This window comes from Garra rufa, chromosome 1 (assembly GCF_049309525.1).
Source record: "Garra rufa chromosome 1, GarRuf1.0, whole genome shotgun sequence".
Classification (NCBI taxonomy): Eukaryota; Metazoa; Chordata; class Actinopteri; order Cypriniformes; family Cyprinidae; genus Garra; species Garra rufa.
Genome location: NC_133361.1, coordinates 22,605,066 through 22,677,154, shown reverse-complemented (window position 1 = coordinate 22,677,154; position 72,089 = coordinate 22,605,066). Strand labels below are relative to the sequence as shown.

General features: G+C 39.5%; 2 protein-coding genes and 1 pseudogene across 2 annotated transcripts; all 3 read left to right on the top strand.

Annotated features, from left to right (window-relative positions):
• LOC141296483 (N-acetylmuramoyl-L-alanine amidase-like) overlaps nucleotides 1–127 on the top strand; it is a 2,561-nt pseudogene extending 2,434 nt beyond the window's left edge.
• A 15,315-nt stretch (nucleotides 128–15,442) lies between these two features.
• LOC141332388 (N-acetylmuramoyl-L-alanine amidase-like) lies at nucleotides 15,443–17,527 on the top strand. The gene is made up of 5 exons (XM_073837532.1): nucleotides 15,443–15,575; nucleotides 15,722–16,531; nucleotides 16,708–16,918; nucleotides 17,005–17,299; nucleotides 17,409–17,527. Exons 1-5 carry the CDS (start codon nucleotides 15,521–15,523, stop codon nucleotides 17,421–17,423), a joined length of 1,386 nt encoding a protein of 461 aa, XP_073693633.1. The 5' UTR covers nucleotides 15,443–15,520; the 3' UTR covers nucleotides 17,424–17,527.
• A 2,591-nt stretch (nucleotides 17,528–20,118) lies between these two features.
• Nucleotides 20,119–41,950, top strand: wizb (WIZ zinc finger b). The gene is made up of 16 exons (XM_073837522.1): nucleotides 20,119–20,266; nucleotides 22,177–22,354; nucleotides 22,766–22,850; nucleotides 22,982–23,136; nucleotides 23,803–25,290; nucleotides 27,094–27,576; nucleotides 27,695–28,054; nucleotides 31,785–31,922; nucleotides 32,442–33,011; nucleotides 33,332–33,793; nucleotides 33,901–34,416; nucleotides 34,521–35,057; nucleotides 35,403–35,614; nucleotides 35,737–36,028; nucleotides 36,122–36,284; nucleotides 39,275–41,950. The coding sequence occupies exons 1-16, from the start codon at nucleotides 20,162–20,164 to the stop codon at nucleotides 39,603–39,605; spliced, it is 6,075 nt and encodes a 2,024-aa protein (XP_073693623.1). The 5' UTR covers nucleotides 20,119–20,161; the 3' UTR covers nucleotides 39,606–41,950.
• The last annotated feature ends 30,139 nt before the right edge of the window (nucleotides 41,951–72,089 follow it).

The window sequence follows — 72,089 nt, the reverse complement described above, 5'->3', positions numbered from 1 at the left end:
TGATTACTGGGATTTATTGTATTTATGAGGTTCTGATTTATCCAAATGCACCGTGGTAACAGTTCACACCATAACTGTGTGTCTATGTGTTTTTCTTTGCTTCTCTCTACAGAGTTATTTGCCTTGATGACTGTGGCATCAATGGACAACTAATTGTGTCTCTGGAAAATAGTACATGTATCACATGTATCAATCATAATAAATGCATAATAAATTACAGCATATTAAAATTGTGTTTTGTGTTTGTGTGCTATTACACAGTACATAATAAATTATTCTAGTCAAGTAATTTAAGGCAAATCTGGCAAACTGAACTGCCTTCAATACTTTTGGTCAAAAGCAAAGTTCCTTTACAAAATGATAATGTTCGAGTACATCAGTTTGACCATACACACCACCACCCTATTTTACAATTTTGTATATTTACTAAATTAAATGTATGGTTAGAATTAAATTGAATAGTTAATAAATAAAGGAACACTCCACTTTTTTGGAAATAGGCTCATTCTCCAACTCCCCCCGAGTTAATAAGTTTTACCATTTTGAAATCCATTCAGCTGTTCTCCTGTTCTGGCAATATCACTTTTAGCATAGCTTAGCATAGATCATTAAATCCTATTAGACCAATAGCATCGCGTTCAAATATGACCAACAAGTTTCAATATTTGTCCTAACTTGACTCTTCTGCAGTTATATTGTGTGCTAAAACCGGCGGAAATGCAAAGCTCTGATTTTCTAGGCCAATAAGATAAGGAACTACACTCCCATTCCAGTTTTAGGATTCAATGATCTATGCGAAGCATAGAAGAAGGTAAGTACACTGAAGAAGGTAAGTACATGCAGGTAGGTTGTCAGGCAAGAGTCCACATAACAATGACACTAAGCTTGTGTGAAAACTTTGTCAAAACACACCTTGATGATCGTTTTATGTTTTGTGGACTGAAAGTGGAACTGTTTGGAAGACTGGGGTCCCGTTACATCTGACGTAAACCAAACACTGAATTCCAAAAAAAGAACATTAAATCTACAATCAGGCATGGTGGTCTGTGGATGCTTTGCTGCTTCAGGGCCTGAGTAACTTGCAGTATTTGATTGAAACATGAATTCTGCTCTCTACAAGAAAATCCTGAAAAAGAATGTCAAACTTGGAGTTTGTAATTGAAGCTCAACACAACTGGATAATGCAGCAAAACAGTGTGATCCAAAGAGTTTTGCAATGGCTCACTTCTGGCTTAAGCCCAAATGAGATGCTGTGACAGTACATTAAATAGACATTAAATAGAGAGATAAATAGTTCATACTCAAAAACTGTTGCTGAAGAGTTGGCGACATTAAAGGTGAACTCACATAAACTTAAATTCAAGAACAAACAAGTATACACACATCTGAACTAAATGACGAAATTAAATTAGTAACTATGTCAACAAAGGTAGGGAGGAATAGTGCAAATGAGATCACCCCTCCCGGAAGGCTCAACCTTGCAGTGTGGTGACAAGGAGGCAAGGGCAAAGGCTGAGCTGGAGCATCCCAAGGCAGAGCCTAAGGGAGGGTGCAGCTAGCCACAGCCAAAGGAGTGGAGGGCTAGAGGGCAGCCAATGACCCACAAGTTCATTGCAGAGGTAAGGGCGATGTCTGACCCAGGTAAAGCCAATGGTCCAAGGGAGCCTGGCAAGGTCGAATGCCAGATCAAGGGAGGAAGGGCACAGGTGTAAGAGGCAGGGTGATAGGTCGAGGTGAAATTAACCACTCTGAGGCTGGAGGTGGAGCCATGGGCAGACCTAAGATACAGCCACGCCACTGAGAGGAGGCACTAATGGGAGACTGGGTGGCCAGAGAGGGCTGAAGAAGATCTTGGAGAATAGTACAAAATACAACAATAGATGGTGCAGCTGGCTCACACACCTGGTCTGAATTGTGTTGCTCAAGCTCCATGACACTGCACAGCTTGGTCGTTCCTGGTGGCAATGGCTTGAACGTTGTGGTGGAGTTGAGCTAGATGCGTTAGGACTTGCGTTTACTGACCTAATAAACTCTTTTGGAGTCAAGCAAAATGTCACCGGGCCCACTCATCATTTTAATCATACATTTAATTATATCGCACGGACTTGATCTTGCTGATATAGATATCGTACCTCAAAGTGACGATATTACCGATCATTTCCTTGTATCGTGCATGCTGCGTATTACTGATATTAAGTATATAGCTCCGTGTTATTGTCTGGGCAGAACTATTGTTCCTGCTACCAAAGATAGGTTCACAAATAACCTGCCTGATTTATCTCAGCTGCTCTGTGTACCCATAAATACACATGAACTAGACAAAATGACTAGTAACATGGGCACTATCTTCTCTAATACATTAGAAGCTGTTGCCCACATCAAGCTAAAAAAGGTTAGAGAAAAATGTACTGTGCCGTGGTACAACAGTAATACCCATTCTCTCAAAAAAGAAACTTCTTCTTGAGCGTAAATGGAGAAAAACTAACTTGGAAGTTTTTAGAATTGTGTGGAAAAACAGTATGTCCAGCTATAGACGGGCTTTAAAAGCTGCTAGAGCTGAGTACATCCACCAACTCATAGAAAAAAACAAAACAATCCAAGGCTTTTATTTAGCACAGTGGCTAGATTAACAAATAACCAAACGCCACCTGACCTAAATATTCCTGCACAGCTTAATAGTAATGACTTTATTAACTTCTTTACTGATAAAATAGACAACATCAGAAAATACAATAACAAATATAGATACTACAGCAACTGATACTTCAGCATTAATCATTGTACCCAAAGAAAAACTGCAGTACTTTACAACTATAGAACAGGAAGTATTAAATAAACTTATCACCACATCTAAACCAACAACATGCCTATTAGATCCTGTACCCACTAAATTACTAAAAGAGTTGTTACCTGTAGCAGAAGTACCGCTTCTTAATATTGTTAACTCATCGTTATCTTTAGGTCATGTCCCAAAACCATTCAAACTGGCGGTTATTAAACCTCTTATTAAGAAACCACAGATAGACCCTAGTGAATTGACAGACCCATTTCTAATCTTCCATTTATGTCTAAAATTTTTGAAAAAGTTGTGTCTGCTCAATTGTGCTCCTTCTTGCAAAAAAAATGATCTCTTTGAAGAATTTCAGTCAGTCATTTTCAGGCCCCACCATAGCACAGAAACTGCACTTGTAAAAATCACAAATGACTTGCTTCTTGCGTCAGATCAAGGCTGTGTCTCATTGCTAGTTTTACTTGATCTTAGTGCTGCGTTCGACACTATAGATCATGGCATGCTCATAGATCCATTACAAAGCTATACAGGTATTCAAGGGCAGGCTTTAAGATGGTTCAGATCATACCTGTCTGATCGCTACCACTTTGTTTATTTAAACGGGGAGTCATCTCAATTATCACCAGTAAAGTATGGAGTGCCACAAGGATCTGTCCTAGGCTATTTTCAATTTACATGTTACCCCTCGGTAATATTATTAGGAAATATGGGATGTTTCCATTTGTAACCGCAGGACTCGACGACAGCGTTGATAGAACGCAAGCTTTAATAAACAGATCGTAGTCAAACAGGCAGGGTCAATATCCAAGCAAACAGTGTAACGGAGGCAAAACAATAGCGTAATCCACAAAGGCAAAACAGGGGGTGGGACGGTGGGCCAGGTCCATGCAGGGGAACAGGTTCAGGGCCTGGACCTTGGAGCAGAGGCAGACTGTGGGGCACTGGAGGACCTGAGCCATGGAGCAGTGGCAGACAATGGAGCAATGGAGGTCCTGGGCCGTGGAGCAATAGCAAACAGTCAGGCAATGGAGGACCTGGGCCGTGTAACAGTGGCAGACAGTGGAAACTGGGAGGACCTGGGCCGTGAAACAGTGGCAGACAGTGGAGCAATGGAGGTCCTGGGCCATGGAGCAGTGGCATCTTGTGGAATGGCGGCCATCTTGTGAGCTGGCTGTGGCAGGGCGGCCATAACAGGTACAGACTCTGGACAGGCAGGCATGGCGTGAGCAGGCCCTGGAGTGGCAGGCATGGCGTGAGGAGGCTGTGGCTTGACAGACGTGATGTGAGTAGGTTGTGGTTTGGTAGATGTGATGTAAGCAGGCTGTGGCTTGGTAGCAGGCTTAGCAGATGTGACGTGAGAAGGCTTTGGCTTGGTAAATGTGACTTGAGCAGGCTTTGGCTTGGCAGACATGATGTGAACAATTCCAGACGTGACAGTGGGGACATGAAAATGTTCTAGTGGTGTGGGTACTGTGGGATTGTGGGGCTCCTCATCCGCAATCCCAACAGTAAATGGTGACCCAGCCAGCAACAATGCAAAGTCAATATATTGCTCTAAAGTCCAGGTAGACTCAGGAAACGGCATGAGTGAATAAATGGGTTCAGAAAGTCCTCCTCTGAAAAATATCATGAGACATACCTCATCAATAGTAGTATGATGTGCCAGTTCCAGACAGTCCCCCACGTAGCGCTCAATCGAATAATTTCCTTGGCAAAGACGGATTAGCTTGGTTTCTGTGCTCATGTTGGCTTGGTGTTTAGAAGCTGCTGGGTCTATGGCAATCTGTGTGGGGAAGCCGCTGTATCTGTGGTAGGCGAAGTAACGCAAGCTTTAATAAACAGATCGTAGTCAAACAGGCAGGGTCAATATCCAAGCAAACAGTGTAACGGAGGCAAAACAATAGCGTAATCCACAAAACACCAAAAATAGAGAGGGCAGTCCGAAAAGTAACAAATAAACAAGGCAATGAAACAAGGCAAAAACTATGGCAATAAAACAGAACAAAACAATGGCAAAACTATGACAAGAAACAAAACCGTGGAAAAATATCAAAACAGAGCAATGAAACTGTTGAAACGCTTAGTAGAGTCCACACAGCAAAACAATACCTTGCGGGGAGGAAGTAACCAAAGAGGCAGCAGAGGGAGCAGCAACAGTCAGTGTGGTAAGGGCTCCCTCTGCTGGCGTGGCATTACACCATTGTTATGCTGATGATACTCAACTATATATGTGACCCTGGACCACAAAACCAGTCATAAGGTTAAATTTGACAAAACTGAGATTTATACATTATACGAAAGCTCAATAAATAAGCTTTCTATTGATGTATGGTTTGTTAGGATAGGACAATATTTGACTGAGATACATCTATTTGAAATCAGAAATCTGAGGATGCAAAAAAATCAAAAAGACTGAGAAAATCACCTTTAAAGTTGTACAAATTAGGTTCTTAACAATGCATATTACAAATCAAAAATTACATTTTGATATGTTTACAGTAGGAATTTTACAAAAAATCTTCATGGAACATGAACTTTACTTAATTTCTTAATGATTTTTGGCATAAAAGAAAAATCAAAAAATTTGACCCATACTATGTATTTTTGGCTATTGCTACAAATATACCCCAGCGACTTAAGACTGGTTTTGTGGTCCAGGGTCACATATTTCAACAAGACCAGATGAAACTTCTAATTTAGCAAAGTTAACAGAGTGTGTTAAAAATGTGAACAACTGGATGACCAATAATTTTCTACTATTAAATTCAGATAAGACCGAGATATTACTTGGAGATTGGACCAAAAGACAGTACACAGAATCTCTTAAACTGCAATTTGCAACTAGACGGATGTACTGTTATTTCCTCTACATTTAAAAATCTTGCTGTTATATAAGACAGCAACCTGTCCTTTGAAAATCATATTTTTCATGTTACAGCATTCTTCCATCTTAGAAACATTGCTAAGCTACGGAACATGTTACCTGTTTCTGATGCAGAAAAGTTAGTTCATGCATTCATGACGTCTAGACTGGACTATTGTAATGCACTACTAGGTGGCTGTCCTGCATCTTCAATTAACAAGCTACAGGTAGTCCAAAATGCAGCTGCTAGAGTCCTTACCAGGTCAAGAAAATATGATCATATTACCCCAATTTTACAGTCTCTGCACTGGCTACCTATTAGGTTCCGTATCACTTACAAAATATTACTTCTTACCTATAAGGCTCTTAATGGTTAGCTCCTGCATACATAACTAGTCTCCTGCCACGCTACAATCCTTCACGCTCCCTAAGGATTTTTGGTAGTACCTAGGATAGCAAACTCCACACAGCCTTTTCTCATTTGGCTCCCAAACTCTGGAATAGCCTCCCTGATAACGTTCGGGGTTCAGACACACTCTCTAAGTTTAAATCTAGATTAAAGACTCATCTCTTTAGGAAAGCATTCACATAATGTATCTCATAACGTTGTACTTCAGTTACATCTGATCAAATGCACATCAACATTCTTCAGCTTGGGCTAAACACATTATTTTTGCTTGGTTGGAACAGCAGCTACGCTAATTATTTCTCTATTTGTTTCTCTGTTTCTGCTAGGAATTACACAAGATTAAGTCTGGATTCAGAAGAAGAGATGATGCCAACCCCCCAGAGGACCGCCGATGATGCCAGCCTTGAAACAACATACAGCACTACACAAAGTTTGATTGCAACACATAATCATTACTATTAGTGTTCATCATCTGTTTGATTACACCATTACTGATTTTACCATACATCAATACCATATGTACATCGACTTGACGTACAGTAGTCACCACTAGTAAGCTACTAAATATATTGTAGTAACCTACATTTTGGTACAGCTGCTTTGCAACGATTTGTATCATGAAAAGCGCTATACAAATAAACTTGAATTGAATTGAACTCCTTCAAATGTTCCTCCAGGGTGTGGTCCTTCTGCAAACCAGTTTCACTAATGTGAAGTGGTTATGGTGCAGAAGGTAAACTAAACCAAAAACATGTTCTAATGGGAAAAAAACAAAAAAAAAACAATTCCGCTTATAGCACCTAGAGATGACCCCTACAGTCCTGAATGTCAGCGGAGACCAGGACAACTAGATGTGCCTCAGAGACTGATCCCCTCTGAAGATCTCGTCACCTAGACGGCCATTTTACATGAAATTGTGCAGAAGAGAGATTTGGTGGAATCAGCGCGATTTGTAGTTCAATGAAATGAACTACCAGCTGAAATCCACTACCAGCTCCTTGGTCTTGTCGATGTTGAGTGAAAGGTGGTTCTCCTGACACCATTTGGTCAGGGTGCTCACCTCCTCTCTGAATCTGTAGGCAGTCTCATCATTGATGTTGGAGCCGTGTGTGGCTGTACAGTCATGTGTGTACAGGGAGTACAGAAGTGGGCTGAGGACACAGCCCTGAAGAGCAAGAGCACCAGTGTTGAGGGTCAGTGGGGATGAAGTATTGTTGCCCATTCTGACCACCTGACTTCTGCCTGTCAAAATGACTTGGATGTGCATTGGATGGTTGTTCTGAGGATGCTGGGGCTCATTCCAAACTTCTTCAGCCACCTTAGGATTAAGAGGCGTTGATGTGTCTTCTTCAGCGGACCATGTGAGATCCTCACTGATGTGAATGCAGAGGAACTTAAAGCTGTTAACCAGCTCCACAGGTGTCTTGTTGATGGTGATGAGTGTGTGTTCTCTGCTCTGTCTCTTGAAATCCACTACCAGCTCCTTGGTCTTGTCGATGTTGAGTGAAAGGTGGTTCTCCGGACACCATTTGGTCAGGGTGCTCACCTCCTCTTTGTATCTGTAGGCAGTCTCATCATTGACGTTGGAGCTGTGTGTGGCTGTACAGTCATGGGGGAGTACAGAAGTGGGCTGAGGACTCAGCCCTGAGGCGCCTCAGGAAGTCCAGGATCCAGCTGCACAGAGAACTGTTTAGTCCTAGAGTCTGTAGATTTGCGACAAGTGTGGCAGGCACTATGGTATTAAATGCTGAGCTGTAGTCCACAAACAACAGTTCACATAAGTGTTCTTATTTTCCAGGTGGGAGAGAGCTGTGTGTAGGGTGAAAACAATAGCATCATCTGTGGAACGGTTGTTACGATAAGCAAATTGTAGAGGATCCAATGAGGAAGACAGCACAGAGCAGATGTACAGTCGTGGCCAAAAGTTTTGAGAATGACACAAATATTAGTTTTCACAAAGTTTGCTGCTAAACTGCTTTTAGATCTTTGTTTCAGTTGTTTCTGTGATGTACTGAAATATAATTACAAGCACTTCATACGTTTCAAAGGCTTTTATCGACAATTACATGACATTTATGCAAAGAGTCAGTATTTGCAGTGTTGGCCCTTCTTTTTCAGGACCTCTGCAATTCGACTGGGCAAGCTCTCAATCAACTTCTGGGCCAAATCCTGACTGATAGCAACCCATTCTTTCATAATTACTTCTTTTGCTGTTTGTCAGAATTAGCGGGTTTTGTGTTTGTCCACCTGCCTCTTGAGGATTGACCACAAGTTCTCCATGGGATTAAGATTTGGGGAGTTTCCAGGACCCAAAATTTCAATGTTTTGGTCCCCGAGCCACTTAGTTATCACTTTTGCCTTATGGCACGGTGCTCCATCGTGCTGGAAAATGCATTGTTCTTCACCAAACTGTTGTTGGATTGTTGGAAGAAGTTGCTGTTGGAGGGTGTTTTGGTACCATTCTTTATTCATGGCTGTGTTTTTGGACAAAATTGTGAGTGAGCCCACTCCCTTGGATGAGAAGCAACCCCACACATGAATGGTCTCAGGATGCTTTACTGTTGGCATGACACAGGACTGATGGTAGCGCTCACCTTTTCTTCTCCGGACAAGCCTTTTTCCAGATGCCCCAAACAATCGGAAAGAGGCTTCATCTGAGAATATGACTTTGCCCCAGTCCTCAGCAGTCCATTCGCCATCCTTAATGCAGAAGATCAATCTGTCCCTGATGTTTTTTTTTGGAGAGAAGTGGCTTTGCTGCCCTTCTTGACACCAGGCCATCTTCCAAAAGTCTTGGCCTCACTGTGCGTCAGATGCGCTCACACCTGCCTGCTGCCATTCCTGAGCAAGCTCTGCACTGGTGGCACTCCGATCCCGCAGCTGAATCCTCTTTAGGAGACCATCCTGGCGCTTGCTGGACTTTCTTGGATGCCCTGAAGCCTTCTTAACAAGAATTTAACCTCTTTCATTGAAGTTCTTGATGATCCTATAAATTGTTGATTTATGTGCAATCTTAGTAGCCACAATATCTTTGCCTGTGAAGCCATTATTATGCAACGCAATGATGGCTGCACGTGTTTCTTTGTAGGTCACCATGGTTAACAATGGAAGAACAATGATTTCAAGCATCACCCTCCTTTTAACATGTCAAGTCTGCCATTCTAACCCAATCAGCCTGACATAAAATGATCTCCAGCCTTGTGCTCGTCAACATTCTCACCTGAGTTAACAAGATGATTACTGAAATGATCTCAGCAGGTCCTTTAATGACAGCAATGAAATGCAGTGGAAAGTTTTTTTCGGGATTAAGTTAATTTTCATGGCAAAGAAGGACTATGCAATTCATCTGATCACTCTTCATAACATTCTGGAGTATATGCAAATTGCTATTATAAAAACTTAAGCAGCAACTTTTCCAATTTCCAATATTTATGTAATTCTCAAAACTTTTGGCCACGACTGTAGTCTCTGATGAGTCTCTCAAAACACTTGCTGAAGATGGGTGTCAGAGCAACAGACCTCCAGTCATTCAAGCATGTGATTTTATTTTTTCTTGGGCACAATGGTGGATTTTTTGAAGCATGAGGGAACCACAGAAAGAGAGAGGGAGAGGTTGTAAATGTCTGTGAAAACCCCAGCTAGTTGGAATGTGCATGCTCGGAGCACACGTCCTGGGATGCCATCAGGACCCGCTACTTTTCGGATTTTCACCCGTCGGAAGGATCGGGTTACATCCGCGACAGATGGAGAGTGCACTCGCCTCTTCTGCAGCAGCTGCAGGAACGCTCTCTGTGTGGGCAGTGTTTTAAGCCTTGAAACATGCATATAAATTATTAAGCTCATCGGGTAGAGAGGTTTGTTCTCTTTAAAATCTGTGATATTATTGATGCTTTGCCACATGCCTCTTGCGTTATTGGTGTTAAAGGTGCCATAGAATGCATTTATACAATATTTTAAATTGTTCTCTGATATCTACATAGAAGGTATATGGCAAAGATCTGAAACTGCCGTTGTGAATACGCAATCATTTTACTCTCACTATTGTGATCGCATGTGCTCTGTGTAAGGTTATACTGCAGTGGCTTTACTTACAACACAAGTTCAGATGCTTGTCAGTGATGCTCAGGGCTATGCAAATGTTGGGGGCATAACTATTAACAATCGTGACTATTGCATAATAGTCTGTGTTATGTTGGAATTGACGTCTTTTGCAAACACCAGATTTATATAAGAAGGAGGAAATGATGGTGTTTGAGACTCATGGTATGTCATGTCCATGTACTGAACTGTTATTATTCAACTATGCCAAGGTAAATACAGATTTCCATTCTATGGCACCTTTAAATTGTTCTTCAACTTTGTTTTTATACTGGTGTTTTGCAGCTTTGATGGATTTCCTAAGATCGTAACTGGCTTGTCTGTGATCGTCGGGGTTTCTGGATTTAAAAACAGATGTTCACGCTGACAAGGCAGCTTGAACATCACTATTAATCCATGGTTTTTGGTTGGGGTAGATGCCGATTGTTTTTGTCGGCACTATGTCTTCTACACACTTCCTGATAAAACATTACTGTATCTGAGTACTCCTCTATGTCATCATCAGGCGCTGCCTGGAACATGTCCTAGTCCATGTAATCTAAACAGTCCTGTAGTATAGTGTCCGATTGGTCTGACCAGCATTGAATTTTCTTCAGGGCGGGTGCCCTTGATTTGCTGAAAGGTGGGCGGGGGAGGAATTTGTAGGCGTCCCAGAAAGGAGAGTAGCAGTGGTCCAGTACGCGATCACCATGCGTGTTAATGGTGATGTATTGAAAAAATTGTGGAGCTATTGTTCTTAAGTTGGCTTTGCTAAAGTCCCCCGTAACAATAAACGCCGCATCTGGGGTACGCGGTTTCCAGCTCACTTATATTCCCATACGGTTCTTTGAGTGCCTGGTCTATGTTGACTTGAGGGAGAATGTAAACAGCTGTGATTATGATTGCTGTAAACTCCCTCGGCAGCCAGAATGGTCAGCTGCTACGAACTCTGCTCATGTTCTTTCGTCCGCTCACCACCGGAGGTCGCCCACTCATCACACTGACTGTCGCTTACCATCTTGGACTCCTTTTCCCATGTACTATTGCACGCTTTGGACTTTCACCCACATCCAATCAGCAACTGTATAAACACCAGGTCACCACAATCACCCACTGCCAGTATAGCACTTGCCTAGCAGCCCTTACAAAGCATTTCCCGTTTATTCTAGTTTTTGTCTTGTTTTTGATATAATTTTGATATAATTATCCAAAGAGAAAGTTTTTTTTTTAAAATATAATTTGTTATAAACAACATGAAGTGCATTAAACATTACATTCTGTCAAGGCTTTACAAACCAGGGTTAATGATGAAACTGCAGGGTGTTTGTTTAATGTAAAGCATTAAAACATAAAATTAAAATGATTAAGAAATACTGTGAATTTGTGCATTTTAATGTATTTGTAACACAAAGGCATTTCAAAAGCATAGTAATACATGGTTAAATAACCCACTTAGTGTTTCAGAAAGAAAAACACAGATGAAACGAAGAATAAATAATTATTAATAATTAATTGCTATTGTGTGAGTAATATAACCAATAAAAATTGACTGTAGTCTGATTATAAGTATTTTAAAATATAATTTAATTACAAGTACTTCATTTTTGGAATCTGATTACATAATCCAGATTACATGTAACCCATTACTACCAAGCAGGGATCTGGGATGCAGCCCCAGTGTTGTCTGTGGGGATGGTTCAGCTTGTGTCCGTTCTTTCGGTACATTAACATATGCTTGGTGCCCTCTACTGGTTGGTAATGTTTGTTGCACCTTCTTGCATTTTGTCCTTCAAACTCACATTCCCTTTCAAATCTAATATTTAAAAAATCAAAATCAAAATACACACGGTGATACTTCTTGTTGGTGCATGTTCTTTCAAAAAAAGTTTGTTTTAATAATTCATTGTCAAAATTAAATAACAACGTTAAAATTGTTTAAATAATGTTTTTTTTTAAATAGCAAACAGCTTGGGCCAGAGCCATTGCTCGGTAAAGCCGCGTTTAACAACATATACAGCCACGGTCTAACAGATTTTCCCTTTAGATTCAATATGCAACTGTAACTAATGCTGCCTTCATGTGATATGGGAAAGATGATGCTTTCCACTTGTGAAGTGGAAATTACCAGTGTGTCGTGTTCAGGTGCTTTTGTTGTCGTAGTGAAGAGAAACATGGCGGACTCAGAATTTGTCCTCACATGCTACTTTGGTAAAACAGACCAAATAAAATAACATGAGAAAATTGCCTCCTTCAGAACACTGTACCGCACAGCACCCTACTGGAGAGGAGCCACGGCAAGCTATCTTCTCTTAATTGTATTTTTAAAGACAACACTACATTTAAATAGCGACGTTATTAAAATCCTTTATGCCCCAGCATTATGGGGGCTACAAACTAACCAACTAAACAGCAGAGAACTTTTAACATCATGCAATGCTTATCATTCAGTTTAGTTTCGTTGCTGTCTGCCATGTTGAAAGGTCAAAGTTTATCCCTTCTCGGCAACTTGGGTATCATTAAAAATTTCGAGCTTTCCAGTGGAAATTACAATGTGAGTGGGTGTTCATGTGCAATTTCGATGTCGGATTTTGGTATTTACCATAATTACGATAGCACATGAAGGCAGTATTATGCTGCCTTCATGTGCTATCGTAATTATGGTAAATACCAAAATCCGACATCTAAATTGCACATGAACACCCACTCACGTTGTAATTTCCACTGGAAAGCTCGAAATTTTTTATGATACCCGAGTTGCCGAGATGGGATAAACTTTGACCTTTCAACATGGCGGACAGCAACGGAACTATACTGAATGGTAAACATTCCATGATGTTAAAAGTAAAAAAAACTTATATAGGCTATATAAAATATATATACGTATATAGGCTTATATAAAAACTTATATAGGCTAGCTAAAACAGAACCATTAGTTAGTATTGTCTTTAAAAAAAAACTACACTATTCATGATCAATAAGATATACAGCCTATCATTTATCGTTTGCGTTTTGATGCATCCTTTTCTTTCTGTAGCAGATGTATTAGGGAGTTTATAACCGTTTTAAAACTTTTACCCAAATAGCATGTGAGGACAAATTCCGAGTCCGCCATGTTTCTCTTCACTACGACAACAAAAGCACCTGAACACGACACACTGGTAATTTCCACTTCACAAGTGGAAAGCATCATCTTTCCCATATCACATCCCTGGTGAAAAAACCAGCTAAAACCAGCCTAGGCTGGTTGGCTGGTTTTAGCTGGTCAACCAGCCTGGTTTTAGCTGGTCATAGCTGGGAGGCAGGCTGGTTTTAGAGGGGTTTTGGCCATTTTTCCAGCCTGGCCAGGCTGGTCAGGCTGGTCTTAGCTGGTCAGGCTGGGAAACCACCAGCTAAAACCAGCCTGACCAGCCTGGCCAGGCTGGGAGACCAGCTAAAACCAGCCATTTCCAGCTTAAACCAGCTAAGACCAGCCAACCAGCCTAGGCTGGTTTTAGCTGGTTTTTTCAGCAGGGATGAAGGCAGCATTAGACAAACTTGGAATTACACATCCTCAGCATCATTATAATCACTGTTTGGCTTTATGCTGCCTTCATGTGCTATCGTAATTATGGTAAATACCAAAATCCGACATAGAAAGAGAAGATGCTCGAAGATCGAAGAGAAGATGCTAGCTCGTCATGGCTCGTCTCCAGTAGGTTGCTGTGCGGTACAGTGTTCTGAAGGAGGCAATTTTCTCATGTTATTTTATTTGGTCTGTTTTACCAAAGTAGCATGTGAGGACAAATTGCGAGTCCGCCATGTTTCTCTTCACTACGACAACAAAAGCACCTGAACACGACACACTTCAAAAGTGGAAAGCATCATCTTTCCCATATCACATGAAGGCAGCATAAGTTTCCCTCGTGCCCACCCATTTAAAATGAAAAGTGAGAAACTCTTGAGGAAGCAGCACTGGCACGATCGTTCAGGAGGTTTTGGGAGGCTGAGACGACAGATAGGGTCGTCAAGAACCGCCCATAGATTGCGTATGTAATTATACTGAAACATATAACCAGCTTACCTGATTCAGTGTGATGGCTGACCCTGTTTCTATAAGCACAACATGTCAATTCATGGTTGACACGGCTAACCGTAAATTATCTTCCAATGTCAATAAACGTGAGTGATACTCTCGCTAATTTAGCAGTTGCCCCCTAGCGGCGAAATATTTGCTAGCTCCACGTATTTAGCTATAACTGAATTAACAGATTCTCAGAAAGCCCTTGTTAAAAAAAGTGTTAATTCTTTTACTAGTCAATGCTGTTTGTCGAACCGTTTCCCCTCCTAATCTAATCCATATCGCTATAAAATATATCATTCTGTGTAGAATTCAAATGGCTCTCATATGTTTATATGATCCGCTCCGTGCTAAGTGTCTCTGGACCGGTTTGAAAGTTTGATGAAAAGCTGAAGTGCAGGGTGATGCCATCAAAATATCTTGTTTATATCTTATAACAAATTCAAGCATCTGTCCAAGTTCAATTCTTATCCTGAAAAAAAAGGTGATCGTAAGTTTCAAGATTCGGAAACATAAAAACACCTGTACAAATATCAGCTTTTTTTCTTTCTTTTTTCACACTGTTACCTAAGTTCACCCTTATCAAATATGATTTGAACTTGAAAAACCCAACTTTAAGCAAATCTTTCTATTTATTGAACTGGTTAGGTTGTTTTCCTTCTGATAAACCGTATCGCAAAGTAAATTAACTTGTGATAAACTGCAAATTACCTTGTGATGAACCACAGAGTAGGACCAAAGACCAAAAAAACACTCTTTATCTATCAGCACACTCACCAATACCTTTTTTGATAGAAAATTAAACATATCTGCAAAGCATGTTAAAAACTCTGAAATGGGTGTTGTAGCATTTTTTATTTATTTGTTAATCTCTTTGAATAGCGTGTCAGCATGTACAAATGTAAACAATTCATTAACGGATGAACTAATAATGAAAAATTATTTTGAAGGATTTCTTAATCTTAGTTTAAGTAAATTTCAACATTCACTCAAATATTATTAAAATCAAAAGTTGTATCTGTTTATATTATTTAATGGAACATGAACTAACGATGAACAGTTGTATTTTTATTAACTTATGTTAAAGATTATTAAAATACTATAACAGCTGTATTGCTCATTTCGTAGGGGTAGATAATGCCTTAGTAAGTTGATTTTAGGTAGACTGGAACCATCTGTCACTTTCTCAAAGCAGAATCTTTATATAATAGAACAGTTTATCAGCATGTGCTGACGTAAGCGTTGTTTTTATAAAGCGTATGAGGTGCAGGGTAGGTGTCCTACATGAACAGAGACTGTCCGGTGCTGTAAAGTTCTGTCATCATGGGTTGGCACTTGCGCTTGCTTCTTTCTTTGCTTGTGGTGCTTGCTGCTGAAGGTAAGTCATATATTTAATGTTCTAGTCACTATGCTGAATTAGAACTGGGTTACAATGTTTTATGTTCACTGACATCAAATATGGCAGTGCACAAATTTTATGTTTGGGTCAAAAAGGCTATTTTTTTCTGTGCCATTTTCCATCAGCCACCACCACAAAGCACATGAGGGACTTCATCAGAGCTGTGGAGAGTATCGAAGCTGCGAATCCAGGACTTCAGATGCTCGACATGGTGAAAGGTGTACGTAAGGTTGCTGGCGTTGAAACAGACCTCACCAGGCGTTATCTCGGCGACCTCAGTGATGCACAAACCCTTGTGGCAGATCCATCAGTCACTTCCTACATAAGCGAGGTCATTAATCACAGCCTTTCTCAGGTGGGTAAGGAGGAAGGTGTGGTTCTCACCATAGATGGTTCAAATGTGGCGTTGGCCCCAATGCTCCTCGGTCTTCAGGCTGGGCTGCAGTCCAACATCAAAAGCCTTTACCCTTTAACTCTGACCGACAACCTGGTTGCCTCATTTCTACATCATGCCCACCATGAGCAATCCAGCATTGCTTTTGGCACCAAAGGTTTCTGGGATAGCATTTCGTCCCCAATGGTCTACACTCTCGAGGGTTCGCCCTCATTGGCCACAGACGCCATAATAATCGGCGGTATGGACGGGTTCATTATCGGGTCAGAAGTTGCTTCATCTAACATTCATGAGCAATCACTGAGTGACTTGTTGAAGAGTTACTACAGCCACCAGCCTGACGCCACAGGGTTAAACGCATCTCCTCGTCTGATCAGCCAAAACCGAAGAAAGAACTTCAAACAGCTTGTCAGCTTCTCTTTGCTGAAAAGCCAAGTGGTCCAGGCTCTGACTGTTCGCCGCAACTTAAACGAGTCTGAGAGGCAGAAGCTGGATGATGTTGTGAACCGCGGGTTTGACAAATTTGTCCATGTCTATGCAAGTAATTAAACATATTTATTTATTTACACTGATGTTAATAAGAACATTTCAAACATATTTAAATAAATATATTTTCTGACTTAATATACCTATATTGTTGTATACTGACAATTTTATAATCTACTTTATGACAAATTTGCAATCATGTGTTCTTACACTGCTTTTTTCCCTCCAAAGCTTGTCCCAGCATCATTACAAGGTCTCAGTGGGGCGCTGCAGCTTATATTGGTTCCCCCTCATATCTGCCTTATCCTGTGGAGCACCTTTTCATCCACCACACATATTCACCTTCCCAGCCCTGCACCACCTTTGATCAATGTGCCAGTGACATGCAGTCCATGCAGTATTACCACCAGAACAGCAATGGATGGGCTGACATTGGATACAAGTTAGGCCTTTGAATTGCATATTATGTTCTGTACAGTATCACTGCAATTTAATTTTTAATAAGTATCATTGTTTGTCCCCCTGTAGTTTTGTTGCAGGTGCTGATGGAAACCTGTATGAAGGCCGTGGCTGGGACTGGGTCGGTGCCCATACTTATGGGTACAACTCTATAAGCTATGGCATCTGCTACATTGGAGATTATACCTCCGTCCTCCCCATTGCGAGTGCAATAAACATGGTGCGGTACGACTTCACAAGCTGCGCTATAAATTCAGGCGATCTGGCCTCATATTACAACTTATACGGACACAGGCAAGCTGAGTCCACAGAATGCCCAGGAAACACCCTCTACCGTGAAATCCAGAACTGGGAGCATTGGAATGTAAGTAGATTATTGATTCTTGGGATTTATTGTATTCATGACATTCTGCCAAATGCGTTGTGGTAACAGTTCATACTATAACTGTTTGTTTCTCTGCTATTCTCTACAGAGTTATTTGCCTTGATGACTGTGGCATCAACAATGGACAACTAATTGCGTCTCTGGAAAACAGTACATGTATTACATGTATCAATCATAATAAATGCATAATAAACTCCCTTTAAAATATTTTCCAATTTTTGTTTGTTATTACACATTATATTAAAAATGAATCTAATCTAGTAAGGCAAATTGGCAAAAGATACCTTTGCCTTAAATATGTTTAATCAAAGGCAAAGTTCATTTACAAAATACTTTATTTTGATCACACACATTAATATTATACATTGTTAGAATGTAATATAATCATCAAATCTAGCTAATACGATTTGGTATATTTACAAAACTAACTATGCAGTGGTTAGATCAAGTACAGATTGTACTTATGTTTTATGTGACCCTGGACCACAAAACCAGTCTTGAGTAGCACAGATATATTTGTAGCAATAGCCAAAAATACACTGCATGGGTCAAAATGATCAATTTTTCTTTTATGCCAAAAATCAGTAGGATATTCAATAAGAGCATGTTCCATGGATATATTTTGTAAACTTGCTACCGTTAAATATATCAAAGCGTAATTTTTGATTAGTAACATGCATTGCTAAGAACTTCATTTGGACAACTTGAAAGGCGATTTTCTCAATATTTTGATCAATATTTTTTTTTGCACCCGCAGATTCGAAATTTTCAAATAGAATCTAAGCCAAACATTGTACTTAACAAACAGGCCTACATTAATAGAAAGTGTATTATTCATCTTTCAGATGATGTATAAATCTCAATCAGATCCTTATGACACGTTTTGTGGTCCAGAGTCACAAATATTAAATAACTGCAGAGCTTGAAAAGTTCTAAGGCATTTTCTTAGTAAAATAAAGGCATCTGTGCACAATAGACATATAGACAGACACAAACACATATAAATAGATAGATGGATAGACAGACAGACAGATATGTTAGTATTAATATTTCACGGCATTCCTATATATGCTCTATTCGGTTTTATTCAGTAGCTTCCCTGCAGAAAAAAAAAAACAGCATATGCTGGTTAGGTATGTTTTGTTGCTGGGATTCTGGTTTTAGCTGGTTCATGCTGGTCCTTTGCTGGTTTATGCTGGCCTTTGCTGGTTTATGCTGGTCCTTGACCAGCAACATGACCAGCATAAACCAGCTATGGACCAGCATAAACCAGAAAAGGACCAGCATAAACCAGCAAAGGATCAGCATAAACCAGCAAAGGATCAGCATAAACCAGCTAAAACCAGCATCCCAGCACCAAAACATACCTAACCAGCATATGCTGTTTTTTTCAGCAGGGTTTTTCACTTGCTCAGGAGCAAACACCCTTCTCCATCCCAAACTCCTCATTTTGCGATAGTCTACTTTGAATCAGTCTCCTTTTATCTCAAATTATGTGTTACACTTAAAGTATCATTAATGATATCTGCTTTGTTTTGTTCTGTTTACCCTAAGGGGATATTATTGCTGCTCTCCTTGCTCATTCATGACAGGCTGCATGAATGGGCAGGGAGTTTTTTTTTTTTTTTTGCTCAGAACTATACAGCCAAACCAAACTGGATGCTAATAGTGGTTCTGACAGAACTCTAGATATGTAACATACCTGATGTTTACTTCATTCATGTAACAGATTTTTAACACTTAACTTTTAATAATCTTATAAAAATTAATATCATATTATGTATTATATACAATACATAAATGCCCATATACATTATTACAATATCTCTTTTTCACCGTTTTATATATTCAACGTCTATTTAAAATGATTAAACTATTTTACAATTTCGAACCATATTAAAATGAGTGACATTTTGCCCTCTACACACTAACAACCGGCTGAAGTAGTCTGCTAAACACCGCGCGGGCAACAACGCCGTTGTTCCCGCACAGATCTGGTGTCGTTCATCTCTCTCAACCTGCTGTGAAAGAGTTACAGCGTGGCTGATACATAAACTCCATTCCCCTCCCCACCAACGTCACCATCTCTCCGAAACTAACAACATGGAGTCCGGTGTTTAGAGTGCAAAGGCGGTCTTCACCGTTAGCTAAACCTACATGCTTTTCCCGGTGTTCCTGAGGGAAGGCAGCGACGCTCCGGGACGCATAAAACGCAACGCACACATGCTCCATTAGCGCCTGTGCGTTCGTGCCACTTGAATCCATATTAGACATGGATAGAGCGATGTGATTGGACGCAGAAGATTCCAAAGACAGGCCGCTTTCCGTGAGTGTTGCACAATTCCATCCTCGCCGCACACATCCAGAGAGATGTTTAACAGATTGTGTTCCGAGAGAAGGACGGCGTGTGCGGATAGTCCAGTCTTGACATGTTAAGTTATAAACGCATGTGAGCTGCATAGACAAGCCCCGTTATTTAGGGAGCCGGTGTGTTTTTTTCCCCAGTAAAAACGGCCTCTTTCGATATTATCAACATGGGAAATGAGGCATGATAAAATAGGTCAGGCAGAGTGACACTCCTCAGAAAGATTTAGTTATTCAAATGCACTTTTCAAAGGTTGGATTGCACAGAACACTATTATTTATCACTAAATTTACCTCTTGAGTTTATAAACCTGCCAGGTTTTCTTTAAAGGCGCCATAGTTTGACTTTTGTGGCATGCAGATGGTCAGTTTTTACGTTTTAACTTCTGTATGCTTGTTCAGAAATTGAATTACTCTTCGTAATGTAGGACAGGAGAGGTGGACTGCAGTTGCACCCAAGCCAGTGCACCAGGGACCATGGAGCCTGAGGATGATCTCTCAACCAGGGACCCCCAAGATCTGATGTCCAGTCAAGGGCTACTGCCTTCAACGTCCACCTCCTTGCTCAACTGCTCCTTCCTGGTATAGAAAAGACCCTTTGCTGCATCACAATTAGCCTACTTACAGTCAAATCAAAATTCGACACTTTTAACATTTTTCACATTATTAGTTTATTCGCTATAGTTTAGAAAATGGCAATAAAATATGACACGAACTCAAGAGTCAGAACAAATTCATCTTGATAATGTCAGCTAACTTTGATAGAAAGGTATGTAACATAACATGGTCAGGTCAAAGTGTCAAATCTAATTTTTAGTCCACTGTATGAAGAATTTGGGTGTGATATGTCACAGTTTACTTTATTTTGCTATCCTCAGTAACATAAATGATTTATAGTGTCCTGCACTCACAAGTAAAAAAAATATCAAAAATTACATCTGAGGTCTGAATATTTTTTGGTTTGACTGTATACTATGCCCTTAAAGTATGTACTCTTTTTGTGAAGAAAGATGCATACTTTTGAGTGAGTACCAGAAACTGTGGGAGATACTAGTTTGTCATAATTTTGTCACTTAGTTACATGCATCCTGTCACTGTTTAAACTGCACTGTCAATCATCTTCTCACAGTTAACATCCTCCACATTACATTTAATTTAATTTCCTTACTTGTTAGAAATGAAACAGCATGTTGGTCTGCCAGTCGCAGTTCTGTCGTGCCGAGAGCTCGCATGCGTTTGCATAATGACATTTAAAAGCTGATGACTAAATATGTTTTTAAAAAGCTCACGATTTAAAAATGAAACTTTCCAATGAAATAAAATAATGTATTTTTTAAATGTTATTCTATGAAAGTATATTGGAGGGAGATGACATGGTTTAATACTTTTAAAGTATAATTATCTTTTAATGTGATTACAGTTGAAGTCAAAGGTTTACATACACCTTGCAGAATCTGCAAAATGTTAATTATTTTACCAAAATCATACAAAATGCATGTTATTTTTTATTTAGTACTGACCTGAATAAGTTATTTCACATAAAAGATGTTTACATATTGTTCAAAAGAGAAAATATAAAATATTAATTGAATTTTTAAAAATGTCCCTGTTCAAAAGTTTACACACACACTTATTCATAATACTGTGTTACCAGTGTTTTGTTTGTTTAGTGACAGTTGTTCATGAGTCCCTTGTTTGTCCTGAATAGTTAAACTCTGCCTGCTGTTCTACAGAAAAATCCTTCAGGTCCCACATTTTTAGTTTTTTTTTTTTTCAGATTTTTTGTGTATTTAAACCCTTTCCAACAATAACTGTATGATTTTGAGATCCATCTTTTCACACTGAGGACAACTGAGGGACGCGTATGCAGCAATTACCGAAGGTTTAAAAGCTCACTGATGCTCCAGAAGGAAACATGATGCATTAAGATCCAGGTGTGAAAACTTTTGAACAGAATGAAGATTTTTCTTATTTTGCCTAAATAATTTTTTTTTTTATTTAGTACTACCCTTCAGAAACCACAGAAGATACGTACATGTTTCTCAGAAGACAAAAAAGTTAAATTTACCCTGATCTTCAAATGTAAAAAGTTTTCAGCTCATCTCTTAATCCATTGGTGTTCCTTCTGAAGCATCAGTGAGCATTTGAATCTTCTGTAATAGTTGCATATGAGTATCTAACTTGAATGGGGTCATTTTTATAAATTATTTTCTTTTGTGGACTATATGTAAACGTCTTTTATGTGAAATATCTTATTCAGGTCAGTACTAAATAAAAACAACATTCATTTGAATAATTCCTCTTATTTTGGTAAAATAATTAACATTTTGCAAATTCTGCAAGGTGTAAACTTATGACTTCAACTGTGTATACATTTTTGATTTATCTTTGAACAATCAGTGTACAGCAGTGTGGGAACCTTGCAAAATGTTATTTCTCCCCTAAACAGAAATATGTAATGTTGGACTTGTTTCAACCCTCTGAACTCACAGGGGGGGTTATTGCATTGCGATGACATGGAGAAGGGTGATGGAAATGGAGATTCGGACAGTCCAAAATGCTTTTTCCCCACACTGGAGCATTGTGGTAAAGTACAGAGAAGTCCACGATCTTCGGCCTTTCCCTCATCTCTTACATGGGACTCGGACTCAGAGAAAGAAACCTTGGATGGTAATTGTCTCTCTGATTCATTCTTACATTCAAGTCAGTAAAAAATACATGCACGTTTGAATCATACACCCTCAGAAAGATGGTACAAATGCTGTCACCAGTGGCATTACCTTTTCAAAATGTATACTTTTGTACTTTTGAGGTACCAGTATGCACCCTATAGGTACAAAAGTGCACCTTTTTAAAAGGTACCGCCACACTGACAACTTTTGTAAGAAACTCAGACTGACTGGGAATGGGAATTTGCAATGATTCAGCTAGTTTCTATGTTTGTACTGTGAAACGTCTCTCTGTGAACAGCGTTAATGGTTTTGTTTGTCTACATGCTATATAGCTGTGAGTCTACTGCTTTCTGTTAAGTCATGTGTATATTGTTTGTGTTCCTGTGTGTTTTCCAATGGTTTATGTCAGAGGAAGAACTTCAGCACTTTTCTAACCCTCATGGTCTGGCTGCTCACAGCCCCGGCAGTCCCACCTCTGGACAACAAGAAGACAGGTGAGATACACATGATTATACCGAAAAACAGGTTTACAGAAAGGTGCAGTTTTTTTAAACATTGAGGGGTTCGATGGAGATAAATATCAAGCTGTAACCTTTTTATAAATTTTAAATTCCTATGCTTGCAGATTTGACATTGATTCGTGCCAAGAACCTCTGGAAACCAAGCATTTATTTATTGAGAAGATCCCACTTGCCCCCCTGGGGCTGGAGAATCAAGGAGATGTTACACACAAGGAGCCGAAAACTACAGATTCCAGCCTACCGAAACGTACAGCTAAATGTAAAAATAAGCTTAAAGTACCTCAATGCATGTTTCGATTAGGGTTGGGCGATGTCTACAGTGACATCGGGGGGCGGGGAGCCACTAAAAAGACATGGTTAGTCGCTTGCTAGTAGTAGCCTCATACATTACAGTTCAAATTTCACTTTCCACATAAACGTAAAAGGAGAGATAACTGAGATGACCCAATGATTTCCTCTGCTTTCTACTGCCCTGTCTGAATAACAGTGTAAAAAGCCCATAAATATAACTTTAAAAAAATCTAATCTTGTAAAAATGTTAATACACAGAGTAAGTGTAAAAAAAAAAATCTTTTGAATAAAAGTTAAAAGCGAGCGCGCTTTCGAAAGCGTTTTCATTGCCCCGCATATTAACAGCGAGTTCCTGATATAATGATTTACCCACAATATAATTGCAAGAGAAAGTACTGAAGTATATATATATATTTTTCCATCTTGTATTCATTCCATTTAGAGGTTTTGTAGTACACGTCATTTCCTTTGCGGAATTGGTATTCAGATTCGACGGGTTGCGGGACAGGGGGTAACATTTGATGTCTGTCAGCTGTCGTCTATCGGCCCAACCCTAGTTTTGATTCATGTCAATCACACCAAGTCATGTAAAAAAATACTTAAGTCAATAAAACTTTTTGCTATTTATTTGCAGTGGAACAAGACAAAGTGAGCCATCTACCAGATACTACACCAAAAGAGAGATGCCAAAAAAAGAAATATGAACGGAAAATGCTTAATAGTAGAGGGCAGGAAGAGAAGAACACCAAAGAGCCTGATGTATACACTTTCCCAGGAGACTCTGAGCCAGAGAGTCCACCGCCTGGACCTTGGGCACATTGCACCTTCATCCAGCGTCGAAGAAAGAAGAGGGTCATATTGAGGCCTTTCTCTGGCTTAGACACTTGGCAACGCACAACAGGAACCGGCAGAAGAACCAGAGGAAAACCCTCAGGAGCAAAGGAGCGTAAGAAAACCACAAAGGTTGTGGGAGGGATATTTGAATTTACAGAAGAAAAGGAGGAGAAGGTACGAGGAAGGCAGAGGTCAGTAGTAGACCACCAACTGGATGGAGGCCTCTCCCAAGATATTTTTACATGTGTAGAATGTAGCATTTACTTCAAGAAACGTGCCCATCTACGTGAACACATGCGAGAGCATGGCCAGGTTGGTAAATCTGGGAAGAAATGGCAAGGTGGAGAGAAAGACTCTTTTAGCGGACTTACTAAAAATGCTTTTGAATGTATTGAGTGCGGTCTGGAGTTTGTAGACAAGGTACTGCTACTAGATCATCAGCGGTGCCATGAGGAGTCACGGCAGAAAATCCTTGAAGAGATTGGAAAATTAAACGAGGGGGACAAGCGGATGGCAGAGCAAGCCAGTTGCAGTAAGGCATCGGCGCCAGTCATCCAAGAGTCAACTGAGGTCAGCCAATTTGTGTGTCTTAAGTGCAACTTTAGCTCTGATTTGCCTGAAGAGCTTGCTGAGCATGCCAAGACGCACAACACCCGAAGAAGGGCTGGTGTCTCTCGGACCTCACCCCGCTTTCAACAGAAGTCCTGCAAGAAAGGACAAGTTCAGTCCTCTGCAGATGATCCGTCAGCTCTTGCCACGCCACCTCTCAACAAGAGGTACCCCATCCGAGCATCCAAAAAGTCTAAAGAAGCACAGCCTGAAACAGGTGGACAGAGTCCACAGGTGGACTCTAGTTCAATTTCTTGTCAAAGTTCTTCTGCAACCCCAGGAGAGGCCACAGACCAACCTGATAACGCAACTCTGCTTGAAAATACAGACCCAGCGGAGGAGTTGAGACAAACAGAAGAGCCCAGGACAACTGTGGCTAATCCTGTGGAAGAGAATGTTCCACAATCTCAGCATCTCATGTCGTCTCTGCCCAATCCAAAGGCTGCTCCACGGCGTAAGGATGTGGCATTCAAGAGCTTAGGGAATAAACGCTCAGGCCGGGGCGGAAGAGGTAAACCGGGGCGCACAAGAGCGAGTACAAGACTGGATTCCAAGTCCACCACTACTCCTGTTATGACAAAACAAGTGAAAATCTTAAACCAGACCGAAGATAAAAGCCAGAAAGAAGACATTCCAACACCAGAACCGGAAATTGATCCAAAACAAGACTCCAAAACAGGTAAGTCAATAACAGGTTATATCACTAATACCAGTCAAGGCTTAGCCTTGTAGCTAAACTGGCAAGGTGGCAACAATGTCAAGACCTCCATGCCCAGAGAACAGGAATATATACACTGCATCTACATTTTTCTTCTCGTAAGAGTGATGTGCCCATTTGTATATTTCAGAGGTCTGCTTTCCGGTCTTATCCGCATCCAGCTATTTTTTTGCTTGGTATTGAAAATGGCTGTGTCTTACCATATTATTTTAATGTATTATCTTAATTATGAGCACACTGGTTTGTAGTGCAACAGTTTTACCGTTTACTGCACGTTGTTATTCTTCTTGTTATTTCCCCATGGTGGTTAATGAACCAGAAGTCTCACCCATAGGCTTACTTCTGTGTTAAAGAAAAAGATGGATAAAACTTGAAAGCCTTAAAAGTTGTGTTGGATAAGGTTTTTTTGCGAAAAGCATAAAGGTAAATGTAGTAAGTAAATGCTAACATGTAGCATTATCAACAGCCATTTGTGTCAAGTAAACTATACTTACCAATGGCACATTTACATACGAAAAAAGAGAGGCTGCAAAATATCATAAACTAATGATATATTTACAATTAAATTATTAATGCATTTTCAGAAAAGTCTGTATTTTTCATCTCACCATCTCTTTATAACACTGTCACATTAAATAATACTGCCATTAACCACCACAACAGGGCAATGAGAATTTGCTTTCGCAATTCCAGTTTCATATAGACAAAATCTGAATAAATACATTATCTGTACTCTTTGGTCTTGTAGTGATGCATGTGTATGTGCACTGTATGTATCGTTGTGGTATTGTGATGTCTTGGATTTAATGTGCCAGAACCATCCTTGAGCCAAAATTTGTGTAGTCCTTCTCAGTTTAAATGGCCACTGGTTAAAAGAGTGTGGTAATTCTCCCCATTCCACTGGCCAGGTATTATAATTCCGAGGTGTTACTTTCTGTTCGGTTGGCCGATGCTCACTATTAGCCACTGTCGGTGGTGTACAGTCTTCCTTCCTTCCATTTTTCCCAAACAGTTAACCCAGCCGGTGGCCATAGTCAGCAAGGACCAATACTTGAATGGGGGGCAAATAGCAAGCTTCTAGAAGAGTCATTGTAGGCCATAAACTTGGGGAAATCCCAGGTTTTGCGCTGGTCTGAACCTGGTCCCTTCCCCTGCAGACCCTGTGGAGGTACCTGCCCTGGCCTTGCAGCTGAAGAGCAGCTTCTCAGCCAGTCTCCGAGGGGAAGCAGAGAGGCTGGGTTTGCATGAGGGGCAGCAAGCCCAGCTAAGAAACGAGTTGCCCCTCGTCCTCATACAGTCTCTCAGCTCTGACCTCCAAACTCCCCTCTCATGCAGCAGGGTGATGGGTGAGTGATGAGCAGAGCTACAGAGATCTTAAATGGTTGCAGAGTAGTCAGGCCAAGCTGTTCCTTTTGCATACAGTGAGCCCAAAAAATAAGAATTCTGTCAATATTTACTCACCCTTATGTTCCCCAATACTTTTAACTTGTTGGAGCCCCTATCACTGATAAAAAGTAGCATGAACATTCTTCACAATACCTTGTTTGATGTTTCATAGGAAGTTATTTAAGTTTAGAACAACATGAGGGTGAATAAAAGATGACAGACTTTTCATTTTTAATCAACTATTCCATTAACTCAGCTTGTCACCATTCTCATTGCATCCCCCATACATTTTGCTTGCACTCAACCATTAAACTGTGCAATACTGGTCTTGATGTGTTCAACTGTTGAACACTCTGTAACACATTAACCCCACCCCAGGGACGGAGCCATTTGCCAATGCTCCAGATATCAAAGCCAACTCCTCCTCGCCAAAGAAGAACAGCAAAAAGCTTGAAGCACAAGAGGAGGAACACAAACTCAAAGAAGACAAATCTGATAGTCAGGAAAAGAGTGGAGAAAACACACGTGTTGCTGCAAAACTGGAGAATGATGATGATGATAATGATGATGATGATGATATTGATGAAGATGACGAAGATGAAGAGGACGTTGTTAGTCGTCTCATTGGTGCATTAACTGAGGAAGACGATGAAGATGATGATAGAGATGGGTTGTTGAAGAGTGTGGAAAGAAAATGCCCTTATTGCCCAGATCGATTTCATAATGGCATTGGACTGGCCAATCATGTTAGGGGTCACTTGAACAGAGTGGGTGTCAGTTACAATGTCAGGCACTTTATCTCCCCAGAAGAGGTCAATGCCATTGAGAAGAAATTCTCCTACCAGAAAAAGAAGAAAAAAGGTGAGGATGCTTTCAACCTACTATTGTTAATGTTTCTTTAAGTTTAATTACCTACCACACAGAACCAAAGGATGGTGTAACTTGTTTTTGATGTTCTTCTCTCTATTGCTACTTCCAGTAGCCAACTTTGACCCGTCAACCTTCAGTGTAATGAGATGTGAGTTCTGCAGTGCAGGCTTTGACACCAGGGCTGGTCTCTCCAGTCATGCCAGAGCCCATCTCAGAGATTTTGGCATCACCAACTGGGAAGTCACGGTTTCTCCCATTAATATTCTCAGAGAGCTCTTTGCCAAGCATCCAGATCTTGTTCTACCCACTCATACGCTCCAGTCAAGTCAAGAGCAAAGCTCTGATGAAGAGCAAGAGTGCATGAAAGATATGAAGGATGAGGAGAACATGACAGGAGAACTCGCCACTCTTTCCTCTAACTCTCCAAAACGGCGCTGGAAGGAAGAGCTCAATATCAGTGAACTGGAGGGTAAGTGTATGGGATTTACTTCTGCTTGATTTCTCAAAAACTTTGAAGGATTAAGTCACGAGTCATGTCATAGTTCTTGCTTGATAAGTTCTTTATATGTTAGAAAATTGTTTTGAAAAATGCTCTGCATATATTTCAGAATCTAGATTATGGCCATATTGGAGATACTTGGATGTAAACAACAGCATGGATTGCATGGTTAATATATTACAGAATATGTTGTTCTGCTAATTTATGCTGTCTAAACCACGGAAAGCTTCATGTGGAAGCTTTTAAATCATGTAGAGAAGGACTTAGTAAGCCGGAAAGTGTTCTATAATTTGGATACAGTTAATAGGTGGTAAAGATACGTACGAAGAGTATTAATTAAGATAGTCAAATATTTCACCTGCCTGACTGGAAATGATAAGAACAAACTCAAATGTTGTCAAGATTCTTGCCCTGGAAATCCTGGTTCAGTTTGGCCAAAACACAAACGCCTTTTGTTCCTCAGACAGTTTTTTGCACTCTTCTCCTTGAATAACTCACCATTCTCAGCAGCAATAATCAACAGAAAAATTGCGGGTTTGGTTCAGTTCAGTGACAGATTGTTTACGGTTTGTGCCACCAATATGACTGATTGATGACGTGTCGTAAAAACACTATTTCTCTCACTACTCAAATGCAAGCTTATTTGTACAAAAGGTCAGCTGTTCTTTTATTCTTTATGCACTTTGAAATGTTGTGAAGTTATGCTAGATACGTTTTTTGCACAAACTTGTGGAGTTCACGCTTAGGCAAAGTGCATGCTGGCATTAAAGCAAAGATCATTTAAAAACGTAAATTGTAAAATCAAAATAAAACAGCTGTTAACTCAGACAAACCTGTTGTTTTGTAATATAGTTGGTTGCAATTAGTCAGGTTGTTTTTTTATAGTTTTATCGCCAAAGTTGATCTATTTTAAAAACTATCACTCTTAAGTTTAATTGCAGTCACAAATTGAGATTTGCACCCTTAGGGTGCTAAGGTGGGCTGTTACTCCCCTTAACATTTTCTCTGTGCAATATGGTGCTTGAGAGAAAAAAGTTGTACAAAAGGTCAGATGTTCTTTGATTCTTTTGAAGCACAGGATGCTCTTTGAAACGTTAAGTTATGCTAGATACGTATTTGCACAAACTTGTGGAATCCATGCTTAGGTGCAAAGTGCATGATGTTATTAAAGCAAAGATCATTTAAAAACTTAAATTGTATTCATAATGTAATTTCTGAAAGAAATGTTTGTTATTGCATTAACAAAACTAGTTAACAAGATTAGTTTCACTGTAGTGGTTTCACTTGTTTTGTTTCTCAGTCATTTTTCTTGTTTAAATGTCTTTTCAAACATTGATGAAACAATGTGTTTATACATAAATTGTGTTGCTGCTTGCTCAAAAGTAGATTTTCCATTGAAAAAAATAGCCTTTACTTCATATGCTTTGTGGTCAGAAGTTCAAAATACACTTAAGAGAAACCTCAAAAGCAACTGCACGCCTTGGGATTGTTGTAATGCTGTAAGGGGCAGTTGTGAAAGCAGTTGTAAAGATTTTTGAACGGTGCTAATTTCTTAATGCAATCTTCATGTCTGGCATTTAATATTTTGCCTAGTCTCCGCCTTTATTCGGTTCGTCACGCCTTGGTGCGTTAGTGCATGTGTGCGGGGCAAAATGGCTGCTTCCACCTCCCCGCAGACACAAACAATAGCGGAAAAATTGTCTGACTGTAGGTGCTGTAATAAGTCCGATGCGCTGCAGCCGCTGAATGGTGAGTGCATGCACTTCCGCGCCGTGCATGAGGATGCATGAGAGATGCATAAGCTCAGAGCTTCGCCACTTTTAAAGCTGGCATTGCATGCAATCGTGTTAACATTTTAGACAAGCTCCTGTCATACCCGATGTGCGTTTTAAATCACTGATGCCAGGAATGGTCCAGTGAGACAGGAGTGCACGTACGAAAGCGACTCATTCCCCTACTGTCTGAACACTTTTCGATCTAAAAAGTAACGATACGTGACATTTTGCGCTCAGGTGTTTAATAAAAGCAGTTTTTCATGTCCTGTCAAAACGACGGCTTATTTTTTCAATGCATATGTCTTTATGATTGCCGAAATTAGGCTGAGTCTTCGCCATTTTACTTGAGGTGCTTTTTAATGTTGAAATGGAGCGCGGCAACGCTTTTTTCTTGCTTCTTATTTCTTTTTCACAGAAGCGCACTTTCACAAAAACATTTTTGAAAAGAAAACGTCAGCGCTACTTCTTTTATGTTGTCCTGGATAAGTTATTAAACGGTGGATTTTCGTGTTTAATTTAATGCCTTTTGTCTCTTTATTGTCTGGTTATTTCATGGAGGGTATGCCATCACAGTGAATTTTCATTTTCAGTCTGAGGAGAAAAAGGGCTGATGTTGCTAGAATTGTGTCTAGGACAGATCAAATGACAGAACAGAAACGCCCACCGCAGGAACGCGTTCACAGCTTATTATATTGAATATGCTGAGAAGAGCAAGACCAGCAGGAGCTTCAAAAGAAAATCACAGTGCTGCTTGACTGTAGACCTGCTGAATTTACCTCTGGAGTGAATGAAGTATCAGTCTGTATGTTTATCTAATAGTTAGACTAAATGAAGCAAAATAAAACAACTGTTAAGTCAGACAAACCTGTTGTTTTTTTAATCTAGTTGGTTGCGGTTAGTCAGCATTGCTTTAGTTGTTCTTTAGTTTTATCGCCAGAGTCTGTCTATTTTAAAAACTCTCTGTCATTAAGTTTAATTGCTGCCACAAATTACACAAATTACAATCAAAGAGCCAATCTGGCTGTACTCCTTTTAACATTTTCTCTGTGCAATATGGTGCTTGAGAGAAAAAAAAAGAAGAAAAAAAAAGTTTAGTCACAGATGAATTTGTTACAGTTTTGGCAAAAGAATTGTGAGACTGTCATGAAATACGATTGGAAATTGTGACGTTTATAATCTCAGAGGAAAATTTTATGTGAATTTTAAAGGTTATTAAAAGTTTTAAATTATTTATTTTATGGTTCTTTTGCTGAAATTGAAACCAAACTATGCATTCTCTAACTATGCATGCAAATATGCATATATTTAAAATACATTTATTTCATACTAAGTATAGTTCAAATCTATTAACATATTTACTGACATATCGCTTTAGGCTTACGGATATAAAAATTTGAATTAAACTTTACTTATGCACAATGCGCATTTCTCAATATTAAGCCTAAAATGTGTTTTAATGTCACTATTGATGAGGATTGTGTGATCTTTGAATAATATCAGTCTTTAAATGCAACATATTTGAAGTGTGAAGCACAATTAAAGTGCATTAAATACAAAATGTAATCATTCCAGTTGAGCTTTTAAGTGTACCAGTTTAGTTTACTAAAAGTACAGTTGCAGGGTATTTTTTATTAAGTACATAAATGTGTATGAAGTATACATAGCATAAAATAAATGTATTTCAAATACATGTAAGTATATTAATTTTTCACTAGGGTTGTGATTGTCCTAGTTTCTGTCCCCATAATGAGGAAAATATTTAGCAGATGTCTTTTAACTGATAATCTTGCAGAACCACCTGGCCAGGTAATTAAGCGTGAATTAATTATAAATAGATTTATTTTATTTGTTCTGTGCATTACAGTTTTTAGAGGGAAAAGTTCATTTAAAATTTAAAAATGTTGTCTCTGTCTATGCATATTCAGGTGGGGAGGAGGCAGAGGATGGGGAAGAGGAAGAAGAGGAGGCCCAAATGCCTATTACAGATAAATTGGCCACAAGTCAAGGAGAAAAGACCCTGTTCTCTATTGAGGAACAGAGCCCTGAATCCAAAGAGACAGACGGTATGGGTAATAAAAATTCATACAGGTTTGGAATGATTTGATAGTGAGTAAATATGCACAGGAATGTTCATTTTTGGATGAAGTAATCCTTTAAAAACAACTTGCACTAGAAACATAAGTGTCTAGTGTTAGTTGCATGAACATACAAAACTAGTAAAATATTGAGAAAATCACCTTTAAAGTAGTCCAAATGAAGTTCTTAGCAATGCATATTACTAATCAAAAAATTAAGTTTTGATATATTTACGATGGGAAATTTATGATTTTTATTTAATTTCAAACTGATTTTTGGCGTTAAAGAAAAATCAACAATTTTGACCTATACAGTGTATTGTTGGCATAATTGCTACAAATATACTTTTGCTGCTATTTGTTTTGATTTCCACAGTCTATAGTCAGCAAAGGTATATTAACTGCTTAGTCAATAAAGAAAAAAAAAATTGGTTAGCAGTCCCATCTGTCAAAATGCATGAAGTGGAATGTAGATAGTCTCTGAATCACCTTTTCTCTGTTTGACAGGCTCTAACCTGTTAAAATGTGAGTTTTGTGGTGCTACCTTTGAGACTCGTCGTGGTTTGTCTAGCCATGCCCGTTCTCACTTACGCCAGCTCGGCATCGGCATGTCGGAGAACAGTGGCGCGCCCATTGATCTCCTCTACCAGATCACTAAGGAACGCTCCAGTGATGCACACTTTACTGGCACCTCCCCTACTGCGGAATCACCTAAGAAGCCCCAGCACCATGTCCCTATTGTTCCAATACCTAGCCCTACAAAAGATGTTGAAACTGAAGAAGGACTGCTGGACACCAAGCCCCCTGTCCCGTTCTCTATTGCAGGCTCCGCTATTAAAGTTTCCTCTTCCCCAAATACTCACTCTGTAGCTGGCTCTCTGCCTTCCTCTCCATTTGTAAAGTCTCGGTCCCCTTCCCCAGTGCTGAGAAAGGCTCCCATCTCTTCCCTACTACCTGTGTCTTCCCCACTGCGATCCCAGGAGCATAAGACCTTAGGAAAGAACCAGTCTACAAACCTCTCCAGTCCGAACAAACCATTCTGGGCACCGCAAGAGACAGATGCCCCATTGAATCTTAGTAAGAACGCATTTAATGTACTAAATACTAATAAAGATGATTTGTTTTGTAGTGTTGTGGTCATCAGTTTGTTCCTCCTGCACAGGGGTGTCAAAAATCGGTCCTAGAGAGCCACTAGCTCCAACCCCAATTAAACAACCCTGACCAAGCAAACTAGTATGCCTAGAAGGTATAAATTGGAAGGTCTCCAGGAAGGTCTTTTGGGACTCTGCAGGACAGTGGCCCTCCAGGATTGAGTTTGGACACCCCTGCTCTTACGCATTTATTGTCTGTCCTTACAATCGCTTTAACTTTTATATTCCTCTCACATTCTTTTCCAGCAATGGACATGGACTCTAAAGACATCATTTGCCAGTTGTGTGGTGCATGGTTTGAAACAAGAAAAGGCCTCTCGAGTCATGCTCGTGCCCATTTGCGGCATTTTGGGATTGAGTACTCGGAGTCCAAGGGCTCCCCCATTGATTTACTCAACCGGTTCATCTTGACTGATGACTTTAAGCACAGAGCAAATTCTTTTCTCTCAGATGGTGCAGAGGACCTGAGGTCTAAGAAGACCAGCATGACTTCCCTTCTACCCTCCACTTCCACTTCTCCTAAGAGATCTCTTCCCTCCAGCCCTGTCCTATATAAAACGGCAACTTCTTCTTTGAGGACAACAGTTGGCTCCAAAGCTACCTCCTCTTCTACCCACCCCTTATTGGGTCCACCCCCAAAAAAGCTGAAACCCTCCTCTTTACAGGTCCTTCGTTTCAGTAGTGGGGAAGTGATGTCCTTTCCTATAGGTAACAACTTTTATGTGATTTTGCATGTTGCCTCCTCAATTATATAAGGTAATTTACACACCTAAACTGACTTAAGTCTGATAAACTGTTCTGTACACTTCCTCCAGAGCCAATGAAAGACGTGGGCTGTGAATTCTGTGGAGAACTTTTTGAGAACCGCAAAGGACTCTCCAGTCATGCTCGCTCCCATCTGCGCCAACTTGGGATCACTGAATGGTCTGTGAATGGCTCACCTATTGACACGCTAAAAGAGATTATAGTCCGTCGAGGCCTACCGTCCATCATGCCTCTGAAGTCCCCCAAATCCCCCTCTTCTTCTCCGAGCCCAGGACTGCCTCGGCCCACACTCCAGTCCTCTTCTCCACCAGGGAATGTGCTTGGGCGTCTGCCTTTCCACTTTGCCCAAACACCAAGCCATGACCAGCCTTCTACCCGCAAAATGTCTCCGTCGACATCTACTGCCAGTTCTTCCCCAATTGTAGAGCTGGTTAAACCAAAACCAGAGCCTGAAATTGTAGAGGTTACCATGAAAGGATCAGACATGGGAATAAATGAAAGCTACAACCAAGAGCCACTACATTCCAGTTTAAACACTTCAGACAATGTTTATCCAGTCAACTTGGGTATGTTTTTTGTTTGTTTGTTTACTTTAAGCATTTTCTGTGTTTATAATGGATGAATCATTCCCAGCTCAATCTGTTGTCTTTTTACTGTTTTTCTCGTACAGTTATGACTCAGGAGAAGGAACCTTCCCGTGATATTCGCTGTGAGTTCTGTGGCGAATTCTTCGAAAACCGCAAAGGCCTCTCAAGCCACGCACGTTCACACTTGAGGCATATGGGTATCACAGAGTGGTCTGTGAATGGCTCACCTATTGACACGCTGTGGGAAGTCATGAGGAGGCAAGGCACTACCCCTGCATCTGTTGCCTTGGGCATAAAGGAGGAACCGGGACAGGATGGTGGAATTTCATTGAACAGTCCAAGTTATCAGTCCTCTGCCCTGTCCCGCAAGTCACCTCTTAACCTGCTCCACTCTGGGTCGCGCCTCCATAAGCATGGGCTGGGAAGTGTTGCCTTATCCTCCACCTCACCTGTAGGGAAGATTTTTGGAGTGTCTTCACTGAAGAAGAAGGTGATGGTAGAGGAGGGACAGCCAGGAGAAAAAGCACTACTTATCCAATCTAAAAACTTCTCGCCACCCCCACAGGACTATTCCTTTAAGGGTAAAGCCTCAGTGGAGAAGCATGGGGTAGGCCACATGGGTAAGGGTGTATTTTTGCATAACTCCTTATTTGGTTCTTTTCCATGATATTGTTTGAGGACTATTTGTAGTGCAGTGCCTGTGTTGCTTTCACGTTTGCAGAAGAATGACTCTCAAATAAATAAAAGACCTCAATTCAGAATTCCAGGTCTTAAAATAGATTCGTTCGTGTTGGTGGTCATAAGTAAAAAATTATATCAAAACTGAGCCTACTTGCTTTTTTTAGATGTTCTGGTCTTATTGTGAACTACTCATTGTTTGCATGTTTGGCACATTTTTTCCGTGTTTCAGAATAGTCTCAAGAACAATCTGACTTCATCTTTTGTTTTTTGTTTTTTCTTTTCAGATGCCAGTTGTGAACTCTGTGGATTCTACTTTGAGAACCGGAAGGCACTGGCCAGTCACGCTCGAGCACATTTACGACAGTTTGGCGTGACGGAGTGGTGTGTAAATGGTTCGCCTATCGAGACGCTGAGTGCCTGGATACGCAGCCGTCCACAGAAGGCAGCAGAGATGCAGCAAAGTTATGCACAAGGAGCTCGCTATGCCCAAAAGAAAGTATGAAAGCAACTGAATTATTTACTACCCCACCCAGTCATTGCAACTCTGTACTGTCTAGCTGTGAAAGTTTAAAGGGCTTGATTTTTAATATTAATTAAAATGGCTGTAATCTTTTGCAGAGATGCAGTTCCGTTCTCCCACCGTCCTGCGACTCTGACCCTACAACTCCTGTTTCCCAAAAGCCCTCTGTGGCCAAATGGGCATCTCTCACTTTGCCTCAAAAGAGAGCAATTGGACGAGATGTCAACAGTTGTTCCTGGGGGTTGTCATCACGGGGAACAGACGCAAAAAGCAGGAGTGGAAGTTCCACTCAGCATAGCCTTATTCCACAGCCTGGCGGTCATCATTCCAATAATGCACTACCACATGCGCAGGTGGCGCATAGTGAACTCAACGTGCGTTTACCACGAGGTCTGAGAACAACTTCACCTTAATCTCTTCCTATTCCTTTTCGCCTATCTGCCTGCAAAATTGTACCTAATTTGCAAATTTCTTTCTGTTAAGGATTTGAGAGACGGCCACTTAAACACCCGTCACATGCTGAAGGAGGCGAGGGAGAAAGTGGCCCGCCGAAACCTCGCTCCAGTACCGTTCCTGCCCTTGTGCCAAAGCCCCCCTCCACCCCACTGGTTAGACTTGTGGGTAAAATTTACTCACTCAAGTGCCGGTGAGTTGCATATTAAATCTGTACTTGCATATTAGATCTATTCCATAACCTAGTGAGCTGCCTTGATGTCTAGAATGCTAACCAAAATGGAAACTTGTAAGTGATCTGTTTTAGAACAATCTAGAACTTTAGCCCTGATGCCTTTAAGGCTTTTAGTAGACCACAGCTACTGAAAGAGTTTACAAACTGCAGAGACAAAAAATGCTAGATGCCATCCTGGCAGTATGTAAAGGAGTTTATCAGGTAGCACCAGTAGCTCACCAAGTGCAATCATTTCACGTCATTGAAATAATGGCGTCTCCCCCTTAATCCAAAATCTGTATAAAACATTGTGTATTTGTTAAATAACATAAATCCTTCATGGGATTTCCTACCACATATTTCAGTATGAGACATTATTTATGTTATATTAAGCTATACAAGTCTTAAAACCCAGGGTTCCCTTAAAAAATTTGGTAGAATAGTCCACTTAATTAGGGTTCGAGTGCATTGCACTGAAACCCTATTGTAATTGTTAGAATAGTCACGGATTAGCGACCTCCACGTAAAGCTAGAAGTATAAAGTAAAGTCGTAGAAACTTGAAACTTGGAGGGTTGGTAGTACTCCCATCGCCTACAACAGTGTTTCCCAAACTTTTTTTCTGGGGACCCACATTTTAAAGTCGATAAATCCTTGTGACCCAATAAACATTAGGCCCATATATTTCATATATCACGAAGAGAATTTATGCATTAACAAAATATGTATGACCATTTTTAAGGTCATGCTTCCACTTAACTATTTAAAAGAGATACAGATATTTGACAAAGCACATTTTTTTTATTTAAGTAAACTGCAGATTTGCAGAAAATGTTGTTTACCACAAACACAATATTTATCCGTTATTTTGATATCAAATCAAAAAGTGCTTTTTCAGCATTGTGATCCTCTTTTATCACAGTACACTAATACAATAACAGACATATTCACGTTTAAACTCAATAAAAACAACGTATTATTCAATGCACTTGACTTCTAGATTTGTATATTAAGTTGCTCGAGCAAGTTGCAACACATTTAAACACAACATAGGGAGGCTATAGCTTCCTTTTTTTAATTAAAAATTGGGCTATCAAAAAATATTTTAATTAAAACTTACCACAGACAGAAACAGTCGGCTCTCATGCTTTTCTTTCGCATTAAATCTTTATTAAAAACAATCCTTTTAAAGAACTTTTCTACCTGGACAAGTGCACGTATTATGTTCCCTTTTTCTTTAAAACTGCATTTTTGCTTATTTTAAACCTAGCCAAAAAGCCACGTGTTGACTGTGAAACAGTGGATTTCATTTATATGCATTTATGGGACATTTTCGTGTCAATCCATGTTCATTTTTACAGCGAACAATGCGCTGTCACTTTAATTCAGCGCTTGCAGCTCAGAAAAAAATAGATTCTGCCGAAATGATCGCTGCTCTGCTGCAAACGCACTGCTTCTGGGACGTACTGCTGGACAGCAGTGCAGTGTGAACGCTCCAGGGTGCGAAAAAAAATACGCAACGCATACGCACTGCAGACGGAGTATGTGTGAAACAGGCGATGCAGAGCGCAGCTAAAGAACAACAACAAAAAAAGAAAGCAGAAGAAGAAGAAAACGACGAGCTCCCTCGTGCGGCTAATAGGTGAACTACACATATAAATTTTAATCAAGAGTATATAGCGCACTGAAAAAGAGTGCTCGACTTGGCGACCCATACAAAATCTCCCGCGACCCACCCGCCTTTGGGAATGACTGGCCTACAACATGACCAAGGCTCGCCCCAATCGGCCTGACGGGGGCGCAACCGTGATCAAAAGTCGAAATCGCTCATAACTCCTAAACTGTCAGTTGCAGGTTCAAGTGTCTTATGTCGTTGGAATCCTTGGGTCAGATTCTATCGAGCATGGCAAATTTTCAGGTATTTTGGATTTTGGACTAGTCCTAGGTTTTTTGCCTCACCGGAACTAAACCAGTGCAGAGAGATTCTCTGGGGAGCGAATATCAATAAATATATATATATAAAAAAAGGATTTTCGACGACACACCATCGCAAAGGGTGCCAAAATGCTTAAAAGAGGCAGGGCCACTTTTAGTAAAATGCCTATAACTCATGAACAGAATGAGATCTTCGCCAAACTCAGAACACTTATGTAAGAGCTCAATTTAAAGTCACAGGACAAAAATCGCAGAGCTTGGCCACTTGGTGGCGCTATAAGAAGGAAAAAACATAAAAGTGGTTATACCTACACAACCATTTGTCCTATCAACATGAAAATTGCTGTGCACAGTCTTGGTCAAAATTGCCACAAGCATCTATAAGGACATTTGTGCATCTCCAAAAAACACTACCGCCATTGGCCGATGAAGTTTGAGCACCTATTAGACATGGTTAACGGAGGCCGATTGGAATGAAACTTGGTGGGCCTGTTTGAATTACGGCCCCAAAGGTCTGTGAAAAGTTTGTAAGAAATTGGCCACTTTTCTTGAAGAAAATTGGCAATTGTAAGAAATTGGCCATTGTTTTTCGCACATACCCACGATATTCATTTCATATGACAGAACTCCTCATTACGGAAAACTTTGCCTTTAAAACCACTACTGTCAATCAAACCGTTTGTTAAATGATTGAGAAGATGTAAAAAACACTGCAGTAACACTCTCTGGACTCTAGGCCAATAATTATCAAAAAACGTGGAAAGTTAACCTTTTGGGAAGCGATAACGGGGTTGTTAAGAAAAGTGGCCTGTCCGAATTTACCCAAAATTCTATAAAGCCTAAAGAAAAACTCAAAACTTAATAAAACCTGGTGAGCACATGCAACATGTGATTCTAAACAAGCATGCAAAGTTTCAAGGAGATTGGACCACAGATGGCGCTATAACAGTACTATGTTACAAACCATAATATTACTATGGTAAATTACCTGTATTTGCCAACCAACTATCGCTTATTTGTAAATGATTTCTTTTAGGTTCTGTGACGTGGAGTTCCACGGCCCTCTCTCGGTACAGGAGGACTGGATCAGGCACCTCCAGCAGCACATCCTCAATCTTAACTACAACAAGACTGCATCGCCCGCAAACGACACTCCCGCCCAAAGTGACACTCCTGATCCCAAGCCCCTAGTCTCAGCTGCTACCTCCACTTCCACTACGACCACAGCTCCCACCACGACCCCATCCACGCCCTCCCCAAAGCCCACAGCTACGCCTACATCGGCCTCCACACCTACACCTGCTCCCAACCAAGCCTCAGCAGGGCGCCCTGCCACAGCAGAGCCAATTCCTTCTCCTGCTAATTAGGCCGTGTGTCCTTCCTGCATATGTATGAGATGCCATCATCTTCACCGGTTATTTCCATAATTTGTTTCTGCATTACTCATCTTTGATTCTTTCAATTTCTGATCAAAGGGAGAGATTTTTTTTTAAGAATCTCAGCTAGCAACCCACTTACCCTGACCTACATCACGAGCATCTGTTATGATTCAGGCGTGAGGTAGGTGTGTTGCCATGACAGTTCTTATCTCCCTTTTGTCTCGTAAGGATTGATCGGTATTTAAGAACAAGAAAAAGTCAAAGTATAAGCATATATATGCTTTGATTGTTTCGAAAAGCAGAATGAGTATGTAGTGAGTTCGGTTTTGTAAGCTATTTGGCTCTTATTCCCAATGCCTAATATTTATTGTTCAAAATGAACTCGCAAAACAGTTTAGCTTACCAATTGTCGACAAATCAGAGGATTACAATCAAAAAGACACAGATGTATAAAACTCAACCTTAAATGGTTTCACTATGGAGCACTTAAACAAAAGGCCTTGGCCCCCTTGAAACAAGGCGTATCTGTTTCTAGCATTTGCAAGATAATTGACTACAAGCTTTGTATCAAAAGGTACAAAACATTACGCCACAGATGGGTTTGTGTCCAAAAAGAAAAAGCCTTTTCTTTTCTGTTAACGTTCCCCCGCAATCTTGGCGTTGATAATCTCGTCAAGTTGAATCTTGCCACTTATCAGTCAATGATCAAATTTGTCTGGAACCAATTGCTGCTAAATATTTAAATAAGCTAAGCACACTTAGTTAAACGCATCGTTTTAGCACATGACCAACATTTGTACAAAGTAAGCATGCACAAATTCTGCCATGCCTTCAACCATACGTATTTATGCCTTCGTTGCTTTTTTGTATGGCACGTTATTTTGTAGCGCATTTGCACAAGCTTATGCGATGCTTTGCATAATGCTTTGATGAATCCGATCCTAGATCACTCTCCATTTTCACAGCAGCTTTCTCGTTGTGCTTGGCACAAAGCAAACTCCAAATTAAACAGCCGACGCAGCTGTCTAAAAGTCTTCTAGGTTGCTTTTTAAATGATGATGCTCTTTGAGAAATTGCCTTGATGGCCTGAAGTATTTTATTGCTTTTTTTCCAGATGCGTTTCAAGCCCAAAATTTATTGCTGACTGAACTGAGCTATTTGGCTACACTACATTTGAATGTTTCACAAGAGTAAAAAGTTAATGCACTTTTGTCTGCAAAGAATTAGGGAGCGTTTGTGTGTTCAAACTCTTGTATATATATTTACATATATATATATATTTTGTTTGTCAATGACGCTTTTTTCCTAAAAAGGTTTTTCCCTGTACCAATTTGAAGGCATTTTCACAAAAATGTGAACTGTAGAAATTTACCAGTGACAGAATGTGCCAAAGAGAACGTCACACATGTCTCGTAGCTTTTTTGCAAGTCCTTTGTTTTTGTTTTTGAGCAGTAGATGGCGGCAGATTTGCTGCTGTGGATTTGCTTTAAAAAATATATAGAAACTGACAGTTGAGTTGTACTGTGTGAGTATAGCGTACTATACAAGTACACCATACTCGTGGTGCCAGGACTTGACTATTTTCACCGCAAATGCGGTGACTGCCTCTGACATTCGAGTGCTTTTGGTTCAATTTCCATATCTGCACAGGAAAGCAATAACAAACCGATCCGCTACGGATGTTTGTTCCAGCTTTCATGATTTCACTCTGACTGTTAGGCTTTTAGTATTCCAAAAGGGAATATTATTGATATATCTAACCTAACATATGTATAGACAAGAAGAAGATATTAACAGTTTAACACTTCAAATGTGATCTTGATCATTGTGAATTTATTTTGATTTTTAATGCTGTGTATTTTTAAATAAGACGTGCGTTCCTTTACTTGCAGTTACAAACCAGTGGAATAGATCAGTGTTTTATTTTTTATCCTGTCAGTTTCTCTTTTAAGATACAGTACATTGGTGCTCATGCGGATGAGTGGATGTGAATGGGTTTTTAATTGAAGATTGTTCCAAAGGGAGATTGTCAAGTCCTTCGCGCAAGGACTCTAAACACGTGTCTTAAATGCGACTGCTCTCTGTACATTATGTTATTGGTTAGTTGGGTCATTTTGTGACTGTTGCCCAGTCGGCATGTGCTTTACAGCTGATGGTGTACGTTCTCTTAAAGATCTCCTCAGCTGGTCTCTGTACAAGTATTTGTGTGTATGAGAGAGACGAAAGGACTTTTTGTGGCTGAACGAGAGAAATGCCATGGAAGTGTTGACCAGAGGAAGATTCGTGTGAATCTGCTCTTGAATGAAATTCATTAAATGTGATCTGAAATCTCAGCGAGTTGTGCACGCATTATTTTTTGAGTCATAACTCAGGAGGATGACTAACAACCATAGATATAAATACGCTAACAACGACCAAGTGTAACGTTCCTTTGCATGCGTCTTATCAGCGTCGGGGCTGTTGCAAACAGTGCAATAGCAAAACAAACAGCTAGTAAATGGTTACAGTGGACGCAATGGGAACACAGTGATAACAAGCTTCCTGAACTGCTGTACTATATTTGTAAAATGTGTGCCGCTTTTCATGAATAGGGCACAAATGCCATTATTTATAGTAACAGCTATATGTTACGTAAACTACTGGTATTACGTAAAATTAGCTTGCCATAAAAAGCATTTTTGAACTCACTGTACCTTGGCCTAGGCCAAAATCAACATGGGGATTAGGTCTTTCCAGTCTATCCAATTAAAATCATATAGCGTCATAATTTTAATGATCTGTTTTGAGATTCATTTCACTGTGGTACAAAAATCACAAACGTAACCCCTTAAATTTTGTTGTGTTAACGTTTGTCAAGCTCAACCATTTCCACTCTATTACATGAGTCAAGAAAGGTGATGTAATCGATTTGTCAGGTCTATTAAAATTAGGAACCAACATGTAGTCCTAAACTAGTCAGGCTTTAATCTGAGGTAAATCTTTGTCCTATTTACCCATTTTGGCATTTTATTTTATTTTATTTTATTGTTTTTAATTTACACAGTGTAATTTTAGTAACAGTTTACAATAAGTTTCCATTTGTTGACATTAATTACATGAACAAACAATGAAAATAGTTGAAAATAGCTTTTCTTAATTTGTTGATTTCAACCAAAATTAAAACCAAAAGTTGTATCAGATAATAGTATTTAATAGATCTGAGCTAACATGAATTAAAAATGAAGTGTCATATTTTTACTAACCAATGTTAACAAAGATTAACACATACATTCTTAAAAATAAAGGTTCCAAAAAAAATAAAAAAAATAATAATAATAATAAAAAAAATTTGGTTCCCCAAAGAACCTTTCAGTAAAAAGTTTCCAAAAGAACCATTTTGAAGAACATTTTAAAAAATCTAAAGAACCTTTTATGCATTTGAAAGGATTCATGGACGTTGAAGGTTCTTCACAGTATCTTTGATGCCAATAAAGAACCTTTCTTTTTAAGAGCGTACTATAACAAAACGATTGCTTATTATTGGTTAATGCATTACTAACATTAATGTGGTTAAATAATTGTAAACTGTTACAACAATTTGTTTAGCTGTTCCTGGTGTACTGATTTATTATATTATTTTATTTTTACGTTAAGGTGAATAAATGTCAAGCCTAGAACCAAATTAGCTAAGCTCTACTGGATTTTATTTTATTTTAAACATGATTTAGATACGCTACCAGTCAAAAGTTTTTGAACAGTACGATTTCTACTGTTTTTTTAAGTCTCTTCTGCTCACCAAGCCTGCATTTATTTGATCCAAAATACATCGAAAGCAGTACTATTTTGAGATATTTTTACTTTTTAAAATAGCTGTTTTCTATTTGAATATATTTTAAAATGTAATTTATTCCTGTGATTTCAAAGCTGAATTTTCAGCATCATTATTCCAGTCTTTAGTGTCACATGATCCTTCAAAAATCTTTCTAATATGCAGATTTGCTGCTCAAGAAACATTTATTATTATTGTTTACATCAATATTTAAAATAGTTGAGTAATTATTTTTTAGGATTCTTCGATGAATAGACAGATTCAAAGATCAGCATTTATTTGAAATAAAAAGCTTTTGTAACATTCAAAAGCTTGGAGTCAGTATAATTATTTATTTTTTATTTATTTCTTTTTTGCTTCAAATTGATCAAAAGTGATGATAAAGATGTATAATGTTACAAAAGATTTCTATTTTAGACAAGTGCTGTTCTTCTGAACTTTCTATTCATCAAAGAAACCTGAACAAATTCTACTTGGCTGTTTTCAACTTAATAATAATAAAATTATTATTAGTAGTATTATTATTAGCAGCAGCAGCAAATCAGAATATTACAATGATTTCTGAAGGATTATGTGACTGGAGTAATACTGCTAAAAAATCAGCTTTGATATCACAGGAATAAATGACATTTTAAAATAAATTCAAATAGTAAAAATATTTCAAAATTCTGCTGTTTCTGCTGTACTTTGGATCAGATAAATGCAGGCTTGGTGAGCAGAATAGACTTCTCTATCATTAAAAATCATTAAAAAAATCTTACTGTCCAAAAACTTTTGACTGGTAATGTATGTTCTCATACATATGAAGCTAAAATGCTGAAAAAAGAAAGATAATATATTTTTAGGATTTTTAAAAAGTGTTTCAGACTTGAGTGCACATTATGTATGCCAAGTAAATGTGGAACATGTTACAAACACACACCAGAGGGTCGCGCTCTTGAGCTACAGATCGTAACACGCATTCAGACGTCTTGCCAACCTATGAATCAGCCACTTACGAAGTAATTGGCCTATCATTTGCTCACCTGGGATTTTAAGTTGGGGTAAAACATGATAACATGAAACATTATGTCAATATTTGTATTTTTTGTCACAGCATTACTGTAGTTTTTCTCCATAGCTGGGTGTTTCCAGCGGGTTTTGATGGCAGGAAGTATGGGAAGCATTCCATGTTCGGTGATTTTGTGCAATTCGCATTCTCAGATAGAACTGATAAAATGAGGAGTCCAGTAGACCTTCTCTTTGGATAAACATAGTTGAGCACGTGGCATTCCAAAGCAATCTGATTTGCATGCCACCCAATTTAGGAAGGCTTTTAATGTGATAATAGACATCTCTTTTCTTTGAGATTCACGTACGTCTCAGTTTGTCCATATCAAAACGTATACAAAAGACTTATTCAAACCGTGAGTGAGTTTATCGTTGTACTATGAGAGTGAGCTGTCTGATGTATTATATGCATAATAATTACATGGTGTGAATAATCTTAGGACATTTGCACAAAGGAAGAAAAAAAAAAGACGCAGACACTTCCTAGGAATCTCTGTGTAAAATAGAAAGATAGACAAGCTACTGTGGATGGAGGTTTGTGTTTCAAACTAAAACAAACAGCTCAGACATGAATGCAATTGTGAAAGCCAAACAATGGCAGATTTCTGAGCAAAGGGGCGGAAACATGGCGAGATGCTTTCAGAGATCTGTGTCTGACAGGATGGGGAAATAGCTCAAACATAAACTATACTGACACACTTGTGTCTCTTTAAAGTAGAGAAAAACACCAGTTCTGTGTCTCACATCAGGCGGAAAGACTCAAAGTCAAGGCGAAATCTGATCAAAGACATTGCGAGCAACAAAGAACAACAAGTCCTATTTCTGTGTATTTTTCTCACAGCTTCTCGAAGTATAGCAACTATACAATACAGTTCTATTAATATTTGTTAACATGAACTAACAATGGAAAATACTAAAAGTTGAATCTCTAAATAATATTTAAAGGGCCTGATCAACTGATTTCTTTTTTAATTTTTAAGTTTTTAATTGCCTTGTGTTTACAGTATATATATTAGTGGTGGGCATAGATTAATTTTTTTTAATCTAGATTAATCTCACTGTAATCTTGGAATTAATCTAGATTAATCTATATTAAAATGGCTAATTTGAATTCTGCCGAAGGCATTCAGAATATGTGTGCTACCCAAATAATGACTAAAAGTAAGTCTTTGAGAACGGGTTTCTCAAGCCAGGTGGTCAATTAGACCGGGGGCTCATCTCCTGTTTCCAAAATGCATCACAAACTGCTTGACAATTGCATTTACAACACAATTAACTATACAAACTTGTGTAGCCAACTATTCCTACACTTCATGTAGTTCTGCGTAAAAGGCTGTGCAATGTGCGCGTTGCAGTTAAATACACAGACGCGCACGGGCATGGATATCTGCGTGCATAGTCTTCGGTTAAACTGCGTTGCTTTTAGAAGCGTCAATTCAGTTGTTGCATATAGTTTAATGTCTTTATTTCGGGATTAACAAAGTAAATTGTAACTCAAATTTAAGATTTTGCTGGGGCACAGCAGATTTTCACTGGGGCACATGCCCCAGTAAAAAGGGTCTAGCAACGCCCCTGCCCTGAAGCAAACCCGGCGGCTTCATAGCTGCATCCATGTTAGCACGTCTCGTTTGATGTGGTAATTTAATTTCACAGTAGGCATACACACAGGTTCGAAGACTCGTTCTCGCCCCCTACAGTGCAATTCAGCTAATATCAAGGTGAAAGTCATAGCTTGCGTAGTATAGACCCAGCTCCCAACCCAACTTTTAGAATAGATTAACGGCGATATTTTTTTTATCGCCCAATAAGAGTCTCACGTTAACGCCGATAACGGCCCACCATATATATATATATATATATATATATATATATATATATATATATATATATACAGTCAAGGCCGAAATTATTCATACCCCTGGCAAATTCTGTCTTAAAGTTACTTTTATTCAACCAGCCAGGGTTTTTTTGACCAGAAATGACACGGGCTTCTCCCAAAAGAAAAGTTACAAGCGGCATCATTGTGGAAAAAAATATTACTCGTCTTTTATTTACATCTGAACAAAAATTGGCATGTCCAAAATTATTCATACCCTTCTCAATAATCAATAGAAAAGCCATTTTTTGGCTATTACAGCTATCACACGCTTCCTATAATTGCTGACCAGCTTTTTTGCATTTTTTTTTTCCACTGGTATTTTTGCTCATTCATCTTTAGTGATGAGCTCCAACTCTTTCAGGTTGGAGGGTCTCCTTGCCATCACCCTGATCTTTAGCTCCCTCCACAGATTCTCAATTGGATTTGAATCAGGGCTCAAGCTGGGCCACTGCAAAACGTTAATGTTTTTGTCTGCTAACTGTTTCTTCACCACTTTTGCTGTGTGTTTTGGGTCGTTGTCATGCTGAAATGTCCACTGGTGCCCAAGGCCAAATTTCTCTGCAGACTGCCTGATGTTGTTGTTGAGAATTTTGATGTATTGCTCCTTCTTCATGGTGCCGTTTACTGTGATTAGGTTCCCTGGTCCACCGGCTGAAAAACAGTGTTTGACAGTGGGGATGGTGTTCTTAGGCTTGAAGGCTTCTCCTTTTTTACGCCAAATAAAGGCTACATCATTGTGGCCAAACAATTTAATTTCTGTTTCATCTGACCATAAAACAGAACACCAGAAGTCTTCTTCTTTGTCCAGATGAGCATTTGCAAAGGCCAAGCGGGCTTTTGTGTGCCTTATCTGGAGAAGTGGTGTCTTCCTTTGGTCTGCGTCTGTGGAACCCAGTGGTGTGCAGTGTCCGTTGGACTGTCTGCCTTGAGATGTTGCCACCAGCAGAGCCCAGATTCATCAGGATGGCCTTGGTGGTAATCCTTGGATTCTTTTTTACTTCTCTCACTATCCTCCTGGCCAGCACAGGTGTCACTTTTGGCTTCCAACCACGTCCTCTGAGATTTTTCACAGTGCGGAACGTCTTGTATTTTTTAATAATACTTTGCACTGTAGCCACTGGAACTTCAAAATATTTAGATATGGTCTTATAGCCCTTTCCTGACTTGTGAGCAGCCACAGTGCGCAGCCGCAGGTCCTCAGTGAGCTCCTTTGTCTTAGCCATGACTGTCCACAAACCAACAGCAGAGAGCTTCTGTTTTTCACCTGTTGAGTTGATTAAAACAGCTGTTCCCAATGAATCAGGGTAATTAGGATGCTTTAGAACAGCTTGGACTATTTGGAATGGTATAGAACTTTAGATTTTCCCATAGACTGTGACAGTTTGCAAAGGGTATGAATAATTTTGGACATGCCACTTTTTGTTCAGATGTAAATGATGCCTCTGTACATCGTCTTATTATCTTTTGAGAGAAGCCTGTGTCATTTCTGGTCAAAAAAAAAAAAAAAACTTACTGGTTGAATAAAAGTAACCTTTAAATCAGAATTTGCCAGGGGTATGAATAATTTCGGGCTTGACTGTATATCACAATTATTCTGGACAATATTTTCTCAAAACACTGAAATACTATTAATTAATGACTGATTAAATGTTCTAGCAATCCTTTGAATTTATGAAGCCTTATGAAGCTTTTCTACTATAGTGCTATTTATTTTGTATACAGTATAGAAGCAAATTTGGCATGTGGATAATATAACTTGAGATATATTCTCTCACAAAAATTATGGTCACATGAAAAGTAGTTCCATGTTATTAGACTAAAATTTTTATATTCACATTTCAGAAGATTTAAAGGGATAGTCCACCAAAAAAATTCCATACTTCTGTAGTATGGGGGGCATAAAATGCTATGGAAGTGAATAGCTACCGTCAACTGTTTGGTTACACACATTCTTCAAAATATCTTTTGTGTTTGACACAAGAGCCCTTTGAAGCTGCATTTTGGAAGTTCAAACTCGGGGGCACCATAGAAGTCCATTATATGGAGAGAAATCCTGAAATGTTTTCCTCAAAAAACACCATTTCTTTACGACTGAAGAGAGAAAGACATGAACATCTTGGATGACAAGGGGGTAAGTACATTATCTGTCAATTTTTGTTCTGAAAGTGAACTACTCCTTTTTACTTTGTGGCAATGTGAGTGGGAATGTGCTGCCTTTTTTTTTTTTTTTTGAGAATTTGCATCACTATGCAGTTCCAAAAATTTTAAATTGAAACTTAGGGAAAGCTTTTGTAATGGTCATTTTGTATAACTGTAATGTTTTTAAATGATTACTAAATAAATAAGTGGAGGTAAAATTACTATAATATTTATTTTAAATATTACATAATAAATATAATTATAAAACTGAAGTCGAACGTTTACATAAACTTTGCAGAATCTGCAAAATGTTAATTATTTTACCAAAATAAGAGGGATTATACAAAATGCATGTTTTTTTATTTAGTACTGACCTGAATAAGATATTTCACATAAAAGACATTTACAAGAGGAAATTATAGTTGAATTTATAAAAACTTACCTCATTCAAAAGTTTACATCCCCTTGATTCTTAATACTGTGTTGTTACCTGAGTGACCCACAGCTGTGTTTTGTTTAGTGATAGTTGTTCATGAGTCCCTTGTTTGTCCTGAACAGTTAAACTGACTGCTGTTCTTCAGAAAAATCCTTCAGGTCCCACAAATTCTTTGGTCTTCAGCATTTTTGTGTATTTGAACCCTTTCCAACAATGACTGTATGATTTTGAGATCCATCTTTTCACACTGAGGACAACTGAGGGACTCAAATGCAACTATTACAGAAGGTTTAAACGCTCACTTATACTCCAGAAAGAAACATGATGCATTAAGAATTTGGGAATTTGGAAGATCAGGGTAAGTTTAACTTATTTTGTCTTCTGGGAAACATGTAAGCATCTTTTTGTAGCTTCTGAAGGGAAGTACTAAATGGAAAAAATATGATATTTAGCCAAAATAAGAAAAATGTACTCATCATCATTCCGTTTAAAAGTTTACCCACCTGGCTATTAATGCATGGTTTTTCTTTCTGGAGCATCAGTGAGCGTTTGAACCTTCTGTAATAGTTGCAAAAAATAACATGCATTTTGTATTATCCCTTTGATTTTGGTAAAATAATTAACATTTTGCACATTCTGCAAGGTGTACGTAAACTTTTGACTTCAACTGTATATTAAATATTTTATAATTATTATTTTTTTTTTATTAATTAATGCCTTTACACAATCTATTTATCATTTGTCAAATATTCAACAGATAAAATAAAATTTTAGAGCTGATTAGAAGGATTCCTGATTTTCTTCATAGTGGGTTAGAGATGAGGGACGAGATGAGCTACTCTAAGTGTTTGTAATAAGCCATCATGCATTCTCTCTAAGGACAGGATGCCATGTTTCTCTCGATCTCTCTAATCTCCGTCATTTATCAGCATCAGTTCTTGGCAGCAGAGCAGAGGTCTCTGGAGATCTCACTGAGCTGCTAGTGATTCCCCCTTGAGGCATGCAGAGAGATTCTGGACATCCTGAAAGATGAAGTTTGCATTGATCCACCAGATTGTCTGTCCATGCCATATTTAAGATTGAGCTGTTGTTCTGCATGCAGATGTACATTACCGTCAATTCCAGATTGTTTTTGTTGCCAGATCCGATTTAGATGTTAGTATCGGGCTTTCAGCTTTATATTGTTGTGTATAAGGTCATGGTGAGTTGAAGCTCTGATGGTTCAAATCCACACAGACTTAGTTTGAATTCTATTGGCACAACCAGTCAAAAGTTTTTGAACAGTAAGATTTTTTTTTTCTGCTCAGCAAGCCTGCATTTAATTGATCCAAAGTACAGCAAAAACTGTAATACTTTGAAATATTTTTACTATTTAAAAAACTGTTTTCTATTTGAATATTTTTTAAAATGTTATTTATTCCTGTGATTTCAAAGCTGAATTTTTATCATCATTACTCCAGTCTTCAGTGTAACATGATCCTTCAGAAATTAATTATTAAACTTAATTTTTGACTTGTTTTTCTGAAAACAAGACAGAATTTTTTAGTTGTCTAGAAATTCTTTCTTGATTTAAGAATTTTTAGACATTGAATTGTCTAAAGAAGAAGAATTTGGCCGAATACAGGTAAGAAAAGCTTTTATATATATATATATATATATATATAATAAAAAAAACATTCAAATAACATTTTATTTTGGGTTAAAACATTAGTAGAATGTTATAAGAAACATTTTGGAACCTTTAAATAACTTTAAATAATCAAGAAAATGCATTTTTAAAACAATAAAAACAAGTTTTTATAACCTAAATGTGTTACCTGGGATGAGACTTATAACGCAGTTACCTTTCAAGTTTTATTTCAAGTATAATACTTCTAAAATGTCATGTTTTGCCACTGTAATGCAAATCTAGAGTGTATTTTCTGTGGTAACACTGTGGTAACCAGTGTTCAAAAGTTTAGGCTCTGTCACACACATAAACACAAAGGCTTAATGCAAAAGAAATGCCTGCAGTATATGTTATGGTCTGAACGGATGCTGGCGTCATCAGCATACATTTGTTAATAGTATTATCAATAATTCATAACTTCATTTCAGCATCCATTTAACATATTCTAATGGAATCAAGCTTTTGTTATGCTATGACTGCTAATTGCAAAAGTTATGTTTACTGCAAACGTCATTCTCTGAACACGGTGACCTTTTTTGCAGAGTGAGTCATGTTCAGCTATTGCAAAAGATGTATTAAAATAGAAAGCTTGAAAGCAGAGAAGAATCTTTCAGTGTTCACCAAACACACTTAAAAGGAATAGCTCACCTAAAACATATGGTACATATTTCAGGTCTTGCAAGAAAGTTCCCTCAGGTACATTTTCATCATGAGATCAGGTAGCAACATGTAGAAATCATTAAGAAATGGATCCACTGCAGTGAATGGGTGCCGTCAGAAACAGCTCCAGACAGCTGATAAAAACCATCACAATAATCCACACCACTCAAGTACATCAATTCATGTCTTGTGAAGTGAAAAGCTACATATTTGTAAGAAACAAATAAATTATTAAGACATTTTCAACTTTTTACATTTTAAACTGTTTCTTAATTCCAGCTAAAATACAGGTTCATAATCCCTAAAATTGCTTTCTTTAGTGAAAAGTGCCTTGTCTGAATTAATAGAAAAAAATTTTTTACAAGTAAAAACAGTCCAAAGCTGTTCTAAACAAATATGTCAGCAGATTTTGATGTGAGAAAACAACGGGAGATGGACTTTTTCAATCGAGGAAGCATTATTATGGATTATGGACAATATTTTAACCACAAGTGATGGTTTAAAGTTAAAAACGTCTTTATGATTGATTCACCATAATCGGAAGCATTTGAAGACTCATTAAAACCAATGGAGCTATGATCAATTTAGGCTTGTGATGCTTTTGGGAAACGCAGACCAGATTGTTTCTTCACAAGACACTAACTGATGGTCTGGAGTGGTGTGGATTCTGATTCTGATGGCACTGCAGAGGATCCATTGCTGAGCAAGTGATGTACACTCTTAAAATAAAGGTGCTTCACGATGCCATAGAAGAACCTTTTTTGTCTAAATGGTTCCATAAAGAACCTTTAACATCTGACGAAACTTTCTGTTTCACAAAAGGTTCTTTGTGACGAAAGAAGGTTCTTCAGATTATGAAAAGTTAAGAAAGAGATGGTTCTTTTAAGAAGCTTTGACTGAATGGTTCTTTGTGGAACCAAAAATGGTTCTATGGCATCACTGTGAAGAAACTTTTAAAGCACCTTTCTTTTAAAGAGTGTAATGCTAAATCATAATGAAAATTGATAAATGATAATTTCTGGGTGAGCTGTAAATGTGTTCGGTGAACAAACACAGAGATTTCCACTCTGCTACTGATTTGAATGTACTAAAGTGTAGAGTGTTTTATTGTAATTTTAAGCAATGCACATCAAATTCATACCAGTTCCATACCCAAAGCCACAATATTTTAACTTTGTTCTATTTATTTGACACTGATACATTTACTTGCAATCATTTTTCAAATCCCACCACTCAGACTTTTTCATAAATCAACTTTTGTTGGTGCCCAAGACCACATGACACTGCTGGACATTTTTTTCTTTCCGAAAGTCTCAAATCAATTAACATAAATTGTGGTCAGGAAGCCCTTTGAAGAATTCTGGCGTCTAAATGTTGTATTGAAGTGAAGTGCAGGTCTTTTGTGCAACAAAGTATCTTCTGTGAATGTTTCCAGCTTTCCAAACTCTTTCGTCCATCACTCAGCAGCTGGATGGGCGCCTCTTCCATGACTTCACGAACAGTCAACTCATCTGGACAGACTTTGTGTTTTTCTTTTCTGTGTCCAGAGAGTTGTTCACATTAGAAAATCCAGACTCTCCATGAGCTTGACAGGATTTTCTGTATTCTGTAAACCGTTGCTTCTGTTGAGTGTTGTGTTTGTAGACCCATATTTAGCTTGGCATCTGCTTATTTCTTTCCAGAAAGGATGCAGGTTAATTCCCTGGGAGTGTGCCGAAGGAAACAGCGCGACAGCTCAATGACACTGTTGTTTTATGCTTTGAGTAGGTGTGTGTGTTTGTAGGTAGCTGTTGTCCAATAGATACTTTAGCAGGAAACTTTCCAGGAAAATTCTGGATTGCTCAAGGTTTTTGTTGTTGCCTGTTTTGATATTTAACAGAGCAGAATGTCTTTAATTAGATCACCAACTCTATATACAACTGCATATTTCTGATCAAAATGTGAGTGGTGCTTCCTCACACAAACCTTACCACCATGATGTGGTAGCATGTTCACTTTTTGAGCGTAGAAACTTGCTATGCTTACTAGTTTACTACTTGTATTGACAGCTGTTTTTCTATTAGCTATTAGCGCTTTCTCTCTTTCTAAGTTATTAACTGTATTAGTCTATCAATGTCTCAAGCCTCCATTACTAAGTCTAAAATTACATTTTGGAATTAGCAACGAAGCCATGGAATGAGATGCATAAGAAATTAATCCTACACACAAGAGCGTTTTATGGACAAAATCCTCACGAATGTCTTGAAATACAACATCTGAACAATATTTGAGCGTGGTAGCCATAGCATAAAGTGAAATAATTGACAAAGTTGTGTGCATTATTTTCTAAAAATTTCAGTGGCTCACCGTCAATTATTCCTTACATATGTTTCAAACTATAAAATGCTACATTCTTGTCACATCACCTCATTGCATGTTTATTTAATTGCCATTAATATATTCATTAATATAATAATTTTGTTTAAAATGTTCAGAGGCGGACAGAGTACACAGCTTCATTACTTAAGTAAAAGTACAGATACCCCTTGCTAAATTTTACTCAAGTACAAGTAAAAGTACTTCAGTCAGATGTCTACTTAAGTTAAAATACTGAAGTACTTGTTTTTAAAAGTACTTGAGTATCAAGAGTACATTTTCTAAATATCCCATTACTACTGCCACAGTGCTTACATTTATGTACAGAAACATCCTACATGGAGTTAAGAAAAATGTTAATGTTAATACCTTGGAGTTTTAATGGATTTTTTGCACCCACATTTGAACCTGACTGTGTTAAACACACCGCATACTCAAGGAGATTAAAGCAAATGCTCAGCTTACATTAATGTGAATTCAGCTAACAATTGTGTGTACATGTGAGTTTCTCTGTTTTTTCATCAATCAAATCAATAACCTAAACCAGCAAAGAAGGCAATATAGCAATGTTCTGACACAACTCCGAACTGGGGCCACAGGTTGGCACATTCCCTGGATGGACCTGCTGTGTCTTCATCCATTGTTTGGTCCATGGTTTCATCTCTTATCTAAACCATTATCTGACTATGGAGATGACTTTTGGCGGAAAGCTGAAGGTAATTGGTGATATGCTGTCCCAATCAGTGGCGCCTGCGCAATCCAATCGCGTTTGAGAGGGAAACAACAAATTGAGGGTTTCCGAGATTCTTTTTTCCTTTTTTTAATGGGTACTTACGGTTATGGATAGAAATGTAGTGGAGTAAAGTCATTTACGAGTACTCCCCAAAAATGATACTCGAGTAAAGTACAGATCCCTCAAAATTGTACTTAAGTACTGTACTCAAGTAAATGTACTCCGTTACTGTCCGGCTCTGAAAATGTTACTTTGAATGTTACTTGACAGCACCAGCTGTGGTCCGATCTCCTTAAAACTTTGCAAGCTTGTTTAGGTTTCGTGAAGTTTTGAGTTTTCCTTATGCTTTATAGGATTTTGGGTAAATTTGGACAGGCCCATTTTCTAAACGACCCTGTTATAGCGTCTTAAAGGGTAAATTTCAATTTTTTTAAAAAGTAATTACTGATCTAGATAATTATTGATGCTTGCTCTCCAGAGAATCTCTCTGCACTGGTTTGGCTTCGATTTTGCAAAATTAGGTTTTCCAAAAAATGTGAAATACCCGAAAATTTCACTATTTCAAGGCTCATGATCAAATCATAAGACACTTAAACCTGTTTAGGAGTTATGAGTTATTTCATACTTTTGATCGCTGTAGCACCCCCGTCAGGCTGATTGGGGTGAGCTGTAGTCTTTAGCTTCCTTGTTAATAATGCCCGCCTCCCATGCCGGGGATCGAGACCTGTTTGTTGCGGGTGTCCGCGGATCCTTAAAAAGTCTTAAAATGTCTTAAATAACACTTCCATGAAAAAAGGCCTTAAAAAGTCTTAAAAAATATCTGGTTTACAATCATTAGACAGACTGAAAATCCAATTTTTTTTGGCAAATCCAGGTTATTTACCCTTGAAATATTATGTTTTTTAACGTTTATGACTGTTATAGCGCAAGCTGTCCAATCTCCTTAAAACTTTGCAAGCTTGTTTAGGTTTCGTGAAGTTTTGAGTTTTCCTTTAGGCTTTATAGGATTTTGGGTCAATCTGGACATTATAGCTTCCCAAATGGTAAATAAAAAAAAAATTATTTACCTAGAGTCCAGATAATTGTACTACGGTGTTTTTTTTTTTTTTTAAGATTAAGCCAAAAACCTAGGACTAGTTCGCAAAAGTATGTTTTTACATCTTCTCAATCATTTGACAAACTATTTGACTGACAGCAGTGGTTCTAGAGGCAAAGTTGTCCGGAATGAGGAGTTCTATCATAGAATATGAATATGGTGTATATAAAACATACAACGTTAAATAATTTACACCCTTGAAAAATACGATACCCCCCTTCTCTCAAATGTTTAAGGCTGTGAGTCGAACAGACTCCCAGAGTTTTTTTCCAACCGACCTCCGTTAACCTCATCTTACAGGTGCTCAAACTTCGTCGGCCAGTTTTTTTTACCGTCCTTATAGACACTTGTGGCACTTTGGTCCAAGACCTTGCACAGCGATTTTCATGTTAATAGGACAAATGGTTGCATAGGTATAGCCATTTTTTTAATTTTCCTGTGACCTCTTACATAAGTGTTCTGAGTTTGGTGAAGAGATCTCATTCTGTTCAGGAGTTATAGCCATTTTGCTAAAAGTGACCCTGTCCCTTTGCGACAGTGAGTCGAAAGTTCAACTTTTTTTTTTTGTAAAGATTTATTTTTTGGCATTTTCAGGACAGATCAGACATGTCAGGAAGCGAAGTGGGACAGAGATAGGGGGCGGGATCAGGAAAGGTCCTCAAGTCGGGATCCGAACACGGGACGCCCGGAGTGCAACAGCGCTGTATGTCTGCGGGCTGCCCACAAGGCTATCGGCGCAGACAACTTTTTTTGATAATTATTAATATTCCCTCCTCAGAGAATCTTTCTGCACTGGTTTGGTTCCGATCAGGTGAAAACCCTAAGACTAGTTCGCAAAAGTAGGTTTTTCAAAAAAATACTGAAATACCTGAAAATGTAACGATTTCAAGGCTTACGATCAAATCATACGACACTTGAGCCTGCGATTGACGGTTTAGGTGTTATGAGTGATTTCGTACTTTTGATTGCTGTAGCGCCCCCGTCAGGTCAATTGAGACGATCCTTGGTCTTGCTGTTGACAGTGCGAGTACTACCATCCCTCAAAGTTTCAAGTCTCTATGACTTACGGTTTGGTCTGCATGATCTGTTTTACATGGAGATAGGGTTTTACAATAGGGTTTCAGTGCAACACGCTTAAACCCCTAAAAATTACAAAGTAGGATGATGAGAGAAAGGAAGAAGAGGCAAAAAAAGAATACCAAATGTGCAACATAAAGTTATAAAATACAAATTACCTTGTAAAAAGAAAATGGACATTGCTATCGATATTGGAAAGGTTATTGGAAAAGTTAACTGCATGTTGCTAAAGGAGGTTCTGATAAACATTTGCATTCACACTGCCATCTATCTGTTTAAGAGGCCTAACGCCTCCAGCAGAAAACATCCCCCAAACCATGACACTTCCTCCACCTTTCACCGACTTCTTTACACACTTGGGCTTCAGTCTTTCCTCAGTCTGACGTCAAACTAAATGTTTCCCATCAGACTCAAATAAATTAAACTTGCTCTCACCACTAATGTGAACTTTGGACCAGTTCTCCTCTGTCCACACAACATGCTCCTCAGCAAAGGTGAGCTTAGTCTTTTGATTCTCTCTGCTGATGAGAGGCTTGGTCACTGCAGTGTGCGCTTTCAGTTCGACTTCTCTTAAACATGCTGAGACAGATACTTACCCTGTTTAGTGCTGAATTGGCAAGCAATTCCAGCTGCACTTCTGAACCCGATTTCCCATTGAGAATCTTCATGATATCCTGTATTCTCATGCATTTGTCATGTGTGGATGACCAGTACTTTTGGGGGACCTAAATGAATTAGTGTCATTGTAAACCTGCAATATTCGAGAAATCGCAGATTTGGAACGAACAACTTCTGTTGCAGTGGCTAAAAAGGACATCCCTTTGGCCTTCATCTAGACAACCTCATGTCACCTTAGAGCGGCCCGCCATCTTATAATCTCAGTGAGAATTGGAGGAATGCTGCCAGTTATATAGGGTTTGTCATATATTTAAGGAAATTAGCATCCGGTGCCAGATTTCCACCAATTATAAATTCTCCACTACATATTCCAGAATAGTACGAGTGCAATTGTAGTATGCTTCCCGAAACAATCTGCACGTTTATGCATCTGTTTCACAGCTGAATTGTGTTCAGGTTTCCAGTCTTCTGTTTAAGAGACGTGCTTTCCTCCAAGAAACCTCTGCTTATTAACGCATTCCTGAAAACCATCAAGCTATGAAATGCATAAAATGGGAATAAAATCGTTATAGCTTATGGTGACCGTCCAGCTCTTGTCTTAACCAGGATTCCCTCTCGAGTGTTGCACAATGGATATTTCCATTATAACTCAATGTAATATGAAGGTGATGACTGTTTCTTGGTCACCCATGAGCATGTAAAGCTCAGACACTGAACCAGAATCCAAACTAGAGTTATTCATACACAGATGTAATTCAGTTTTAAACAAAGAACAGGAGCGCGTCCAGCGTTTGAGGACTTATCAGTTTTATCATTGCTTTGATGAACTGAGTATCTTGCATTTACACCACCTCTTTTAAAACACACTCCAACACAAAGTCTTACTCATATGCTTACGTAAGACTGTCTTTCACAATGTTCAAACAGTTACTTGCCAAAATAATAATTCATATCATGTCGTTCCAAACCTGTGTGACATTCTTGAAAGCTTCTGCTTCATGTCTTTTCAATAAAGCAAAAGCACATTTCTACTTCAGCATACATAAAAAATAAAGGTTCTAAAAGAGTTTTTGCAGTGATGCCATAGAAGAACCATTTTTGGTTCCCCAAAGAACCTGTCATTGAACAATTCCTTTAGATTTTAAAAATCTAAAGAACCTTTTTCAACTTTAAAGAATCTTTTCTGCATTTGAAAGGTTCCATGGATGTTCAAGGTTCTTCATAGAACCATTGATTCCAATAAAGAATCTTGACTTTTTTAAGTGTAAGGGAACTTTTCAAATAATAATATTGTAAATTTAGCTCTGTTCCTCAAATAAATCATACTGATTCAGAAGACTCGCAATGTGCTGCATGAGTCATATGGACTATTGTTGGATTCATACCGCGTTTATGAACTTTTTGTAGCTTGATAGTCCTTGGCCCGCTGTATTATATCATGAACATTATGCTAAAGTGTCTTTTTGTCTTCCACAGAAGAAAGCAAATCATTTGAGTTTGAAACGACATAAGGGTTATTGTACCTTTTTCTTAAAGAAACTTTGTTTTTCTTGTCGCTGAATGAATTTTATGGTCGCTCACTATGAAACAGATGAAAAAACAGTACGTTTTACTACAGGGGCCCCTGAGGTTCAATGTCTCGCTGATGGTGATAAAGGATGAAAGCCAAGGACAGAAACCGTTACAGACATTCTTCATCCTGCATATGGGACCTTAGAGACAAACTTTCCTTCCAAAATACACCAAACCCAGCTGTGTTAGAAGAACAGAAGTGCGTATAGCAAACAAGTAACCACATATTTAGGACTGGAGTAATAATTTAAAAACTAAAGGGACAGTTTACTTAAATTTTAATTCTGGCATGTCCTTCCAAATCTTATTGTTATTTTTTTTTTTTTTTTTCTTATAGTTCCATTTTTGAGCATGAGTATGTAATTAATTGTGATCAGGAAAAAAGTACAAAATTAGTTTCAGAAGTCATATGATAAATTTGTTTGAAGAAAGGACTAAAATATTACAACTTTCATGACACATTTTCGGCTTGATTTGATCTTTCTGATCAGTCCAAATCACAGCACAAGCATTCATAATGATTTCTATTTTATATAAATGCTGAACTTTTCATTTGTTGAAAAAAATCCTAAAAGAATAATACATTACAGGCAGTAGTACAATACGTTACATTGTAGTAATGATGCTGAAAATTCAGCTTTGCATCAAAGAAATAAATTACATTTTTTAAATAATTCGAATAGAAAACAGTTATTTTAAATTGTAATAATATTTCACAATATTAAAGCTTTTTTAAATGGTTAGAACTGTTTTGTTAGCCTTTAAAAAGTACAAAATGTATTTAGGTGGACCTCATTTCAGCCCTGTGCAGTTTCTATATGATGTTTGCATCTTTGTCCTCGTCTCGTGTTTTTTTGTGTTGTTGTCTTTTCTGTGTTCACACTTTTTCTCCAAGTCCTGCTAAGTGGGTTGTGTTTATATTGGCCACGGGCTACAATTCTAATGTCATTAAGATAACATGATGGAAAGTGTGTTTTTCTGAGCAAAACACGTGTTTAGAGAAGATTTGCCAGTATCTAAACAGATCTGACTAAGATAGAGCGTCTCCGCTGAAAATACGCTTCCAAACAAAAACTCTGTCTCAAAGGACCGTGCCTGTGGCTTTCTCTTTCTGAAGTGTTTTTCTGTCAGTTTATTTCCCCATCATGCCATTGCTCTACTTTTCCTTCCCTCTCTGTTTTTGCAGCCAGATGTGATGACAGAGAACTTTGTTAGTCTAAATTAATTATGACTAAATAAGCAAGTCTGTTTTGTGATGCCATTATATGCGCCACATGAGTCAATTCAGCGTTTTCTTCATGTATGACATCTGGCACACTTTTATGCCTGGATTGTGCTAAAGTGTGATATTAGTGGCACATGTTTGCATCTACAAATGTGCATTTATTGGTATGGAAACTGTGGGGTGTTCCTTGGTATTCTCTGGGGTGAGTGTATCGAGGTTGCGATTGCTTTCTCGTAACTCTGATTCATAGCTTGGCCCTGGTCTTGAGGGACAAGCTGCTTTACTTGATAACCGGTTTCTACTGGCTTTTTCATAAACTATTAGCTTCTTGTACATGCGTGAAAAGCCATTGTGGAATATTGTCAGTGGAATGTGCAGTAACAGTCATGCAGCTGTGAGCGAATCAGGTCTATTCCTACACTACTTCTCGTTAACTGTAAATACTTATTTTAGTTTATCAGTTTTAAGGAATCTGACATTGACAAAGTGCAGATGTGAGAGACGGACTGAGTTTTGTCTTGTTAGTATCACTGTTTAATAAAGTCAAAGAACTATGTGAACGTGCACTCTAAAACAGCTAAAACCAGTTCCACTGAAGTGCTTTGAAATGCACAGTGTTATTCTATGGCTGTATCCGAAAACCTAGGCTGCTGACTTGTTGCCTCGCTGCCTTATCAGGCAATGACTTCGCAGTCAGCATTTGCGCACGAAGGCGCCTCACGAAACTGATTTCGAAACAGAACCAGCTTTGGTAATACCTAAGCAAATAACTTATGTTAGAAATAACATCAAAAGTGTAAAAAGTTGGTCAGAAAAATACATTTACACAGAAACACACCTTTCAGGCGGCATCTTAATTTTTTTTGCTCAACCACACATGGAACGCACAGGATCGTTAGATATCAAAGGCAGTGAAGGATACATCTAGGGCTGCCCTTGACTAAAGAATTTTCTGGTCGACTGGTAGTCGTTAATTTTAAGCATTACTTGATTGTTTTCGCCTTAAGAGGCAAAGTCGGTGACTCGTCATCTCCATAGTAGGCTAGAATATTTATTGTTTTCCATTTTAACTGGTTCATTTGAAAGTAGATATTCCACTCTCTATAGATATATTTTTCATGTCTGTAAGGCAAGTATACACAGAGTTTCGGTTCATTTTTCTTTTTGACGTGTTCACAGAGACCGAGATGGCGGAAAGTGCATTCTGTTTGCTTTCATTATTTTACAAAAGTGCAATGTTTTGTTGTTATGGTGAGTGCACACAAACAAAGTCTTTACAGATTTGAAAGATTTATTACTTTTATCGGTATGACCAGGAATGACGGAGTATGATGGACTAACGGTTGGCCGACTATTAGGGGGCAGCCCTAGATACAGCTACTGCCTTCAAAAATCAACCAGATGAAGGTCAGGAGGCAGGAAGTGAAGCTAACATTGGATTCGAACGTGTCTTGATGCCTTCCTATTTTAAAATGTGTCCTCTGAAGGCAGCATTTTCCAGTTTTCAGTTTAGAAGTGACTTAAACTGGAATTCATTGACTGACCACTAGAGACTGGCTTTTATATAGCCAGTAGTGCTTTGTTTATATCAAAGTTCAGCCAGAGCCATTGGTTGACCTCAGTGTTGCCAAGTCATTGGTTTCCAATGAAATTAGGCTACTTTAACTCTGTTGCCACAGGTTGGTTTTCATGTATGTTGGTCGAAGCAACCCCAATAACGTGATATTTAGCCCCTGGAATGCGAATTTTACCAGCCGACACTAGTTTTGGGCTAGTTTTCAGTAGCAATTGGGAGGGTTTTGATGTGAAAAACACCATACACTCACTTCCAATTCATCACATATTGACGCTTGGTCGTGACCCCTTGATGTCACTTTTTGACACACAGGGTAAACATTTAGCATCATTTTTTTTCGATGTGCAGGGTCCTCCATTGCTTTAAATAAGAAACCTTTGGCATTAATATGCTGACACGTAAGGCATAGTGAATTTTATTGTCATAATGATACATATTGGGTAATAATTTTATCATTATTGCATATATATGTTGGGATGTGTTTTTTTAAAAACATTTTTTTTTACATTAGACTATATGAGCACAAAACCTAACAATTTGTCAATATAAAACGCAGGATATAACAGGCAGATACAACTACAGTCACAATTTATTTGAAAAGTATTAATATCCCAAGTCTTCCGATGCAAAACAATTGATTTCTGAGAGGAAAAGACATGATCGCCGTCTCTATCTGGTGTAAAGCTCATATTCCGTGTGCAATGTGCAGTCTGTGCACAGATTGAAAAATTGCCGCCAGAAGAAGCCTTACATCAGCTTTGGTTGCGATATGCCATTGGCTCTTGTTTGCCTCATGACCGATTGTGGCATGCTAAACAAGTTCAGAATTGTCTTTTGAATGTGATATGTTATACCGCTTTTTATGGCCAGTTTTTGCAATAAATACCTGTCACTGTACTTTTATTTGCCTGTTGCATGTTTTATATTGTTCAGAAGTGGGTAGGTTTAGGGCAGGGGTAGGGGTGGGGTTAGGTGCTGCAAAATATCTATGAAAGTAATAGTTTATATAAAATGATTTCTATTTTTGCAAATGCATGCAAACCATTAATTGCGACACGTAATGCAAACAACTAAAAGCAATGGAGGACCTGCACATCCAAAAGGGTCCTGACCAAGCGTCAATATGTGATGAGTTGGGAGTGAGAACCTGTTGTGAAAACCTGGCAATCCTGGTTAAGCTCGGTAAAGCCGCATTTGACGTCAGTGCTCTTTCTAATACCGAGTCTGTCTAACCGTTTCTCTTCCTAATCTCATTCATATTGTCATAAATTATAGAATTCTGTGTAGAATTCAAATGGACCTGATACATTTTGTGGGCTGCGCCAATTCACGCTTATGATCCTTATGAAACCAGACTTCTTTCGCCCCATTGGAAAACACATTTACACTGTCTGAATTGTTCCTTATTCCTATGTAGTACACCATGTGCCATTCACCATATAAAAATATTAACTGATTTTAGCCACAGCTTTAGCGTCTATTTATAGTGTAGGGGTGGGATGCTTCAGATTCTAGAGAGCATATGATTGGACAGAAAGTTTGATGAGAAGGCTAGCTCTAGCACATTCATACAAAAAGCCAAAAAAACTTAAATTTTGATTTCATGGGAAATGGTAGCAGTTGTTTTCTAGTTGGCCAAAACTGGAAAAAAAAAACTGTCCATTAGCTGGTTCAAGCTGATCAAAACTGGTGACTGTTTCAAGCTGTTACAAAATGATCCAAATGGGCAGTCTGCTGGTCCAAACTAGCGGAATTAGAGGAAAACCAAAGACTAGTGACTCACTGAGGTGTCAGATATCCCACTCCTCATAGTATTGATTAGTTTTCCACAGAGCTTTGCCATAAACTCCTCTGCATTTAAATCACATTTATAGAGCTACAAAGCCTTCCTCAGAGAGCAATATATTGTTAAATATAATTTCTTCTATATATTTTGATGAGCTAAAGTAAAGGTTTTAAGAGTTGAGGATAAATTTCTCACATAAAAGTCTAGCTGTTCTGTATTTGAAAGCAAGATTTGATAAGATGCCAGCGGTGACATTTACTTTTCCTTGTCATTTTGACAGTAACATTAATGTCTGTCAGCTGGGCAAATGTCAAGCCTCTGTACTTGTGTTGTTCCATTTCTATTCTGAGTTAAATCCTAAAGTAAAAAAGCATGTCAGACACTGTATGACCTTCTCCCCGCATACGCTCCACAATACGTCACACAGCCCTTCTCTTGATTTTCTGAGAGCCCCTGGTGATGCCGGCTTAGACACTAATACCCTTCCTTCCTCTGTTTTTGCCGTTTAATTGCCATCTGAGGCAGACGAGCATGAAGTGGCATCTTTTATTTATAGTCTAGCTTTCTTCCTGGCTCTGATGGACAATCGATCTCCGAAAGATTCGTGCAGTGCATTAGGAGGCTTTAGTGTCTCTTGTGTCATCAGAACTATTCCGGTATCTGCTCGTCAAGTACTTCACACTACATACAGATTCAATTATGAAACTGTCAGAACAGGTATTTGTGGATGTTTCTGCCACTGAATAAAAAAAGATTATAGATCAATTTGGAGTAGAAGTCACAGTTAGGAAAATGGGTAAAATCAATGGAATAAGATAAATTGTTTTATTGTTGTGCCTTCAGATGTCAGAATTGGATTGCAAATACACCATTTGAAGCTAAACACAAAAGTTTGAATGGACAGACTATGGATGAAAACTGCTATGATTACTCTACTTTTAAAGCATACATTTGATTTAAACTATGTGTTTACTGTACATAATATTCACATGTGCTGTTAATAGGGGACATATTGTATTAGCCCTACATGCAAGTTTATATCTTTTAGTTCGGACTTTATAATTTGATTTTACTCAATAATAGCAAGTTAGTCAATTCTAAGCAAAAAAAGCCGAGGGGAAAAGAGAGAATGATTTTTCTCATCAGAATTGCAAGAATAAAGTCAGAATTTTAAAATATAAGCTCAAATGTACCTTTTTTTAGTCTTTTATTCCATGGCTTCCATAGACCACCATTATACAGTCATTTTCTGCCACCAGATAAGCTCCGCACACAATAAACATCACTGTTTGCAAACACTGAATTGGTTGATTGCGACTTATCACTAAATTGTGAGATATAAACTCACAACTGTCACACCCTCTGCACGTTCCCTCAGCCCCAATCACCACGATCCTCCACCAACCAGCCAATCACCACCACAGCACACCCGTGAACCATCACCAGAATACTAATCACCGTCACCTGCACCGGCAATCACCACACCCTTTATATACCTACCTCTGCCACTCACTCATCGGCTGGTATCGAAGTTGCATGGATGCTTCTCTGTGGATCTTCTCCCCCTCCTGTTGTCTCTCCTGTGCTCCTCGTGGATTCTTCCGATGTTCTCCTGTGCTCCTCGTGGATTGCTCTGATGTTCTCCTGTGATACACGTTAATCGTGTTAAAGGGAAGTGACTATTGCTAACGCTATGATCCTTATGAACTTGAACTCACCTGTTGTGTTTGTTTGAAGATTTGACCACAGAGACCTTATTTCACCCGATTGCACGTGTGTTGTACTGTGCACGTTTGTTAATAAATACCTTGAAAGATACTCACCTTCTCCCTTTGTGTGTGGTCGTGACAGGATACCAGCCCAAAAGTAATAACACACCACGTCTCTCATGGAGGCGAGCGCCGCTATCACAGAAGATACCCCCGACTCCTTTTCGGATATGGTAAACGTCCTTCGTCAATCTCTACCGACTGTTCCAACGACGATTTCCAACACGCCCCTCTCTCGCCCCATGAACTATTCCGGAGACCCGGGTGGTTGCAATGGTTTCCTCCTGCAATGTTCCCTCTATATCGAAGCCAACGCACACCAGTTTCCGAACGAAATTTCTAAAATATATTTTATGATTTCCCTCCTCACTGGGCAGGCACTTCAATGGGCGGTTGCACTCTGGAATTCACGGAGCGATGCGTTGATCTCCTATAATGCTTTCGCTGCCCACTTCAAGGACGTGTTTGGAGCTGCTCTCACTCCCCTTTCCGTGCACGACGAACTGATCACTCTGAATCAAGGTGCGTCCAATATCCATGAATACACCCTGCGCTTCCGCTCCCTAGCGGCCACCAGTGGTTGGAACCAAGTAGCTCTCCTAGCAGCCTACCGTAAGGGGCTTAAACCCCAGATCCGCAAGCATATGGTTATTTACGATGACAACGTACCGCTGGAAACCTTTATTAAGAAGGCAGTAGGCATTTCTCAACATCTCTCAGCGTGTCCTTCTACAAAGTCTGTACCCAGCTTCCCTCCACTCCGAACACCGTCACCCCAACGAGACGCGGAGGAGCCTATGATTACTGACTCCTATCACCTGGATCCTGCGGAGAGGAAACGACGAATTAATAATCATCTGTGCCTATATTGTGGAGAAGCCTCTCACTTCATCAGTGCCTGTCCAGTCCGCCCGCCTCGTCCAATGGTGAGTACCGTATCTATTACTCCGGCCATGTCTCTCTTACCCCATATTACCGCTAAACTAATAGTAAACTCTCGTACTCTCCCCATCTATGTGCTCGTGGATTCCGGAGCGGCTGGCAATTTTGTTTCATCACACTTCATTGCTAAACATCGAATTCCCACCGTTCAAAATGAGGTCACATACCACATAACCACAATCCAAAACTCACCATTGGGCGATGGTAAGATATCTCGCCGGACCAGAAAAGTGACCCTCGTCTCCCAACACAACCACCGGGAACATCTGACCCTCCTAGTACTCCCGCGAGCCAACGTGGATGTCATCCTGGGCAGACCATGGCTCATTAAGCACCAACCCCGCATAGATTGGAGCACAGGAGAGGTCCTGGAGTGGGGCGCAACGTGTGAGGACCACGGCTACCATCCTTCCTCGTCAGATGCAAAGTCTCCATACCGTCCTATCCCTCTGCACGCCACCACCATAGAGAGCCCTGCCACTCAATCCGCCACCACCATTCCCCCCGTCTATCAGTCTTTCACCGATGTCTTCAGCAAGGAACGGGCCACACAACTACCACCGCACCGGCCCTGGGACTGTAGTATCGACCTGCTGCCAGGCGCCAAACTACCCCACGGGAAGATCTACCCCCTCTCACGTCCTGAGCAGGAAGCCATGGAGAATTACATCCAGGAGGCTCTCCAACAGGGGTTCATCAGACCTTCCACGTCCCCAGCAGCATCCAGTTTCTTCTTCGTCCCCAAGAAGGATGGTGGGCTCAGACCTTGCATTGACTACCGGGTGCTCAACGACGCCACGGTGAAATTCGCCTATCCACTTCCTCTAGTGCCAGCTGCCTTGGAGGAACTACGGGAAGCCCGCGTCTTCACCAAACTCGACCTCCGCAGTGCATACAACCTGATCCGTATCCGAGAAGGAGATGAGTGGAAGACCGCCTTCATCACCCCCACCGGTCACTATGAATATCAGGTGATGCCCTATGGCCTGGCTAACAGTCCTTCCGTATTTCAGAATTTCATGAACGAAATCTTCCGCGACTACCTCCATCGATTCGTAATCATCTACATTGACGATATCCTCATTTACTCACGTAACCTAAAAGAACATCAAGACCACGTCCGTCAGGTTCTCCAACGCCTCCGTGAGTACCAACTCTATCTAAAATTAGAAAAATGTGAATTCCATCAGCCCACCATCTCCTTTCTCGGATACGTGATCACTGCGGAGGGAGTTCACATGGAAGCCGGCAAGGTGGACGCAGTGGCCAAGTGGGCGGAGCCCAGGACGGTGAAGGAGCTTCAGCGTTTCTTAGGCTTCGCTAACTTCTACCGACGCTTTATAAAGAACTATAGCCTCCTATCGGCTCCACTCACTTCCCTCTTAAAGGGAGGTCGCCGGGTACTACAGTGGACTCCAGAGGCTCAGCAAGCCTTCGACCGTCTAAAGCTAATGTTCACCACCGCTCCCATCCTCAAGCACCCCGACCCTTCAAGGCCCTTCGTGGTGGAGGTAGATGCGGCGGACGTGGGCGTAGGAGCCGTGCTGTCCCAGTGGTCTGATGAACCCCGATCCCTCCATCCGTGTGCGTACTATTCCAAAAAACTCACCCCAGCTGAGCAGAATTATGGAATTGGAGACCGCGAACTGCTGGCCATAAAGCTCGCCCTCGAAGAGTGGCGGCACTGGTTGGAAGGAGCCCAGTTCCCCTTCACCGTAATAACCGACCACAAGAACCTCCAGTACATTCAGAACGCCAAGAGACTAAATGCCCGCCAAGCTCGCTGGTCATTATTCTTTGCCCGATTCAATTTCCACATTACTTACCAACCCGGCCACAAAAACACCAAAGCAGACGCCCTATCACGTATGCACTCACCTGAACCTACCTCTGACGATCCTGATCCAATTCTACCCCCATCTGTCTTTCTCGCACCCATACTATGGCAGCTGGATGAAGATATACGGGCCGCCACCTTCGAGGAACCTGCACCACCGGAGCTTCCCCCGGGTCGTGTCTATGTCCCAAGCCGTCTCAGACCCCTTCTGCTGGATAGTACGCACACGTCCCCCGGCTCAGGACATCCTGGCAGCAGGCGAACCCTCTCGCTCCTCCAGCAGAAATATTGGTGGCCCAACATGAGCAGGGAAGTGGAACGGTACGTCCAAGGATGTTCGGTCTGCGCCGTCAACACAACCCCACGCCGCTTACCCGAAGGTAAATTACAACCGTTACCTATTCCCCGCCGACCCTGGACACACTTGGGCATTGACTTCGCCACAGACCTGCCCCCCTCTCAGGGTTACACCACAATTTTAGTGGTAGTCGATCGATTCTCGAAAGCTTGCAAATTAATACCTCTCAAAGGTCTCCCCACAGCACTAGAAACCGCAGAGGCACTATTCCACAATGTATTCCGGAACTTCGGACTCCCAGAAGACATCGTGTCCGATCGGGGACCCCAATTCATTTCCAGGGTCTGGCGGGCCTTCTTCCAACTTCTGGGTACCACAGTCAGCCTGTCATCCGGATATCACCCTCAAACGAACGGGCAGACCGAACGGAAAATACAGGAAATCTCCCGCTACCTTCGGACGTACTGTTCCCAACATCAAAACACCTGGAGCCAGTATCTACCGTGGGCTGAGTATGCGCAAAATTCCCTCCGTCAAACCTCTACTGGTCTAACCCCATTCCAATGCATTCTAGGTTATCAACCAGCTCTGTTTCCATGGACAGGAGAGTCCTCCGAGGTGCCCGCGGTAGATCACTGGTTCCGAGAGAGCGAGAGGGTGTGGGACTCAGCGCACGTCCATCTCCAGCGGGCAGTACGGAGGCATACGGAACATGCCAACCGCCGTAGGTTACCCAACCCAGTTTACCTCCCCGGGGACCAGGTATGGTTGTCCACTCGAGACATACGCCTCCGGCTGCCCAGTAGGAAGCTGAGTCCCCGCTACATAGGGCCCTTCACCGTGCACTCACAGATCAACCCTGTCACCTACCGTCTAAACCTACCTCCACATTACAGAATCGCCCCCTCGTTTCACGTTTCCCTACTCAAGCGCCACACTGAACCCCTGTTCCCTTCCTCCACAGAGTCGGAGTCACCTCCTCCTCCCGACCCGCCAGAGATCCTTGGAGATAACATCTACCAAGTCCAAGAAATCCTAGACTCCCGGCGGCGGAACGGCCAGCTCCAGTACCTAGTGGACTGGGAGGGGTTCGGACCCGAGGAGAGATCGTGGATACCCCGTGACGACATCCTGGACCCGACTCTCCTCGAGGAATTCCACCGCCAACATCCCGAACGCCCAGCTCCCAGAGGTCGTGGTCGTCCCCGTCGCCGTTCTTGGGTGCCAGGAGTCACCCGTGGAGGAGGGGGTGATGTCACACCCTCTGCACGTTCCCTCAGCCCCAATCACCACGATCCTCCACCAACCAGCCAATCACCACCACAGCACACCCGTGAACCATCACCAGAATACTAATCACCGTCACCTGCACCGGCAATCACCACACCCTTTATATACCTACCTCTGCCACTCACTCATCGGCTGGTATCGAAGTTGCATGGATGCTTCTCTGTGGATCTTCTCCCCCTCCTGTTGTCTCTCCTGTGCTCCTCGTGGATTCTTCCGATGTTCTCCTGTGCTCCTCGTGGATTGCTCTGATGTTCTCCTGTGATACACGTTAATCGTGTTAAAGGGAAGTGACTATTGCTAACGCTATGATCCTTATGAACTTGAACTCACCTGTTGTGTTTGTTTGAAGATTTGACCACAGAGACCTTATTTCACCCGATTGCACGTGTGTTGTACTGTGCACGTTTGTTAATAAATACCTTGAAAGATACTCACCTTCTCCCTTTGTGTGTGGTCGTGACAACAACTCTGACTTTTTTTTTTTCAGAATTGATTAAAAAAAAAATCACAGTTACGAGAAATAAAGTCAGAATTGCGAGATAAAAATGTGCAATTCTGACTTTTTTTTCTTGCAATTGCATGATATAAACTTATAGTTATGAGAAATAAAGTCAGAATTGGAAGATAAAAACTCACAATTCTGACTTTTTTTCTCGCAATTGCATGATATAAACTTATAGTTATGAGAAATAAAGTCAGAATTGGAATATAAAATCTCACAATTCTTACTTTTTTTTGCAATTGCGTGATATAAACTCACAGTAACGAGAAATAAAGTCAGAATTGGAAGACAAAAACTCCCAATTCTGACTTTTTTCAATTGTGTGATATAAACGTACAGTTCTGAGAAATAAAGTCAGAATTGCATAATATAAAGTCAGTTACGAGAAATAAAGTCAGAATTACGAGACAAAGACTCACAGTAACGAGAAATAAATTTGAAATTGTGAGATATAAACCTGCAATTCTGACTTTGTCACAATTGCGTGATATAAACTCACAGTTACGAGAAATAAAGTCAGAATTTAAAAATATAAGCTCAAATGTACCTTTTTTTAGTCTTTTATTCCATGGCTTCCATAGACCACCATTATACCGTCATTTTCTGCCACCAGATAAGCTCCGCACAAAAAACATCATCACTGTTTGCAAACACTGAATTAGTTGATTGCGACTTATCACTAAATTGTGAGATATAAACTCACAACTCTGACTTTTTTTTTTTCAGAATTGATAAAAAAAAAAAAATCACAGTTACGAGAAATAAAGTCAGAATTGCGAGATAAAAATGTGCAATTCTGACTTTTTTTCTCGCAATTGCGTGATACAAACTTAGTTATGAGAAATAAAGTCAGAATTGGAAGATAAAAACTCACAATTCTGACTTTTTTTCTTGCAATTGCATGATATAAACTTATAGTTATGAGAAATAAAGTCAGAATTGGAAGATAAAAACTCACAATTCTGACTTTTTTTCTTGCAATTGCATGATATAAACTTATAGTTATGAGAAATAAAGTCAGAATTGGAATATAAAATCTCACAATTCTTACTTTTTTTTTTGCAATTGCGTGATATAAACAGTAACGAGAAATAAAGTCAGAATTGGAAGACAAAAACTCCCAATTCTGACTTTTTTCAATTGTGTGATATAAACGTACAGTTCTGAGAAATAAAGTCAGAATTGCATAATATAAAGTCAGTTACGAGAAATAAAGTCAGAATTGCGAGACAAAGACTCACAGTAACGAGAAATCAATTTGAAATTGTGAGATATAAACCTGCAATTCTGACTTTGTCACAATTGCGTGATATAAACTCAGTTACAAGAAATAAAGTCAGAACTTTTTTTCTCAGAATTGTGATATATATTTGCAATTGCCAAAAATGGGGAAAAAAAGACTGATATGTTCTTAGAGTTGCGAGTTTATATCTCACAATTCTAAGTTTATAACTTTATTACGAGCTTTTAAGTCAAAATTGTGAGATATAAACTTTATATCTCAGAATTGTGAGTTTATATATTGCAATTCTGACTTTATAACTTGCAATTAAAAGTTTATATCTCATAATTCTAAGAAAGAAGTCAGAATTGTGAGTTTATATCACTATTCCGTGAAAAAAGTCAGAATGTAAACTCGCAATTGTGATAAATTTTTTTTATTTTTTATTCAGTGGTGGAAACTGGCTTCCATAGTAAAGCTTTGGTTTCAAGAAAAAAATATAATAAAATAAAAAATAATTCACAATCCACATGTGTATTATTGTATGCAAGTGAAAAAAAAAAAGATTTTTATTTAATTTATATGACCTGTTGAAGGACTGTGAAACTAAAAGACAATTAACTACAGACATTAAATCCCTATTTTTATGTGTAATATGTCTCTTTTACCATTTTTATTACATATTTTGTCCACAGTACATTATTAAGAATGTTTAATTATAATGAAAATAATCTCACAGTGTAAACTTTCATCTTTCTCTTCACTTTCATTCAATTATAGGCTGAAATATGACTCAGACATTCTCTTGACAGGTTATGCTTTATGTGAGTTTTTTTCCCCTCTGCCTTTATGAAAACTGTCTGCTGCTGATGAACTCCATGTTCAGATGCTTGAGTCACATTCGCACTTCCCATATTCCTCCTGCAGAACATT

Bases quoted from the DNA above. Each gene is read 5' to 3' on its own strand.
- wizb (XM_073837522.1), top strand. From the start codon at position 20,162: ATGGAGCCTGAGGATGATCTCTCAACCAGGGACCCCCAAGATCTGATG. The intron at 23,137-23,802 runs GTAAAAATAAGC...ATTTATTTGCAG, and splicing joins ACCGAAACGTACAGCTAAAT to TGGAACAAGACAAAGTGAGC. The intron at 36,029-36,121 runs GTCTGAGAACAA...CTTTCTGTTAAG, and splicing joins CAACGTGCGTTTACCACGAG to GATTTGAGAGACGGCCACTT.
- LOC141332388 (XM_073837532.1), top strand. From the start codon at position 15,521: ATGGGTTGGCACTTGCGCTTGCTTCTTTCTTTGCTTGTGGTGCTTGCT. The intron at 15,576-15,721 runs GTAAGTCATATA...ATTTTCCATCAG, and splicing joins TGTGGTGCTTGCTGCTGAAG to CCACCACCACAAAGCACATG. The intron at 16,532-16,707 runs GTAATTAAACAT...TTCCCTCCAAAG, and splicing joins ATTTGTCCATGTCTATGCAA to CTTGTCCCAGCATCATTACA.